This window comes from Prionailurus bengalensis, chromosome E3, assembly GCF_016509475.1.
Source record: "Prionailurus bengalensis isolate Pbe53 chromosome E3, Fcat_Pben_1.1_paternal_pri, whole genome shotgun sequence".
NCBI classification, from domain to species: Eukaryota; Metazoa; Chordata; class Mammalia; order Carnivora; family Felidae; genus Prionailurus; species Prionailurus bengalensis.
Window position 1 is genome coordinate 7,027,194 of NC_057357.1, and position 52,644 is coordinate 7,079,837.

General features: G+C 48.2%; 2 protein-coding genes across 3 annotated transcripts; both read left to right on the forward strand.

The window, feature by feature from the left end:
* The first annotated feature begins 3,199 nt into the window (after nucleotides 1-3,199).
* On the forward strand, nucleotides 3,200-32,122 carry ARPC1A (actin related protein 2/3 complex subunit 1A). The gene is made up of 10 exons (XM_043559684.1): nucleotides 3,200-3,338; nucleotides 8,620-8,712; nucleotides 13,403-13,507; nucleotides 19,297-19,519; nucleotides 22,017-22,124; nucleotides 24,521-24,733; nucleotides 26,989-27,064; nucleotides 27,301-27,494; nucleotides 29,769-29,859; nucleotides 31,721-32,122. The coding sequence occupies exons 2-10, from the start codon at nucleotides 8,649-8,651 to the stop codon at nucleotides 31,757-31,759; spliced, it is 1,113 nt and encodes a 370-aa protein (XP_043415619.1). The 5' UTR covers nucleotides 3,200-3,338; nucleotides 8,620-8,648; the 3' UTR covers nucleotides 31,760-32,122.
* A 5,835-nt stretch (nucleotides 32,123-37,957) lies between these two features.
* Nucleotides 37,958-52,244, forward strand: ARPC1B (actin related protein 2/3 complex subunit 1B). 2 transcript variants are annotated; one of them, XM_043561207.1, is made up of 10 exons: nucleotides 37,958-38,072; nucleotides 45,749-45,825; nucleotides 46,568-46,672; nucleotides 47,113-47,335; nucleotides 48,330-48,437; nucleotides 49,401-49,607; nucleotides 49,696-49,771; nucleotides 50,687-50,892; nucleotides 51,615-51,705; nucleotides 51,918-52,244. In XM_043561207.1, the coding sequence occupies exons 2-10, from the start codon at nucleotides 45,762-45,764 to the stop codon at nucleotides 51,954-51,956; spliced, it is 1,119 nt and encodes a 372-aa protein (XP_043417142.1). In that variant the 5' UTR covers nucleotides 37,958-38,072; nucleotides 45,749-45,761; the 3' UTR covers nucleotides 51,957-52,244. The 2 variants fall into 2 exon arrangements, with proteins under 2 accessions (XP_043417142.1, XP_043417140.1); XM_043561205.1 differs by having other exon boundaries at nucleotides 37,989-38,957.
* Nucleotides 52,245-52,644: the final 400 nt, after the last annotated feature.

The window sequence follows — 52,644 nt, forward strand, 5'->3', positions numbered from 1 at the left end:
GGAAGAAAACAATTGGGAAATAATACCTTGTGAGAATCAACTTGGTACAATATGTTCAAACAATAACTGCCACAATTTATTGAGTGCTTTTAATAAGCCAAGAACTGATAAGCATTTTTTAAATGTTTATTTATTTTTGAGAGAGAGTGTGAGCAGGGGAGGGGGGGGGGACAGAGGATCTGAAGCAGGCTCTACGCTGACAGCAGAGAGCTGTACGCAGGGCTCAAACTCACAAAACTGTGAAATCATGACCAGAACAGAAACCAAGCATCAGACGCTTAACCAACTGAGCCACTCAGGCACCCTGAACTGACAGGCATTTTGTATGCGTTCTTTATTTTAATCCTAAGGACAACCCTAAGTGGTGGAAACTACTATCCTCATTTGACAGATAAATTGGGAGAAGTTGACTTGCCCAAAGTCATATGGATGATAAGCTGCAGAGTTTGAACCCAGTCCTATTTATTTCCAAAGTCAATGAATTCTCTTAAGTACTCTATCATACTATCTTTCTATTAAAATAATCTAAGTTTGCATAACAACATGGGAAAAGCATTAGAAGCAAAATGCATTAAGAAGTGGCCTTGGCCTCCAGATTTACAGGCTAGTGAAATTAGGAAAACCATACCTGGTATTCATAAGTTTGCTTGTGTGTTTGTCTTATAAGTGTATTTGTTAAACTTTGGTATTTATATACCATCTGAGACTATTTTATGCTTCTAGACACCCCACAAACTAACTGGTCCCATCCCTGCACTATGGGAATGAACCGGGGAAGCAGCCTAGAGTGCCAAAACTTGCATGCATTTTTCAGTCCTCTGTACCGAATTGTACAAGATCCTTTCTATAGGAAACTTTCCCTCCTTGGAACCATTTAGGACATGTCTAAAGGAGCGGGGCAATTAGGGCAATATCTAAAGCATAAGCATTATTAAGCATTAACACAGTGCATGCATTTATGCCTTTGTCCTTTTGTTTACTTATAACTTTTACAGGCATTGATTCGATATATATTTCCAACAGCCTTTATGGTGAGTAGATGATAGGCATTAACCCATGTAAGATACAAAATGGAGGCAGAGGGGTGCCTGGCTGGCTCAGTTGGAAGAACATGACACTTGTGATCGTGGGGTGTGAGTTCGAGCTCCATGTTAAGAGATTACTTTAAAAAAATAAAAATTAAAACAACAACAAAATAGAGGTAGATTGGCGGTGTTCACTGTTGTTCAGCTGGAGTTAAAGCAAAAACCAATCTTCTTACCCTCCAAACCACATTCCAGATACTAAATTAAATCCCTCCTGAGCAGAAAGAAATCTTTAGACCTTTGCAAACAAGTAATCTTTTTGACCTACGATTGGGTACTTTCCTGATGTGTCTACACAAGCCTCTCCTCCCACTCACAACTGGTGGTAATATTGTGTTCTTTGAAGTCCCTCACTGTATATTTCATTCATTCATAGTTTCATTCAACAAGTATTAAGTACGACCTTACTGGTTTGAGGCACTGGGTAGTTCTGTGTATTTAAAATTATGTGTGAACTGGTCTTATCCTAGCTTCTTAGCTCCTTGAGGACGGAAAGATCTTACCCGACTCTTCTCTAATTTACTGAAATGCCTAACACAATACTTGGCACTTGGTGAGTACTCATTAACTTCTTGATGACTTGAAGTCTGACCAAATTCCAGTTCAATCCTGTTCTAATTTCAACTGAATCAATAACACAAACAAAATCATCCCGTGACAGTATCCAACCCTTCATTTCCTCCCATTCCCCATTTCTAAGTACCACCTTCTCTGGTGCTCATTTTTTAAGAGAGAATCCTCACTTGGAATACAAGATCAGTGTCCTTATGTAAGTAAAAAACAAAACACTGAAAATAACTCACCCTCCTTGGAACGCCAATTGCTCTTATAACCAGGGCATGACGGGATAACGGGAAATGCTCTGGACCTGGCATCAGGAGGCCATCCCTGGCATCGACTTGTATCAAAACCTTCATCAAGGTTTACTGATTTGCATTATTCTCATCTATCCAGATTATAAACTCCTCCGAAGAAGGAACGGTTCTTTGTAAAGATCTAAATAAAACAGTTAATATTTTGACTCCGGATACCAATTCTACATACTTCTGGATTGGCTCATGTCAACTTGCCGACGCACGAGGAACCCTTGCTTCTACGTATGCCTTCCTTCCTATGCCAAGATAGTGTCACTGAGAGGGAAGTAATTAATTTAAAATGATCCTTCTGTTCTCTCAATCTGTCCTTCATCTCCCCAGGACCAACTTTGTAGCCATGGGGCAAAATGAAACCAATTGCTCCCAATGCAATGCTCCTTGAACAACTGGAATAACTAATCCTAGAAAACAGAGTGTGGTTCTGACATCAGGAACGGGACGAGCTCACTTGTGTGAACATCACCTTCTAGGCAAACACTGGGGTCAAACTCGTAAACCACCAGAGGCACTCTGCTGGTGACTAGCAGTGGCTGCGAAGCCAGGAGGGCTGCTCCAGAATTTCTACTGGTTCAAGGGCGCCAAGTCTAGCTGGAAGCGGGGTTCAGGGCATTTTGTAGAAGCCAAATCTGTACAGCAAGCGCTGCCTCCACGTTTTAATTTGATAAGTCTGTAGTTCACTAGCCTGTAAATCTGGAGGCCAAGGCCACTTCTTACATATTTTGCTTTTAACACTTTTTCCACGTGTTGGGGGCTTGGAGTTGACGAATCCCAACTCCTCTGTGTCGTGGCGCCACTTTGGGAGCAGGGAATACGTGATTCCGACCGAGGAAAGGTCGAGAAGTTTCCTCGGGGAGGGCCTCAGAGGTTTCCACAGTAGGAAACTGGATCTGAAGAGGGAAACTTCCCTCTGAAGGGAAAAGACTAGTCGTTCGTCGGGTCCATGTGGCTCGAAAAGGCCTCAGTTCTCACTAATTCATCTCCTGACAAAACCACTTGTGAAAGCGCCAACGCTCCACGGTTCGGTCCGCGAGTCCGAGGAAACTTTCTGAAAAAAGAAATAAGACCTCCATGCTGCTTCGCCACCACCTTGGAGCCTCTGTGTGACGCCACTGGCAAAGGGCCGCAGGAGCCCCGCTCATACGCCAGACCCTCCCCCGTCTCACCCGCTCTGGACTCGGGCCGCGCGCGCCCAAGCTGCGCGCGTGCGCAGACTGCCTGGAGGACGCGCCGCGCAGGCGCCGTGGCCATTTCCGGGATCTGTCAGCCGCTCCCTCTGGGCCCCGGTCCTCCGCCCGCGCCCGCCGGAGCCTGTTCGCGTCGACTGACCAGAGTCCGCGAATTCTCCGCTCCGAGCCGGTCCGGACTGCCCCGATCCCAGGTAAGGGACAGCAGGGCGAGTTTCTGGCCCTGTTGGCCTCCAGTGGCCCGGCCTCTCCCCAGACGTTCTTGAACCCGCGGGGGCGGTGAGGCGGGGGCTTAGGCCGCGGGGCCCAGAGGCTGAGGGGCGGGCCGGGTCTCCTGGCCCGGCCTCCGGAGGGGGCGGGGGATCCCGGTTCTCGGTGAGGCCGGCCGAACCCGTGGGGTCTCCACCCTTGGCTTCTCTCTAGGTTCTCCAGCTCCAGACCTCTTCCAGGGCCAGAATTAGCGGCTCCTTCTCCTGTGCTTCCGTAACCCTATTTGCACCCCTATTATGGGCATTTATCACAATCTGTAAAATTGTAGTAAATGAAATCATCCTCCCCTAGTCGAACGTCACGACGGACCATTCCTTTCTTTAGCGTCTAGAATAGGTACTGCACCACGCGGTGAGCGATCCTGGAATGTTCGGCTCCGTTCTAGGGCCGCCGTCAATCTTTCAGTTCGGGGGGCCCTCCCGATCTCGAGAAAAAGACCTTCCCCCGAGTCTTTTAAGATTCCCCCGCCCGAGTGCCTCATCTTAAGTCAGTAGTGCAGACGCGCTCCTCCCGCTGGCTCCGTGGAACCTTTTATACCAAAATTCCGATCCCGGCACCACCCCTTTTCGTTGGGGGACCCTGGGAAGATTGCTTCTTTGAGTCCGCGTTTCCTCACCTACAGTAGGAAGGTTCTTAGAGTTTTCTTTGAGGATCAAGTAACTTTATTTGCATCAATTGCCTAGACTAGTTCCTGGCCCAGAGTGTAGGCGCTCAGTAAATATTAGCTATTGCGACTGTCCTGGGCATTCTGTGCATACCTATCTTCCCTTCCTTTGCTACCCTCCTCTCCCCTCAGACTTGAGGACCAGAAAAGTGTCAGATTTATTTATGTTTCTGGCCCTGTCCGTGTACTTACTACACTGCTGGGAACATGGTAGGCATGGTAATAAATTGTGGCTTAGAATCCTTGATTATAAAGCTGTCTGTTGTCATACTGCAGCTTTAGAACGTGAAGGAAATGCTAACCTACTTTCATCTGCTTCGATGCATTGTCTAAATTAACTACGTTATCCTAGTTCCACTCCCCCCCCTCCCCTTTTTCAATCAGTTTCATCTCACCTTTTGGTTTCTGGTGGGTCCTGGGTTTTCAGGTATCTAACAAAAAAGGAGAGGCTATCAGTCTGGAAGGTGTTTTTACCGTGCTAGGGGGTGGGTGTAACTGGCTGCTTCCTACTACAGAGTATTCAGAGAGCTTCCAAGGTTAATTCATCTACTTATTATAATGCAAGGAGGGGAGTATCTTGGAAAAATAAAACACTTGCTTGGAGGAAGAGTGGCAGTATTTGGATCTAGAATCCTGTGCTGAAACAAATTCTCCATGGGGAGGTTTAAGATGATCGGCTGGTGAGGCTGGTGCCTGGCATTGAAACCTCATCTCTGAACCTTGTGGAGGGTGTGGTGATCTTTGTGGAGTACCTGGTATCGCTGGGTTGGGTAATGAGAGCAATTAGAAACTGGATGAATCACAGTGTTAAAAACTTGACTCTAAACCGGCAACTGAAATTTTCACTGTATAAGTACTTTCAGGCTTCAGGGCCAAGAATTCAAAATGTATAGACATTTCCAAGTTCAGAGGATACTAACCAGTGTGTACTTCTCGAGGTGGAGAGAGCTAACTTAGTGAGCATCTATTTTGGGCTAGGCTTTTTACTACACGTTTTCATATGTTACCTCATTTAATCCTCATACCAACAGCCTTGGGATGTCAGTGATAACGTCAATTTTACATATGAAGAAAAATTTAGATTTAGGGATGTTAAAGTGACCTGCCCACGGTCTCATAGCTAGTATGTGCCCAAGCCCAGGTTCAAACCCGGGTCGCCTTGGACCTGGCAACCAAACATTAGGATGACTTTGTACTCAAAGCGATAGGTGAAGAAAGGAGGTGTGTTGTAGGGGAGTGCCTGGAATTATGCTATGAATTGTTATAAATCGTTGTTTCCCTCAGTGCTGTATAATAAAAGATTTTCAATAGAAGCATGTTAAATTTAACATCACCACCTTTTTTTGTTCTTAGGTTTTCAGATCTCACTTAAATATTAATAACAGTTTAGAATTAGAATCATCAGCCTATGACAGAAGGTATCTTTATCTTGGTACAAAATTCAAGCTATTGGGGCGCCTGCGTGGCTCAGTCGGTTGGGCGTCCGACTTCGGCTCAGGTCATGGTCTCGTGGTCCGTGAGTTCGAGCCCCGCATCGGGCTTTGGGCTGACAGCTCAGAGCCTGGAGCCTGTTTCGGATTCTGTGTCTCCCTCTTTCTCTGACCCTCCCCTGCTCATGCTCTGTCTCTCTCTGTCTCAAAAATAAATAAATGTTAAAAAAAAATTTTTTTTTTTAAAAAACAAAAAAACAAAATGTAAGCTGTTATTCTCCTGCATTCACTAATTTTGATGAATACAGACTGTTTACTGGGTGTCTTATAAATGTAACAAGAGTATTGTCTTACCCTACAGACTTAAATTACCCACATGATTATAACTGAAGTATGTCCAAATATGGAACTTGAATGATATGACAAATTTAGAAATGTGATTTTAGAAGTAATTATGTTGTTACGTAAATGTTTACCTCTTTTTGCTACTTTGCTTAAAAAACTGAGTTGAGGGACACCTGGCTGGCTCAGTCAGTGCAGCATGCAACGCTTGATCTCGGGGTTTTAATTTCGAGCCCCACGTTGGGTGAGTTGAAGAATGAGAAAGTCTTTGCAGCTGTTCTTTTTTTAACTATACATGAAATATGTGCTTTTAATGCATGTAGATATTCACATTGAATTATTATTTGTAGGCCAATTTTGTTTAACAAATAAGCCTATAAAATATGCCCTTTGAACTAAATTGTTTTTAATTAAGGAGATATTTGTGACATAATATGTTATTGTGAGTAACTATGAGTTAAACCTGTGGTGATGGGTAAGCATCTGATACCAGAATAGAGAGAGAATCATGCGGTGAGCATCTGGAAGTTTATGTTTTAAAAAACACATTAAGCAGCCTCATATGAATTCATCTAAAACATTTTTTTTTAATTTCCAGTTAAAGGCTTTTTCTTTATTTGTGATTTGCAGTTTGCTTTCTAGGACATGTAAGAGTAAAGTCAGTGACCTAAATATCTTCACTTTAGAATAGAATGTGAAACACTGACATTTCTCTGCCAGTTCAAGATATCAGATGTTTTATTTAAGGGTGTGTTTAATCTGTTTTTGACCTTTGGATTCCTTTACAACAATTAACAGACATTTTTTTCTGCTTTCCACTGAGATTGATTTTTGCTTTGTCTGCTGAACTTTCATTGTTCACTTCCTAACCTGCTTTCCTTTCCATTCATTTCCTATTTGCATCAGAATTCTTACATTTTAGCCTCCACCCTAGGTGATCAGACTTGTACAGAAGTGTATTGAAACTTGAGAGTGTTGTGTGAGTGCTTCTTAGAAGTGATAAAGGAGAGAAGGATCTGGCTGCTTTAAAAAAAAATTCTCCTCTTTCAGATAATGGTTGCCTCTTTGGTGGATCTAGATTTGGGTGTCTATGAAGTAGAGAATTTTATTTGATTTTTAACTTAATGATGTGTCACACAGATTCCTGCTTTTCATTTTCAGTAAAAAAGCAGTGTGACAAATACCTGTGTAATACACCCTTTGTGTAGATTCACCAGTTGTTAACATTTTGCCACGTTTGCTCTTTATATATCTACTTGTTGCCCTGAGCCATTGAAAGTAAATCACAGAAGACATTGTGACACTTCATCCCCAAATACTTCATTCTTTATCTCCTAAGAGTTGGGACATGCTCCTAATGGCAGTTATCATAGTTAAGAAATTGGAAATAACTGCATTTTGTTATGTAACATAGAATAATATTCATGTTTTCCTTATTGGACTAAATATGTCTTTTATGGCTGTTTTAAAAATATAGATTACAGTCGGGGCACCTGAGTGGCTCAGTCAGTTAAGTGACGACTCTTGATTTTGGCTCAGGTCATGATCTCATGGTTCGTGAGTTCTAGCACTGCGTGGAGCTCCTGCTGACAGTGCGGAGGGCTCCTGCTTGGGATTCACTGTCTCCCTCTCTCTCTGCGCCTTCCCCCCACGGTCTTTGTCTCTCTCAAAATAAATAAATAAACTTAAATATGTTTGTAGATTATAATCAAGTTTCATTTGTCGCGTTTGATTTTCATAGCTCTTTTAATCCAGAACAGCCTGCCTCACACCCATTGCCTTTTATGAATAGTCCAGGCCAGTTGTTTTCTAGGATGGCACATATTCTGGTTTGAACTGTTTATTCTCCCTTTGTGCTACTTAACTAATTCCACTCCCCTTTATTTCCTGTAAACTGGAAAGTAGGTCTGGATCTTGATTTGATTTAGAGTAAATATATTTGGCATAAATACTTGATAGGTAGGCTTGGCCATATTAGCAGGTTTCCCCAGGGTAGTCCTGTGACCTATTGTCACAGCACTAATAAATAATACCCCTTTTTACTTTTGCTTTCTTGAAAGTATTCTGATCTAGATGATAAATTAAATGGTCACTATTTGTAAGTGGTGATGTGCACTTCACGTCACCTCCCTTCAGGAAGCCCATCACGTGAGATTGTTCCACTCTTTATGATACTGCATTTGATCCCTTGGTTAAGATAGTGATTGGCAGATTTTTTAAAAATTTTTTTTCATGTTTTTATTTATTTTTGAAGGAGAGAGACACAGAGCATGAACGGGGGAAGAGCAGATTGAGAGGGAGACAAAATTTGAAGCAGGCTCCAGGCTCTAAGCTGTCAGCACAGAGCCTGATGTGGGGCTCAAACTCGGGAACTGTGAGATTGTGACCTGAGTGGAAGTCGGACGCTTAACCGACTGAGCCACCCAGGTGCCCCAATTACCAGATTTTTTTTATTGTTAAGGCATGTTTTTCTCTTAAAGATTAGTAAGTATTCTGTGGGATGATAATTTGAGACTGTGTGAATATCCTGTTCCCCAACAATTTTTAACTCGTGGTTTTAGGGTCCCTTGATGACCCTTGACAGAATAAAGTATACATTGGTGGTTACAGGATTTGTTGTATTTAAATGATTAAGTTTTGATATTGAGATTGCTTCTTTTCTAATGGGACAATAATGTTTTATTTATCCTCAAATATTTTGGGATCCCCCGACAACTGAAATATGTATTGCCTGCCATTTTAAATGCTTTTTTCTGTTGCTTATTACAGCTTCCTATCCTTTGAAAACACTAAGAATAATGTCCCTGCATCAGTTTTTGCTAGAGCCAATCACCTGCCATGCCTGGAATAGGGATCGTACCCGTAAGTATGCTATTAACTTTACTCCTTTATTTTGGTGCCTTTAATATTTTTATATGTAGGCACTTTTTTAGAGATCACATATTTCAGTGTCACATGTGAAAAGGGCATGGATTCAGAAGGAAACTAGATCAGTCATTTGGTTTATATGGAGAGAAACTGAGGTCCAGAGTGTTGGAAGGACTTTCCAGCGGTTAATGTCAGAGCCATTGCTAGCATCCAAGCCTTCTGGCTCCTTGTCCAGTACCAGCTGGAGGATGGTTTATATCTGAGGCCCTAAGAACCCAGTGTCTGGAATGGTTGTATAATATCACCACACTCATCCAATATTTAGTCCAAATACTAGGACCTAAATAAAAGCTATTACAGAAACATAGTTTACTCCTGATGTACTAAGAGTGGTATTAGCTAGTATTTACCGTATTATTTGTAATAAACTTGAGTTTCTAGTTTTCTAGGTGTAACCAACTAGAAAGGGATGGAGAACCGTCTTAGAAGTAGGGACACTACAGCAAGCGAAGTGACAGTATGAAAGAGGCAAAAAAAAAAAAAAAAAAAAAAAACCCTAAAAACAGAGACAGAAGTATAGTAGTGTGCCCAGGAAATTTTTTTAAATTTATTTATTTATTTTGAGAGAGAGAGAGCGTGCACACACACAAGCCAAGGAGGGGCAGAGAGAGAGAGAGACAAAATCCCAAGCAGGCCCTGCACCATCAGCACAGAGCCTGATGTGGGGCTTGAACCCACAAATTGTGAGATCATGACCTGAGTCGAGATCAAGAGTTGGGTGCTTAATCAACTGTGCCACCCAGGCACCTCTTCATGAGCTATTTTTAAATTAAGTTATATTCTGTAGCTACCCTTTTTTAAATAAAGCTTTATTGAAATATAATTCATATTCATAAAATTCACCCTTTTTAAGGGATCAGGTGAGTGGTTTTTAGTACTGTATTCATAGAGTTATGCAATAATACCACTATCTAGTTTCACAGTATTTTCTATCACTCCAAAGAGAAACTCTATACCCATTAACAGTTACTCCCAGTTCTCCTCAAAACTTACAGTCTTAACAACTACTGATCCACTCTGTCTCCATAGATTTTTGTATGGGTGGAATCCTATAATATGAGGCTTTTTGCATGTAGCTTCTTTCACTGACCATAATGTTTTCAAGGTTTATCCATGTTGTACCAAGTAGGAGTACTTCATTCCTTTTTATGGCTGAATAATATTGTATAGACCTATAGTTTATTCATCAGTTGGTGGACATTTTAGTTGTTTCCACTTTTTTGCTATTTGAATAATGCTGCTATGAACATTCACTTACCAGTTTTTATGTGGACATGTTTTCTTTAAAACTTTAATGTTTTCATTTTTGAGAGAAACAGTGAATGGGGGAGGGTCAGAGAGAGAGGGAGACACAGAATCTGAAGCAGGCTCCAGGCTCTGAGCTGACAGCACAGAGCCTGATGTAGGCCTCGACCCCACAAACTGCGAGATCATGACCTGAGCCAAAGTTGGACACTCAGCCAACCGAGCCACCCAGGTGCCCCTGTGGACCTATGTTTTCAATTCCCTTGAGGGTATACCTAGGAGCTGAATTTCTGGGTCGTATATGGTAACTGTGTTGAGCATTTTGGGAAGTTGCCAGACTATTTTCCAAAGTGGCCACACCATTTTACATTCTCACTAGTAGATGAAGGTTCCAGTTTCTCTGCATCCTTGTCAACACTTGTTATTGTCTTGTCTTTTTCATTATGGCCCTGTTCCCACTATATCCTAGTAGGTATAAAGTAGTATCTTACTGTAGTTTAGATTTGCATTTCCCTGGTGACCAATGATGTTGAGCATCTTTTCACATGCTATTGGCTATTTATGTATTTTCTTTGGAGAAATGTTCAGATCCTTTGACTGTTTTTCAAATTGGGTTATTGGCCTTTTTATTATTGAGTTGTAAGAGTTCTTTGTATACTCTTGATACAACTCCCATATGAGATACTTTACAAATATCTCCCATTCTGTGGGTTGTCTTTTCTCTTTCCTGATTCCTTTGAAGCACCAAAGTTTTTAATTCTGAAAAAGTCCAAATTATCTCATTTTTCTTTCGTTGCGTATGCATTTGCTGTTGTATTTAAGAAACCAGTTAATTCGAAGTCACAAAAATGTATGTTTCCTTTTTAGAGTCATAGCTTTAGTTCTTATATTTACATCTTGCATTCATTTCGAGCTAATTTTTGTATAAGGCATGAAATAGGGGCCCAACTTCATCTTTTGCCTGTGGATATCCAGTTGTCCCAACGCCATTTGTTGAAGACTGTTCTCTCCCTGCTGATTTGTCTTGGTACCTTTGTCGATAATCAGTTGACTGTAAATGTGAAGGTTTATTGGGCTCTCAGTTCTGTTTCATTGATCTTTATGTTTATCCTAATGTCAAGGACACTGTCTTGATTACTGTAGCTTTATAGTAAGTTTGGAAATTGGTAAGTGTGAGTTCCAACTTTGTACTTCTTTCTCAAGATTCTTTTCGCTCTTCTAGTCCCATGCATTTCTGTATGAATTTGAGGATCAGCTTATTAATTTCTGTAAAGAAGGCAGCTGAGATTTTGATAGGGACTACTTTCAATCACTCAAAATAAATAAACATTAAGAAAAAAATTAAAAAAAATTTTTTTTAATTCAGTCTGTAACATGATACGATGGTGAATCTAGAGCTTCTGGTTTGTGATCATCTCACAGATCTTTATAGCTGAGTTTCCTGTGTCTTTTGTCTCCCCTTTCCCATGTAAAAATGGGTTTTTGGAGTCTTTCCAGTTACTTTTATTTTTTTTTAAAGAGTTTTTTTTAAAGTTTATTTATTTTTGAGAGAGAGAAAGCACAAGTTGGGGAGGGGCAGAGACAGAGGAAGGAGTGAGAATCCCAGGCAGGCTCTGCACTGCCAGGGCAGAGCCCGATGCTGGGCTCGAACCCATGAACTGTGAGATCATGACCTGAGCTGAAGTCAAGACATTTAACCAACTGAGCCACCCAGGTGCCCCTCCAGTTATTTTTAATAGAAACTTATGATTGTCCTCAAGGCACCTGGGTGGCTCAGTCGGTTAAGCATCCAACTCTTGATTTTAGCTCAGGTCAAGTTCAAGCCCCACATTGGGCTCTGTGCTGACAATGCAGAGCCTGCTTGTAATTCTTTCTCCTCTGCCTCTGTCTCTGCCCCTACCCCACTCGTTCTCTCTCTCCCTCCCTCTCTCTCTCAAAATGAACATTTTAAAAAAAGAAAGTTATGATTGTCCTTATTTAAACTACTTGATAAACTTAAAGTCAAACTTTTCTTATTGTAGTTTTAAATTTGTAATGTTTTTCAGATTTAGATTTGACTTTTGAAATCCCTGTGAGCATCTTAGAAATTTAGAGAAATATGTATAATTGGTTTCTAGAAGTACTTGAAGTCTTAGGATTTTAGAGCTAGGTATTTATCTGGTTCCACAGTTTCATCTGTAAAACAGATACACCTTTCCTAAGGAGGGAAGGAAAGGTAATATAATAGAAGCGGGAACTAGTAAATAATTGATCTAAAGTTTGAGTTATAGATCCTAATTTTAATTTTGAGAAATTCGTGTTTTGGGTTTTTTTTTAATGAATGAACTAGAAAGGGGGAAAAATCAATATAAGTTCAAAAGTAATCTGTCATAAATATTACATTCTTTATATTTCAAATTGGTCCAAGAGATTTCTCTTGAAAATAGAATTTTATTTTGTGATTCATATTGGCTTTATTGTAAAGGAAAGCTTTGATGTATTTTATGAGCAGAGTCAAGTTTTTTTGATAAACTGATGTTTCCAACCTGGGTTCATGATAGCAGTAAGAACCTAGGAACCATTTTCAGTGTTTTGGAAATTCTAACAAAGTAAATATTTATTGCTAATAATGGTGGACAAGCGAACTAAAATGTCAAATATCTTTACTGTGGGCTAATATTATATCAGCCAAGTACGATAACATTGTTCTTACTGGTTAGAATCTTTACTTAACAGTTGTAGATATCTCTGATAAAATGAATTTTTAAATTTAGTTTTTCTACAAAACATTTTTTTTATTTTTGAGGGAGAGAACATTATTTATTTTTGAGGGAGAGAACATGAGTAGGGGAGGGGCAGAGAGAGAGGGAGACACAGAATCTGAAGCAGGCTCCAGGCTCCGAGCTGTCAGCACAGAGCCGGGGGGGGGGGGGGGGGGGCTCGAAGTCACCGTGAGATCATGACCTGAGCTGAAATCAGATGCTTAACTGACTGAGCCACCCAGGCATTCCTCTACAAAACATTTTAAAATGTGGGATCCAAGTAGAGGTAAAAGTAATAAAAGGAATTTTTCAGGGGTGAATATTAGGAAACTTTTTTTTTTTTTTTTTTAGAGAGGGCGCAAGTGAGTGAGGGGCCCGGGGGGGCAGGGTGGGGTGGGGGGTTCGGAAGCAAGGCTTACCCAAAGCGGGGCTTGAGCTTACCCAAAGCAGAGCTGGCTTAGTTGGTGGATCATGTGACTTTTGATCTTGCAGTTGGGAGTTCAAGCCCTATGTTGGGTGTAGAGATTACTTAAAAAAAATAAAAATCTTTAAAAAAAAAAAAAAGCCAAGTGTAACATACCTCTGTTTCGGTCACAATTTTTTTTTGGTCAAGTTAACTCTTGACTTTTTTCCTCCAGAGATTGCTCTTAGCCCCAACAATCACGAAGTCCACATCTATAAGAAGAACGGGAGCCAGTGGGTGAAGGCTCATGAACTCAAGGAGCACAATGGACACATCACAGGTAAGAGAGACATCTGTGAGCTTAGTGTGAGACTTGCAAATTGAGTGCTTTTCCATTTAAATTTTTTTTTAATGTTTATTTAATTTTTGAGAGAGAGCAAGAGACAGAGTGCAAGCTGGGGAGGGGCAGAGTGGGAGACACAGAATCTGAAGCAGGTGCCAGGCTCTAAGCTGTCAGCACAGAGCCCAACGTGGGGCTCGAACTGACAAACCCATGAGATCATGACCTGAGCCGAAGTCAGACGCTCAACCAACTGAGCCACCCAGGCATCTCTAGTGCTTTTCCATTTAAATGAAGAGCCTGATAAAGTAAGTCTACCATAGTATTTAAAGCTGTGCAACATTTATGGAATTTTCTTTAGAAAATTTGACAAAACATCATAATAATGGTATCCGTTTTTAAGTGCTTCTTTTAGCCCAGCTGGTTCACAGCACTCTACTAGTGTTAGGGAAAACACTGATCCTTCTCTGAGGACTGAAGAGCTTAGATTAGGTGATGAAATGTGAAAGGAAAACTAGATGGCCCGTCAGCAGAAAACATAAGCCACACTGTGTCCCCAAGTGCTGAGGGGCCACAGTGTCTTCCGGAAGCTTTCTGTATGTTGTTTGTGGCGGGGAGGAAGACCTTCCAAAATACTGAAAAGGACAAAGAGCAATATAACACCCACATTGCCACCACTTAGAATTAACAACTATGTCTCTTTTTTCCTGGGCCAGAAAACTGAGGAGACAAAGGTTTAATAATCAGGAGTGGCATTCAAGATAATGGTACAGTCCCCTTTCATCTGCCAGTCCTATCCTATTCCCATTCCCCAGAAGCAGTCCGTAATTCGGTATGACATTGTCCCAGTTCATTTTTAATACTTTTACATACATAGACACATATTTGTAAGCAATACAAATTTAGTACTATTGGCTAGTATTTTCAATGCTACACAAATGGCATCATGTTGCACATCTCCTGCAGCTTGCTTTTGCATCTCACGTCGTTCCTGATCTCTGTGTTCATCGAGTTTATTCCTTTTAACCTCTGTTTAACATTTCATACCTCATTTATTTACTCTTCTCTCCACTGAAGGACATTTAGGTTGTTTCCAGTTTTCCTTATATTAAAGTGCTAAATCGAGCAGCCCTGTGCAGATCTCTTTGTACACACGTGAATGTTTATTGAAGACTCGTACATCCTCACCTTTGCCAGGCTGGTCATAGTGCCTTCACCCCCACAGCCCTATAGGGGAGTGCTTACTCTCCTGCATCCCACACATACTGGATACGGTCAGGCTGTCTGATGAGTGAAAGGGTGGTGTCTCTAGAAGTTACATTTCCCTGACTGATGGAAAGGTTGAGCATATTTTCAGAAGTTTGTTAGCTATCTGGGTTTACTTCTCATAACTTTACCGTCCATTACTCCTGACCATTTTTCCATTGAGTTTTTACCTTTTTCTTGTGGGTTTGTAGAAGACTGAATCTTAAAGCATTGCCTCTGAGGCAGATTCCTGGATGTACGTTAGTTTTCATCTTTGACAAAAACTATTCATGAATAGATGGCTAATGGTGGCAAGCAGGGCAGTGCAGAGTTTCATTAAGGAACTGTCAAATAAGGAAGGAAAAAGAGTAAGAGAGAAAAATGGAGAATTTCTATAATGGTTTTCAGAATTCAGTGACCCAAAACTTGATATCATATTTCAAGAGCATGAATTGCTTTGTTATGAAGTGATACCTGGCCATTTTTATTTATTTATTTTTTAAATACTTTTAATGTTTTATTATTTTTTTTATTTAAAAAAAATTTTTTTTAATGTTTATTTATTTTTGAGACAGAGAGAGACACAGCATGAGCAGGGAAGGGGAAGAGAGAGAGGGAGACACAGAATGTGAAGCAGGCTCCAGGCTCTGAGCTGTCAGCACAGAGCCCGACGCAGGGTTCGAACTCAAGAACTGTGAGATCATGACCTGAGCCGAAGTCGGACGCTTAACCAACTGAGCCACCCAGGCGCCCCAGTTTTGATTTCTTTTTGAGAGAGAGAGCATGAGTCAGGGAGGGGCAGAGTGAGAGGGAGACACAGAATCCGAAGCAGACTCCAGGCTCCGACTTGTCAGCACAGAGCCCGATGTGGGGCTCAAACCCACAAACTGTGAGATCATGACCTGGGCCGAAGTCAGGTGCTTAACCGACTGAGCCACCCAGGCACCCCGATATCTGGCTATTTTTAAAAGAACATACTCACTTACTGTTATGTTCAGAAACAACTCTTGTTCCTTGACCTTTACTCCTATAATTTTTTCTTTATCTATTTTCTGGCTGAGTTGATTCAACCTCTTGCTTTGAACACTTTGGTCAAGCACACCAAAACTTAATCTCCATAACCTTTCAATTACAAATTTCTCACTGAAGTCTTAGATTTTCCTTCTCCTCTCAATGACATTTACTTTTTAAGTGGGCAGCAAAGCGACTGATGGTGATTTTTTTTTTTTTTTTCTAATCATGACCCTGGAATTTTACCTCTAATCTTCCAACATGCTGACTGGCTTGAAGATACCCTCTCCCCAGAGAGAAACAGCGTGTTTTGACCTTCTGCACCCTTTATATTCGTTTCCCAGCAAAAACTCGTGACCTACCCTTCTTGCTTTTAAGTGATTTGTATATGGTGCTAGTGAGCAGCAGGGGCCAACAGACTGGACTACTGAACCAGCACAAAAGACATAATGTGTAATTTCTATTTTTGTTACTGTTGCTTTCCCATGACCTTATTTCTATTAGGTTTGGCCTATTTTTCTTTCTTTAAGTCCCTTTGCCAGTGGCATTATGGCCTAAAAATAAGAACATTCATAGTTTAAATTGGAATTTGATCATTGGGAAGTACATTTAAGTGAGAAAGGGCTAAGGTGAAAGGCCAAAGAAATAGCCAAAAAAGTGAAATATTTAGTTATTTTCTTTTTCTCCCCTGGTTCTTTTGGAATCCTTTGAACTTGGGCCTGTTTTCATCCAAATGCTCAGATGACCTCTTTTTTTAGATCTTAAAAAACTGTTGTTGGAAAAATCTAAGTATAACTCTGTGGCAAGAGACCAGGGATCAAACATAGTTTCTCAGAAAGATAGTAACTACAGGAAAAAAAAAAAAATCTCCTAAAGGTTTCTAGAAGGAAAAAGACCAGTCAGTACTACAGAGAAAAAGAATATGGTTAACATCAAAGCAATACCAGAGTAGTAGAATTTGTTTCTTTGAGTTTTTTCTTTTTTAATGTTTATTTTTGAGAGTGCGTGCATGCGTTCTTGGGAGCAAGAGAGGGGCAGAGAAAAAGAGGGAGAGAGAGAATCCCAAGCAGATTTTGCCCTGTCAATGCAGAGCCCAACTTGGGGCTCCAACTCACAAAATGTGAGATCATGACCTGAGCTGAAATCAAGAGTCAGATGCTTAACTGACTGAGCCACCCAGGTGCCCCTGTTGATTCTTTTTTTTTTTTTTTTCTTAGAGTACCTCATGCTTAAGCACCTCAAGAGTTCTTATAAAACATGAATGTGTTTAATTAGAGTGGTGATCACATGGAATAAGGAGTGAAATTTTAGATTGTCAAATCATCACAAAATCCCTGAGTTTTCTCACTATAAGGCAGTATTATGGATGTTAGAGGACGTATTTATTTTCTGTTGCTGTGTAACAAATACTACAAACGTAGCAGCTTAACCAAAACACATATATTATCTAATAGTTTTCGTGGGTCAAGAGTCTAGGCATGGTTTATCTGGGACCCCTGCTTAGGGTCTCACAGGTTGTAATCAAGGTGTCAGCCAAGGATGAGTTCTCATCAGAGCCTCGACCAGGGAAGGATCCACTTCCAAGCTCCTTTAGATTGTTGGTGGTAGAATTCATGTCCTTGCAGCTGTAAGATTCATGAGGGCTGCCACACCCTTATGTAATCTTGTCCACAAATGTACATCGTATCACCTTTGTGGCATTCCATTGATTAGAAGCAAGTCACAGGTCCTGCGCACACCTCGAGGGAGGGGACTTCCATAGGTCTGTGGTCTGCCCACCACAGTAGTTTCAGAGATTTGCTTCCTGTTGTCAGGAAGCTTATAATCAAGTTTAGAAAAGACATTCGGGGCGCCTGGGTGGCTCAGTCAGTGAAGTGTTACACTTCAGCTCAAGTCATGATCTTGCTGTTCATGAGTTCGAGCCCCATATCGGGCTTTGTGCTGTCAGCTCAGAGCCTGGAGCCTGCTTTGGATTCTGTCTCCCTATCTCTCTGCCCCTCCCCCACTCATGCTCTGTCCCTCTCTCTCAAAAATAAATAAATAAGGTTTAAAAAAAAAAAGGTAAGCAAGACATTCATAAAAATAACTATTTTGCATCACACTTTGAGGAGTTTATCATAGATCATTTTAACCAGAACAAAAAGGTATGTTCCTGAATGTTTAGTCCAGTGTTATCTGTTAATAAATGGTTGGAAACTAACAAAACATTCAACATTGGGATGTTTGGGAAATTATTATGATAAGAGCAATGTTCTGAAATAATGTGTAAACCAGTACTAATTTATAAAAAGCAGAAAAAATGTTTGCCATAATATTAATACCATTTTGGAGGAGAAATGTATATAGACATAAGAATGGGCTTTATTGACTTCCTGCATGTCTCTTTGTGGTGTTTGTTTTATAGTAATGTGAGTATTACCTTTGTAATTAAAAATGAAATTTTAACTCTAATAAGGTTGCAAGACGATCCTATAATAAATAGATTTATAGTCAAAATACACATCACTTAGAATACACTCCCCCACATCTTTTTCCCCTCAGTGGTGCAAATAATTGAGCAGACTATTCCTATAGGTGAATGAATGAATGAACTCTTTCTTCATACAACTGAAATCACTGTGAGTTATGACCAATGGACACTTTGATTTGTAGTCATCTTACTTTTTTCCATATACCTGTTAAGAATGTTAATGATTAATTTTTAGAGAGATACCTATAATAATTAGTTAGTAATATTTCCTTCATTTCCAATAATACCTTCAATGTGGAATGATATTTATAGGAAATAACCTCATCAAGTAACTATAAAATGATTGAGTCATAGCAGATTTTACTCTTGGTATATAACAAACTGATCTTGACTTTGGGATCCTTCACAGACCCACCAATTAAGTAAAGGTTTGGTCAGATATGAAAAATAAACCTTATGTTCAGATACATATGTAGACCTCTTTCTAATTTAGATGCAGAGATACTCAAGGACTCTCTCCAGAACTTGTATCAATTAGGTTAGTTTAAATGACAGTGACCCTCAGAAGAATGTATAATGAATCACAATTTATATTTTCCCTCTACTGAAGATTATTTTAATTTGCTCTGATGTTGTTTTATTTAGATGTGGCAGACTTTCAGTTAATGTCATGGAGTGAGGTCTGTTAATGAATGAATAATGGTACTTTAAACACCCCTCCCCCCCCCCCAAATATCTAATAACGAGGTAAGAAAAAGATCTTCAGGTCTTCCACCTGTGAACAGGTGGAAAAATGCTGCTGCTTAGTTTTTTACCCCCCACAGTTCTGAAACAGCTGTGTTCTCCCTGGCCTTGTAGAGGATCCTGAGTTGCAGAACTTTGCAGAGAAACCTTGCCTTTGAGTGTGAGGTGACAATCAGGACCATAGATGGGGGAAGGACGGGGCTGGGGAGGAAGATACCAGGCCCCCGTGTAGCCCTGCTGTGGCAGTGCCCCCCCCTGGCTGTCTCATGGCTTTTATCATGGGCCAGACAAAGCAGATGACACCACGCCTCACTTGCAGGTATCGACTGGGCTCCCAAGAGCGACCGCATCGTCACTTGCGGGGCAGACCGCAATGCCTATGTCTGGAGTCAGAAAGATGGTGTCTGGAAGCCAACCCTGGTGATCCTGAGAATTAATCGTGCAGCAACTTTTGTCAAGTGGTCCCCGCTAGAGAACAAATTTGCTGTGGGAAGTGGAGCACGACTCATTTCTGTTTGTTACTTTGAGTCTGAAAATGACTGGTGAGCAACAGCTGAGTATTTTTTATTTCTGTCTGTGGAATTACACCTTTGGACCACCTGTGTTCTTGGTGACTTCGTGAGTCCCTGGGTGAAGGCTTACCTATAACTTCAGTGTTTCCTCATCTGGAGATTTTTTTTTTTCCTCTGAAAATCTCCATTTCCTCTGAAGATTTTTCCTTCTTGTGTGCACATTGGGTCAAATCTCACATCTTTCTCATATTGATAGAGACCTGTGGCCCTATGTTCTGAAATCATAACTAGTATGTACTGTAAGATGCTGCTCTCCTCATTCTGTGCTGTCCAAACTGTTTTCTTACTCTAACAGGGAAATCATAAACTTGAGAGATTCCCATGACCTGAGGAATGATTTTTTTAGATACGAAATATCTATGATTCCTACAGATGACAGTGCTCTCCTTTTTTTTTTTTTTTTTTTTTAATTTATTTGCTAACCGGAGTGCCTGGGTGGCTCAGTCGGTTAAGCATCCAACTTCAGCTCACGTCATGATCTCATAGTTCCTGGGTTCAAGCCCTGCGTTGGGCTCTGTGCTGACAGCTCGGAGCCTGGAGCCTGCTTCTGATTCTGTGTGTGTCTCTCTCTCTGCCCCTTCCCCACTTGTGCTCTGTCTCTCAAAAATAAATGCTAAGAATTTTTTTTTTAATTTATTTGCTAACCAAATCTCTGTCTTCGTATAATATTTTACTCATTTGAGCTGTTGAAGTAAAAATTGACCAGAATCTTGGAACTGTGATCAGCTTGTTAAACTTTTTGTGTAAATTACTTATAGCTGAGCCACTCAAAATACAGAGATTGATTTTATGGCTAAGTAACTTATTTTACCTATTCCTTCCCACTTACTTTAATAAGAAAACAACTCTGCTCCATCTGGCATGCACTCAGAAAGGGTGGTAAGTAGCCTTCAACATGGAATTGTCATTTAGTACGAATCTGGCAGTGTTTGTATTTGCACTAAAAATAGCAGAGTATACATTACTCTTTGTGTTAGCGTTACTGTTTGCTTTCTACTGAAACAGTGAAAGGAATGGATTATATTAATGTTTTGTAATTGAGTGAAATCTCAGAAATTTTGATTCTTTGAAAAGAAAGTCTGTAAATTTGCAATGATTTAGTTAGGAATTGAAGACTTGCATTTTTCTTTCAAGCACATGTAAAAATAAGTCTAACAAAACGTTGCCTGGCAAAAATCACTTAGAAGACTCACTGTAATGAATAGATAAGAAAAATTTTCCTTCCTAGGTAACCTTCAGTCTCAGAGATTGCTCACATTTTTATTCATTGAAAAATAGTTTCGAATATAGGTAAATTGAGCTGTACTGTAGTGCAAGGTATTGTCATTTGAACAAGCTATATGTTCAGAGGCGTTTCTTGGCTATAGAACAACATTTTATTGGAATGATGTGAATATTTTAAAATAATCTCTAAAAGCCTTTAAAATAACTTCATTATAAGCAAGTCAAAATGTCTGTTTTTCAGAATGAAATTTTTTATATAAGTTCCTAAGACAGATTCTATGGAAACGTAAAATTTGGCATTCAAAGATGGGCGTTTGGCTTGATATTCAGTCTCTTAACTCTTACCTTTTTTTTTTAAGTTTATTTACTTTGAGAGAAAGAGAACACGAGAGCAAGAGGCAGAAAGAGGAGAGAGAGAGCAGCTCAAGCAGGCTCTGCTCTGAAAGCACGGAGCCCAACATAGGGCTGGATCTTACAAACCGTGAGATCATGACCTGAAGCGAAATCAAGAGTCAGATGCTTTTAATTTTTTTTTTCATGTTTATTTTTAAAGAGTTGGATGCTTAACCAACTGAACCACACAGGCATCCCCAGTCTTTGAGCTCTTGAACAGCAGAACATGATTGGTTTTTAAGCAGCAGTTCAGGGGGAGAAGTTGAATTAGCTAAGCCGGAATAATAACTGATCTCAGTTATAAATATATCTCAGACATAAATCTCAGACATAAATATCTCTGGAGTGGAGCTAGAGAATTAGAACTTCTGAGAGGTTGTGATTTTCTTGGTTGTGATTCCTCTGTGAAAAAAAAGAATTTGCAGCTTCACAGAGGCTTAGAAAAGAAATGAAGTTATTTTACAACTCAGACTTAACCCGAAATGAAATAACAAGTCACTAAATGTTTATCATAAAAATGTAAGTAATTCAAACTGCAATTTTTATCTGAAAGGTTAAGGTCACATGTAATCTGAAATTCCACGGAGCCGTATCCAGAGTTAATCCATAAATATAATTACTAACGGGGATCCCATGATAGCCAGGAAGGCTCAGAAGGGGCTACTGTGATGAGAATGTTGTAAAAGACAGAATCGAAAGGACCATTTATGGCTCTTCTCCCTCTCTCCTTTCCGGTCTCTGGCGGAAGGCCTGGTAGCCACCTGTGTTTCACCTGACACGCACTTGTAGGTCCTTTGGGAGCTGTTGCTTGATGTGTGGATAAACTGAAATGGATTTTCTCCTTTTGTAGGTGGGTCAGCAAGCACATTAAAAAGCCGATTCGCTCCACAGTCCTCAGCTTGGATTGGCATCCTAACAATGTTTTGCTGGCAGCAGGATCGTGTGATTTCAAATGCAGGTGGGAACAAATGAGAATTGGTAGGAAGAATTGATCTGTTCATTGTTCATCTTTCACATATTTTTTTTAAGTTTGTTTATTTTTGAGAGAGAGAGAGCAAGCCCAAGTGGGGTAGGAGCAGAGAGAGAGAGAGAATCCCAAGCAGGTTTTGCCCTGTCATTGCAGAGCCCGATGCAGGGCTTGAACTTACGAGCCATGAGATCATGACCTGAGCTGAAGTCAGAAACTTAACCAACTGAGCCATCCAGGCGTCCCCATCTTTCACATATTCTTAAGGTTTCTTTGCTTTGCAAAGTACTGTGCTAGGCACTGCAAGGGATTCGAAGATGAGTGGAGCTTGTGATCTAGGAAAGCAAGCACCAGAGATGGCCGAGGTAGAGGGAAGTGGACTTGGAGGCGCGGGAGTGGGGAGATGTAAGAGTGGGGCCCGGAAGTTCACCTTAGGCAGAGCATCCGTGTTTGGAGCAGTGATCTAGTGGCCCTCGGACCACAGTATTGTTTCTTGTTTGATAACCCAGGCAGGGACTTGGCAGATTCCAGAGTGAGGCTAAAACGACAAAACATAGCTGAACAGTGCACTGCTGAGCTATTACTGCACTGTTCCTTTTCAGTTAAAGCTTTTTTATTTGTTGTTCGTGGGAGGCTAGAAGAAACAGCCACTTTGCTGAGAACTTTAAGGTCAAACGGTGTAATTTCTTTTTAAAGTTATTCTTTATCAAGAAGGCTTTCTTCCCTTAGAAGAAAAGCAAATAAATGTTACTTCATGTTGACTGGTTGGTTGGTTGGTTGGTTTTTAAAGATACGTGTGGGAATTTGGCTGTGGAATGGGGGGTACAGGGGTGTCAAGGCACTCTCTGGAAAAAGATTGGTTCTTAAAAAAAAAAAAATTTGTTTCTACTTAAGAATCAGTGTAACAGCAAAGATGCATAGACATTTTTAAGGAGAATTCAGAAGTTTTGTTGTCTGTGACATGTTATCCAGAGTCATTCTAGCTCCCGTAGAAGATGAAGCTGAATTATCCATACCACCTGGGTTATCAAGCTGTGTCTAAAAAATCTGACTGTGAAAATAGGTTACCAATTCTTTTGTTAATATTACTTTCCAGAAATAAACTTTGCTTTGACTTGTAGTCCTGTGGGTAAGAGTCTGTTCAGGTCGCACTCTCGAGTTGGCGTCTGAGAACCACCAGCTATGTCTTGGTCTCCGGTGGCTAAAGCAGTGGCCGTTGCAATGCTAACTTACAGCCCAGTGATTCTCATGATTCTCATTCTCAGTCCCATAAAAATGGAGAACGAACTGATGGCTGCCAGAGGGAAGGGGGGGTGGGGGGATGGGTACAATGGGTGACAGGGAGAGGGAGGTACAGGCTTCCAGTTACATAGTGAGTCACGGGAATGACCGGGAATATAGTCAGTGATGCCGCAAGAGCGGTGTATGGTGACAGATGCCAGCTGCACCAGCAGTGAACGGGGCATAAAGCATAGCGAAGCTGAATCACTGTGATGTACGCCTGAAACTAAAGTAAAATTGTGTGTCAGCTCTACTCAATAAAAAAAAAATAAAGCCCAGTGATTCTGAGGTCACGTCCTGTAATCTCACTGCGCCTTTTGCCTCCCTAGTGCTCTGCCTCTTCCAAAGCTGCTGCTGTCATTGTCATTTGGGAGGAAATATCCCAGATCATTTTAGGGAGTCTCTAGGTCCAGAAGTTCTTGAAGAGAGGCTCTATGAAGTAGAAGTAGCATCGGGAGCCGGGGGGGGTGGGGTTCCCAGCCTCTCTCTATCCCTCTTCACACACAACTTCATGGAATTCGAGAGAGAGGCTGCTGACAGCTGGCTGGAAAGCACCCTTCTTCAACCCAGACCATACCTGCCACAGAGACGCGACAGGGAGCCCAGGGCTGCGTGAAGCCCGCCCTCCTGATAGCACGAGGGGGAGCCTGTCCGCTCTCTCACTGGTCTCCCTTGGCTTCCTCCTTGGGTGTCCCTTTCTTTAAATGGGTTCATACCACTGCTTTATTGCAGCGTAGCAAATAGTTTCCTCTTCTGCCATTGGGCTTTGTGGGCTTCCTGGCCTACTGTGTTGAAACAGGAAGGAATGCTGTGCTCAGCGGGGTCTGCCATGTGCGAGGGGGCGGTGTGACAGCAGGACCCCCCCCCCAGAATTCCGCACTCCTGGGAGGGAACGGCCTTTGTGTTCATTACTTCTAGAACTGCACCCCTACGCCTGCGACCATTCTTGTCTTAAGAGATTTGTGTGTGTGACTTTGTCATGTTTTGCTCTTCAAGGATTAATCTCTTTGCATCCTAAGACCCCTTACGGCAGCTGCCTGTGGCCTGTTTCTTTATACACATATTTTCACCTGCTTTGTCCTTCTTTCCTGCCCCTTAAACTACAGAGTGTTTTCTGCCTACATTAAAGAAGTGGATGAAAAGCCGGCCAGTACGCCATGGGGCAGCAAGATGCCTTTTGGTCAGCTGATGTCAGAGTTTGGTGGCAGTGGCACTGGTGGCTGGGTGCATGGGGTCAGCTTCTCTGCCAGTGGGAGCCGCTTGGCCTGGGTCAGCCATGACAGCACCGTATCCGTTGCCGATGCCTCAAAAAGCGTACAGTGAGTATTTGCATTTTGTTTGGAGTTAGGGAGTGGGGTTGGGATCTCTCCGCAGCTTGGCCAAGGCTGTTCTTCCCTGGGTGCCGGTTCAGGATGTGAGCATAAAACTCTGACCCAGAACCGCAGGGCCGCCTTTGAAGTCCCAGACACACGTTTAGATTGTCCTTTTGGGGAAATTTGAAAGAGTTAGGTCTCACTTGCAGAAACACTTCTTAATGGAGGTAGTGATGGTGATTCTTCTGAAGGACCCTCCTGGCCTGCTGCTGCTGCTGCTGCTGCTGCTAAGAGTTCCTTCACGTGGTTAGTTTAGTCTGTTACTGTGGATTCCTTACAACAGGTAAATGTCATCCCCCAGCCTTAAGTAGGAGATAAGTTCTTACTCTGTAGTCAAGGAACAGTGACTCCATTCATTTGGGACTCCATCCAGTAATACTTAAAACCCGATGCCAATTCGTCTGGAGATGCTGGAAGAACTCGAATTACAGTGACTCATTTGTGAGTGAGACACCTGCCCAGCCTTGGGGAGGGCACCAGGCACCTTGTCAGACGTCGGAATTTTTATCTGCTCATCATGTTGGAGGGACAGAGATGATGATTGGAATTCCTTCCCCTTACGAATCTTTGTCTTTCCTGGTGAATCCTTTTTTATTGGCAGCTAAAGGTTACCCACCTTTAAAGATTTCCCAACTTGTTGCTGTGTGCTGAGAACTCACATCAGGTGACTCTGCCTCCCTCTGCTGCATGGTGACAACAAAGTGACATTTCAGAGAGAGTATTTTTTCCTAAGTGGATTGAATTGTGGGTTTTGGCAGAGGGGGGAGTTGTTTTATTTTAAGAGAGAGAGTGGGGGAGAGGCAGAGAGTGAGAGAGAGAAAGAATCCCAAGCAGGCACTGTGGTTGTCAATGCAGAGTCCAATTCAGGGCTTGAATTCACAAACGATGAAATCATGACCTGAGCCAAAATCAAAATTCGGATGCTTAACTGACTGAGCCACCCAAGCGCCCCTTACTTATTTTGAAAACACCACCTTAAATGTTGTGGTCTCCCAGGTTTCTATACACATTTAGGTACTTAATGTATCTTTTCATTTTTAACACAAATGAGGTTATGCTATACATTTTGTACAGTAATTTGCTTTTTATTCAGTAATGTTTTGATGTCATAGTTATTTGATTTGTGTACAGTTTGTTGTAATGTGTAATAAGCTTTTAGCACATGCTTATTACAAGCCCCTGTCTGCCCTCCTATTGATTTATGATTTGGCTTTTCCAGTCCTGCAAGTCAGATGACATTCTCCACCCTTCCCCTTCTCGAACATAAATGTTTTATGTAGTAACAGCCAGTATTTTATATAGTAAGGTGTCTCAGTAAGGCCGTAAGATGAGGTATTAGGACTTTAATCCGATGCCAGTGGTATTGGCAGGGGGGGGAGGGGGTCTCCTTAGACATAGTTTTCTAAATGCATCCTCTTTTACATGAAGCTCTGAGATCCTAATTCATCAACCAGCGTGTGTGCCTGCCATCTCTATGTGACCTGTTGGCCAGGTGCTGGAGCAGATAACTACTATCTGTACATGTACACACATGTGCCCCAGCCCAGTTGTGTGTGAGATCCTGGCTGGCTAAGGCAGTGTCATATTCATCAGTGGCTCCAGCTCCTCCCCCAGTGCCTGGCAGAAAAAAAGAGAATAGACTCTTCAGATGTTTGTGCCCATTCTCTGGGAGCCCAGGGTGAACACGGGCGAGGAGAGGATGGCAGCACAAGGCGTTCAGTCATGAGGGACAGTGACAGGAAGAGTGTTGGGTGGCCAGAAAGGAGAAGCCACTTTAGGGTGAAGAGGCCCAGGAAAGCTTCATGGAGGTGATCTAATTAGAGCTGAGCTTCAGAAACCATGTGGACTTTGGATAAGCATGTGTGTAAAGGGTGTGGGAGCAAAGGCAAAAGACGGGAAAGAATAAGGGTCACTGGGGACCGTGCCGTAGACCAGTCTGTCATGAGTGGGGAGGCCCCAGAAGCAGGTGGGGCCCAGGCCAGAGAGGCCAAAGACCTCTGTTTCTGCAGGTTACCCCAGGGCTCTGTCGGGCTTGAGATTCTTGATTCCTGAAAGTGTAGGTCATGGGGCTCCTTTTAAGCATAAGAGCTTGTTTATACTGTCCAGGCGCCTGTGAAAATGGGTCCTTAGTCATCTTCTGTGTCTATAAAGAAGCTGTGTGGTCTGTTCCATCTCAATTTAACAATTGTTCTTGTATTTAGGGTCTCAACTCTGAAAACGGAGTTCCTGCCCCTGCTGAGTGTGTCATTTGTCTCGGAGAACAGCGTTGTAGCTGCCGTGAGTATTTCTCTTTATTTCCCCTCGCAGTACACTGTATTTAATTCTCCAGGACGGGAACAGCGCATGCTCTGTGACTTGCTGTGCTCTCACAGGCCAGCACAGCCTTTTAGGACAGCTGGCCTGTGAGACTGGGTGGTGTGGTGTGTGGTGTGTGTGTCTGTGTGTGTTTAAGTGCGGTGGTGACTGTTCTGCTGAGGGGCTGGTAGGTAGGCCTCACCGATGTCTTCTTTCAGGGCCATGACTGCTGCCCGATGCTCTTTAACTACGATGACCGTGGCTGCTTGACCTTCGTCTCCAAACTAGACATTCCAAAACAGAGCATCCAGCGCAACATGTCCGCCATGGAACGCTTTCGCAACATGGACAAGAGGGCCACGACTGAGGACCGCAACACGGCCTTGGAGACGCTGCACCAGAATAGCATCACGTAGGTGCCACTCAGCCACCTGCAGCCAGGGCCCCGACCACATGTAGAGAAGCGCTTAGGTGACCAAGATGCCTTTCTGCCTCCTTGTTTCCTGGCTGGATCCCTGTGCCAGTCATGTGTGCTGTGTGCCCAGACATTCCTTTGGGAACAAGAGCAGGGACAAGTCTCTAGCCTCCCGACTGCAGACTCTTATTTTCAGCTTGTGACAGAGTCGTTCTGTCCTTTGAAGTGCAGATGGCACGAGACAGCCTCGCCCACCTCGAGCTGCACTGGTCCTGTTGCCGCCACCGCTGTGTGAGCCACCTCCTCCCAGGGCTGGCATTCTTAGACCGTGGCTGAGAACGAGAGGAGACCTTCCTGAACGTCCTGCTCCTCTCAGTGAGCACAGGACAGGAACACTGGTTATACCCGTCATTTCAGCCGTGGGTTTCTAGTCACACACACCAGTAAGAAGATGATTTAATGAAAGAAACAGAATTATTTGATACCATATGGTAAAACCAAGGAGTTTCTTGACTTAAGTGTTCATCAGGTGTATGTGAACTGTGTTTTATCCAAAAGGTTTGATTTTTTGTTTGTTTGTTTTAACTCTAGAGAAGTGTAGTTTGCTCTTGATATTTTAAATGACTGTGGTCAGAGTTAGGTACCACAGAACTCTCTCTTTTTGATTAGACCTTTTGTGTTGAGAGATTTTCATTGTGGTGATGATGGTGGGAAGAAGAACAGAAAGGTCTAGACTTTCTCTTTGAGAGAATTATTAAATGCACCTTGTGCTTGTGATCATGTTCAATGGAAAGGGCTGCTGGACTTAAAATAGGCTGAAAATATCTGCACTCTCTTGAAAAATAATAACTTGAGGGGCGCATGGGTGGCTCAGTTGGTTAAGTGTTCGACTGGCTCAGGTCATGATCTTACAGTTCGTGAGTCTGAGTCCCACATCAGGCTCTGTGCTGACAGCTCAGAGCCTGGAACCTGCTTCGGATTCTGTGTCTCCCTCTCTCTCTCTGCCCCAGCCCCACTTGCACTGTGTCTCTCAAAAATGAATAAATGTTAAGAAAAAAAAGTAAAAAAATTAATATCTTGGAGGCCTAACAGAACTTTTCTCCACACTTCAGGTTCTTTGTCTTGAATGAGTTTCAAAACTATTTCTTATGAATTTCTCTGAAGCTTCTCTGCAAACTATGTATCAGGAAGGAAACAACTCATTGCATCTTTTGAGACTTTCAAGTAAAAAGACCCTTGGAGATTGGCAAGGCTCCTTTTATTTGCAGATATTAAATCCTCTTTGCCCTTAAGCAAAAAGGATCGGCAGACTTTTTCTGTAAGGGACCAGAGGGTAGATATTTTAGGTCCTGAGAAGGTATAGAGGCTCTGTCAGCTATGCACATCTGTTGTGGCACACAGGCAGGCATTGGCAGTATGTATCTAAATGAGCGTGGATGTGTTTCAGTACAACTTTTATGGACACAGAAGTTTGAATTTCCGCATAATTTTCACATCGTGAAGTAATAGTCTTCATTTTTTTGTCACCATTTAAATCGTAAGCTATTCTTAGCTTACAGGCTGTACAGAAACTGGCCGTGTGCACCGTTTTGCCATCTCCTTCCCCAGACAGAATGTTCTAGACGTTTCAGAGGAAAAAGAAAAATATTGTCTGAGCTGTGGAATTGATTTTCTTGAAAGTTTTTCAGATAATTAGGCCAAGACAAGTTGCTGCATTAATCTCTTCCTCTACTTTGCTTGCTTGGAATCCTGCAGGGTGTCTGAGTGTTGCTCATGTTTGCAGTGATTAGTTTCAAATGCAGGGAGAGCAGGGAGAGCTCTTGGCTTACAGGCCCTGGTTGTCTTGGAGGGTGATTTGGGAGTTTCTGTTTGGAGCCAGTTGGATTTCAGTCATGCTTTATCCTGCCTCTAGTTTGTTTTTGTTTTGTTTTTAATTGTTTCCATCTCCGTCATTGCTGTGGTCCTGCCCACACTCTGCTCCCTGGCAGTTTGCATGCTGTGTGCCTGGCTCGTCCTGCTTCTCTGCGTCACTGTAATTAATACAGCTTCTTACCTTTTCTCTCTTTTCAGTCTTGACTTTTCTGGATGTCTGGTAACGAGGTGCACTTGAATGTTTTCTGAGGCAGATTGCCGCAGCCTAATCTTGATGGACAACTTAATATTTTGCGGTTGGGAATTCCATTTCCTTAAAATGCCCTTACACTGTTAGGAAGGTTGGGACTCACTCCCACCACATATCTTACAGTCTCTCTTGTTTTTCCTTCTTTTCAGTCAAGTGTCTATTTATGAAGTGGACAAACAAGATTGTCGCAAATTTTGCACTACTGGCATCGATGGAGCCATGACAATTTGGGATTTCAAGGTATTTTCTGCTTTTCAAAAGAAATCTTGTTTGTGTGAAATTCTTCCTGTGACCAGAATGTTTCTCATTTCTTGGAACAAAATGTCAAATCCAGTGCACATCAGAAATGTAGAACAGGAGACTGTAGTCGTCTTTAAAACCAAAGTCAGGGCACCTGGCTGGCCCAGTCAGTGGAGCGTGTGACTCTTGGTCTTGGGGTTGTGAGTTCGACCCCTACATCGGGTGTAGAGGTTACTTTAAAAAACAAAAAAACAAAAACAAAAAACCTTAAGACTTGAAAGCCATTGGAAGAAAACCAGACTTTCTCAGTGACTTTTGGGGTACATCCTTCTAGATGTCCATTTATCCGTGGAGGAAAAAATCCAGTGCTGTTTTTGTAGCTGGCCCTGTGTTGGGCACCAGTGTCTTTATAGATACATTTTTGTGGTTTACACCCATTAATCTAGTAAACGTTTGCTAAGTGTCTGCTGGGTGCCAGGCCTCGTACTAGGCACTGAGGACACCGAGGTGAGAGGGGTTCGTGTGGCAGAGGGGGTGGGGGTTAGGTGGATCCGCAGAAGAGCGGCCAGTGCCCGTGTTTCTACACCGAGGAATTCGGGGGGCACATAAACTGCCAGCGCTGCAGGGAAGGGATGGGCTGAGCTGTATCTCCAGGTGCGGTGGGATTTCAGGGCACGCGGGGGCGCGGGGCAAGTAGGAGCCGCAGGTGCAGACCAGCCGAGCTCAGAGCACGTTCTGGTTGGAGGCACCTCCGGTGGTTTGCACTGTGATGTGGGTCCTACAGAAGCACCAGAGGGAACTAGAAGGGCCTGTGGCGTGGTCAGAGAGAGGGAGCTGGGCTTTGTCTGCAGACACCCAGGAGCTGGTCCAGAGCCAGACAGCAAAGCACCAGAGAGTAAGGCGTGGGCGGCCTGGGCAGAGGCTGGGGAGTCCCGTGATCCAGTGAGGAGATGATCTCCAGCTGTGGCAGGGGCTGTGACCCAGAACTTCTGCATTGGAGGGAGATTTCAGAGGCCAAATGGAAGGGCATTGTGACACTGAGGAACAAGCAGGGGGACCCTCACACTCTGGCTTGGCGATTGGGCAGATGGTGGACAAGATGAGGAACCAGAGAGGAGGAGCAGGAGTAGGAGAGGCTGGCCCCTGTGTGCAGCCCTGTAAATTTAATCTCTCAGTGGTTAACCTCCAAAACAAGTTAACGTTCACAGAGTTTTGCTACTGCCTGTGCATTTCCACCGTGTTCGGTGTCCCCCCGCCCCCGCTCCTTGGGTGAAATACATAATATGGAATAGCCTCCAGAATATTTGGGAGAAACAAAGTGTCTTACTCAAAGTCTCTCCCCACCCTCCCACCTTTTTGTCTTCCTGCACTTTCCATCCTGGGCATCAGGGCTGTGAAATTAGCTCCCTGGGCAGTTACACTCTACACTTTATTCTTTGACCCCTCTAAGCTAGCAGGTCCCAGGGTAGTTTCCCCTTGGTCCGTCTGCCTTTGAGCACCTGCTGTGTGTTGTGCACCTGGCTGGCTGCTATGTGGCCTATGACGTAGGAGGAGGCAAAGAACATGCACATATTGGCCCTCATCACTATGGGCCAATGGCACAGGGAGGAAACATGCAGGTGGGAGCGCTTCCAGATCCTGCGGCTTGGAGCCATGGGGACAGGGGAGCACATGGCTGGAAAGGGCCGGTGGGGGGCCCAGTGCTGGGAGAGCATGTCTCACAGGTGGGCGGGGCCAGATTTGGGGGGCACAGGGCAGGAGGGTTGTTGGAGGTAGGTCAGGGAGGAGAGGGTGGTCAGGGGGAAGACTCCAGGACCCACAGTCCTCAGTAACCTTTGGTGTTCTTCCTGCCATTTTCAAGACCTTGGAGTCTTCTATCCAGGGTCTCCGGATAATGTGAAGCTGCGTGAGCCTCCCAGATCCAGCATGACAAACTGACAAAAGTGACAAAGTGTGCTGACACGGCCCGCCGTTTGCATGGTGGTGAGGAGAGCCAGCCGCAAGGAAACACTGAAGACACGTATCGCGCAAATATTGTTTGTGTGTTTTTGTTTGAATATAATTGGTGAAAGTGTTGGTTTTTTTTAAAAAAGCAGCAATGATTTGGGTTTTTTGTTTTTTGTTTTTTGCTATTTCATTCCATTCTTGACCAAAGCTTCTCTTGAAGTAGTTTATTATGGAAAATTGTCACACTAACTTAAAGGAAAGGGTGGGGAGATATGTAAATTGTCTGCTAAACAGTTAAATAAAAATACTGAATGTGTTTTTGGTTTTGTTTCGTTATAACTACTTTTAGTAGAAAACTATGGACAAATTCTTCATTAAACTATTTAATTTTTAGGGTAAAATCTTTATAACCAGGTGTTTTTTTTTTTTAATTTTTTTTTTAATGTTTATTTATTTTTGAGAGAGACAGAGATAGAATGTGAGTGGGTTGGGGCAGAGAGAGAGGGAGGCACAGAATCTGAAGCAGGCTCCAGGCTCCGAGCGGTCAGCACAGAGCCTGACGTGGGGCTTGAACTCACAAACCGTGAGATTATGACCTGAGCCAAAGTCGGATGCCCCTGAGCCACCCAGGCGCCCCTTAGGGTAAAATCTTAAATTCTAAGTTGCTTTATTTATTTTTTCTTTTTTTTTTTTTCAACGTTTATTTATTTTTGGGACAGAGAGAGACAGAGCATGAACGGGGGAGGGGCAGAGAGAGAGGGAGACACAGAATCGGAAACAGGCTCCAGGCTCTGAGCCATCAGCCCAGAGCCTGATGCGGGGCTCGAACTCACGGACCGCGAGATCGTGACCTGGCTGAAGTCGGACGCTTAACCGACTGCGCCATCCAGGTGCCCCTAAGTTGCTTTATTTTAATTGTATGAGAGCACAAGCCGGGCAGAGAGAGAGGGAGGAGGGAGGGAGGGAGGGAGGGAGGGAGAACCTTAAGCAGGCTCACACTGAGTGCAGAGCCCGACGCAGGGCTTGACCCAATGACACTAGGGAATCATGACCCAAGTGGAAGTCAAGAGTCAGATGCTCAACCGACTGAGTCACCCAGGTGCCCCTAACAAAAGGTTTTATAAGGTTTTAAAAATTAGCTAATTGTACAGAAAGGGTTTAACTTTGGGTTTATCCTTTACATTGGGTAGTTTTTCCATTGTCTTAGGGTTGCAGAATTACCCACAGGGAGCAATTTTTAGCAATGTCCAGGGAGGCCCAATCAGTTAAGCATCCAACACCTGATTTCGGCTCAGGTCATGATCTCACAGTTTGTGAGATCGAGCCCCATGTCAGGCTCTGCGCTGACAGCATGGAGCCTACTTGGGATTCTCTCTCCCTCTCTCTGCCATGCATGCGTGTGCACACGCAAGCTCCCTCTCTCTCAAAAAGGGCTCCTGGGTGGTTCAGTCAGTTAAGTGTCCAGCTCCAGTCATGATCTCATGGCTTGTGAGATCGATCCCCACATTGAACTGTGCACGGACAGCCAGGAGCCTGCTTGGAATTCTTTTTCCTCTTCCCCGCACATGCACATACTCTCTCTCAAATAAGTAAACTTAAAAAAAAAAATGTTTAGCTTTGTGGCTTTTACTGCCAGAAGGAGTGGAGTCTTGCAGTCTTCCATGAGTCAGATATTTTGACTATGATCTGCTGACTTTTAGGTTAAGGGTCAACCTAAAACCAAAATGGCGTTACTTTGGTCACCTTGCTTCCCAGTGATTTGAAGACAGCTCTAGTTTTAGGACACTGGTAACCATGCTTCTCAGAGGACATCATGATACCCTCTTGAGTAATTTTGCCCTTCGGTGACTCCTGGGAACGATACTCCCCTCTAGGAGGGGATCTCTGCGGCGGAGGTATTTGCTGTGGCCTCCTCTCTGGACCGCTGGTGGCAGGGACCGCTTGTATAAATGTGTTTGCACCAGTGCACAGGCTGTTGTCCCAGAGGAGAGACAGAAGTAGCCCCTAAACAGGAATTAGCTAAAAGTCTTTTAGTTTAATTAAATCACATGGTTTGGCCAACAGGCCCAGAGGTTTTTAGAGAAATGTATTCCACGAGAGAAACAACAGCAACGGAGAAACATTTCTAACTTTGCCTCCAGTAATTTAGCCAGAGTGGGTTTTTTGTTTGTTTGTTTGTTTGTTTGTTTGTTTGTTTTATAACTTGGGCCATGTCTTCCCCCAGGGAGGAAGGCCCATCCCAGTGAGGACAGCCAGAAACCCACAGCCCTGCAGTGCTGGGGGCTATATACTATGCACCCCTCTTCCTCTCACTAGCTCCGAGACTCAGGCCATGCCTGGGGCCACAATTATTACACATCTGGAGAGCCTCTGGGTGACTGCCAAAGCCCTTTGATTCAAGCCTTTGGGCTCTGATGGCAGGTTATAGTTCTGCCAGGTTGTGTGATCTTGAGCCATACAGTTAACCTCTCTGAGCCTCAGTCTCCTCACCTGTAAAATGGCAGTAAAAACAGGAATTGGTAATTCCTGTTAGTAAAGCTGAGGTTTGCTTTTAGGCTTTGCACTGACGCCATAATAGCCCCGCAGACCCTTATTAACAGTGGGGTAGAATGGGAACCACATATGAAGGCTCTTGCTACGTGAAGAAAAATTTAATAGTTATTTGCAGAGTATTCTGAGAAAATCCGAAGTCTGCCTCAGAACCCAGGTTAATTGCTTAGGCATGAGTCTTCAGTTTGGCCCCGAAGCCACGTGTGCCCCACTCTGGAGGCAATGGTGTGAAGGGCCAGGGTTTCCCAGGTGCCTGCAGTGTGGCTGAGGCACGAGCGACCCCACGTGGACTCAAGTCCCGTGTGGATCAGTATATCAATTATGAGGTTAGGTTGCTTGTTTATGCATGTATAATTAGAAACCGGGTGCAGTAGGTAGAATAATGCCCCCCCCCCCAAGATGTCCATGTCCTAATCCCTGGAACTTGTGAACTTTGCAGATATAATTAAGAGCTCAAGTCAGGAAGAGGATCCTGGATTATCCAGCTGGGCCCGGTATCCCAGGGATCCTTACGAGAGGGAGGCAGGCAGGTGAGTCAGAGATGTGGCCACAGGTTAGAGAGCCGCTGGGCCACGGAGCCAAGGAACGCCCGCAGCCTCTGGAAGCTGGCAAAGACCAGGAAACCAGGTCTCCCCTGGAGCCTCTGGAAGGAACGCCACGCTGCCTGCTGAGACAGGAGACTCTGACCTCCAGAAACGTAAGAGAACATGTTTGCGTTTTCAGCCACCCTATTTGTGGCAGGTTGCTCCTGCAGTGACAGGAAACTAATAGACGAGGTCCGTTCAGAAAAAGGAAGGAAGTATGGTCTAGAGCAGTGTTTCAAATTGAGGGTCAGAGCCCATCAATGGCTGTAAAAATCAATTTAGTAGGTCACAACTGGCATTTGAAAAATTGAACCCAGAGAAAATATTTTGCGTGTGTCACGATACCTAGGTTTCAGATATACGTGGGGGCGTGTACTAGGTCATAGTATATATCACTGTGGGTCGTGATCAGAAAAAACTCGAGGGGCACCTGGGTGGTTCAGTCGGTTAAGTTTCCGACTCTTGATTTCGGGTTCAGGTCATGATCTCACAGTTCGTGTGTTTGAGCCCCACGTCGGGCTCTGTGCTGACTGTGTGGAACCTGCTAGGGATTCTCTCTCTCCCCCTCTGTCTGTCCTTCCCCCACTTGCACATGTTCTCTCTCCCTCTCAAAAAATAAACTAAAAAAAAAGTTTGAAAGGCACCACTGTAATGTCAGTCCCCTCAGGGTCCCAGGAAGGGTGCTGTAGCCACACCTTTGCTGCACTACGGTGAGAATCCTGGACCAGGCACCAGCACAAGCAGTCAATAGGCATTAACTACTCATAGCAACCCTATAGGGTTGGAACTGGTATAGCCACATTGTATTTATTTATTTTTAATGTTTACTTGTTTATTTCGAGAGAGTGTGAGTGGGGGGAGGAGCAGAGAGAGCGAATCCCAAGAATCTCTGCTCAAAGCATGGAGTCCAACGTGGGGCTCAGTGTCACAGCCGTGGGATCGTGACCTGAGCCAAAATCGAGAGTTGGACGCTTAACCCACTGAGCCACCCAGGTGCCCCTATGGAACATTGAAAGGTGACAAATCCAGGCCAGAGAGGGTTGTGACGGCCCACATTGGAACACCGGCAAGCTGGCCAAAGCCCTGGTGGTAACCGCTAAGCACGCCCCCTGCTGGGCTTGGGCCGGGAGTTTAGATGCCTAGTGACCAAGCTCAGGGGCGGGGTCAGGTCACTGAAAGTGACGGGAGGGGACCTTTCCAACTTGTACCTTGTGGGGTTTTGTTGGAGTTTCCAGCTGAACTGATACAAAACCACGTGACTTGGCAGGGGGTGTTCAACAGGTGCTGCCCCCATCGGGGTCCTGGCACGTGGAATGCGAAGCGTGTTCTGGGCCTCTGCGTGGTGGACATCTGTCCTCCTAGGCTGAGAAAGAAGACACAAGGGTTTCTCCGGTTCCTCCTCATGGGGATCGGGTGGCAGTCCTTTGATCTCAGGGACAGAGACCCGTGGTCCCCAATTGGGGGTGGGCACATGCTAAGATTAGGAGCTCAGACTGGGTGCTTCTGGGACAGATCTTCCTCCCTGGTCTCCCCGCTGCCTGAGCCAGCCCACCACTTCCGGAGTCCAGACACCTGGAGCTTGGCTGCCCTCTTGTGACCAGGAGGCAGCAAAGAGGTGGAACAGAAAGCCGGAAAGAACCTCGATGACCTGGGGATGACTGCCTTCCTCCAAGCTGCATTTCTTGGAAACCTGAGAAGGGGGAGTGCAGCCCCGGGGGACGGGGCAAGCAGTTTCCAGCAAGAAACAAGCTCTGTGAGGTGTTCCTAGAACTCCGGGTGAAGCCTTCCGCCCCAGGTCCCCCTCGCTCAGGAGAACCTCACTTAAGGCTTGAAGAACTTTGATCCCAGAAGGGAGCGGTTTCACATAACCCCTCCCATGGCTTCCCAGTGTGTGATGTGGTCGGGTCTTCCCACAGTGGCTGCAGGCCTGTGAGGGGGTTGCAGCACTTATCATGAGTCAGCCTCTTCATAGATTCAGAGACTGAGGCACAGCAAGAAGCACCATTTACTGGAAACTCCATTTTCTAACGCCACTTGTTGGCGTTAACAACAAGTTAACTTGTTGCAATCATTAATTCCTGCAATTTTGAGACAGCCAACGCACGCGGGAGGGGCAGAGAGGGAGAGAATCCCAAGCAGGCTCCTCACTGTCAGCGCAGAGCCCGAACCCCTGAGCCGTGAGATCACACCCTGAACAAATCCCCGAGCTGGACATTTAAACGACTGTGCCACCCAGGCGCCCCGGTTTCTGCTCCCACTAAGTTGACAAGCTCAGTTTACACAGGAGGAGAGAGTCCTCAGGTGTTCACATTTGTCAGGATGCTTTTAGCAACCGGTAACAAAGTCTCGATGGAAACCAGCTTAAATAGTAAAATCGATTCCTTGGCTCACCTGTCCGAAACCTCTGGAAGCAGGTTGGGCTCAAGCTGACCAGTCAGAGGCTGACCATCTCTCTGGGATTTTCTCCACCTGAGCTCTACCTATGTCGTCATCTTTCCTTGCAGCTGCTCCACTTTCAGGTTCAGGTTCACGCGGCTCACCCCGAAGGGTCTTCCTTTCCCTCCTCCATACTCCAAAGCTGCGGGCCTTGCTTTGCCCCTGCCAGTCTTAGGTCATGAGCTCAGGACAGGGGACAGCCGGAGCCCGACCGGGTTAGAGCACTCAGGCGGGTGACGGAGATGGGGGTCAGCCCCACCTGGGGTCGTTCCCTGGGCATCTAGAAGCCAGGGATGGAACAGATGTTGCCTCGGTGCTCTTAAGCTGCTCTTGTCCCCACAAGAAGGGGGTGCCGCTACAGACCATCTGAAACTTTTTATCTGTGCAGACAGAAGCCATCTCTGGGATTGGCCACAGCCAGACGGGAGGGCTGGTAACAGCCCCTCAGTGTCTCCTCAGAGCCGGGGCTGCGGGTCCTACAAACCTCTGGAGTTAAGTTTGCTCAGCTCCAGGCGCTCACGGCAGGAAGTGCTCCGTGTTTGGATCCATGGAGTCCTCCCAACGGCCCGGCAGAGGGCAGAGTTCGGTGTACAGGAGCTGGGAGTCCAGTAGAGAGCGGACACCCCTGATGGGGAGCGGGCTGTGGACACAGTGGCCTAAGAGACACGTCCTGCAGGACAAACCGGAGTTGGCCAGGTGGGGACAGGGCGGGAAAAACGTTCTAGGCGGAAAGAACGGCAGGCGTTAAAGCCCCCAGACCTCCGGGAGCCCGGAAGACCCCGCACCCCATCTGCCGCCCGCCGCCTGCCTGGCACTGGGAGAGAGGGCCCCGAGGGAGGGGCCTGACCGACTGCGAGGGCGCAACAAGGTTTTCACCGGGGTCTCCCGCATCTGCGCAGCCACCGGGCCACATCTGCACCGATGAGGCAGAGGCTGGGGATGGAAAAACCCCTGGGGACCCCTTGGCCCCAAACCCAAATTCAGGTGGCTGCGAGGCCACCAGGTAACTTAGGGGCGAGAGGAGGGCTGCAGCGGACTCAAGGGCAAGAACTCCGCTGAGGGACCCAGCTGGGCCAGCCACGGTCGCTGCGAGAGGCCGACCCGCACCCCCGCCCGGGGGCGCATTTTGCCGAGAGCGCCGGGAGGGCCTCGCTTCCGACTACACCCGCTTCCGGGCTTGCACTTTTTGCGCCCTGTGGGCATCGGCTCACAGAGGAAGGATGGAGAGGACGCTCTCGCGGCGGTGGGGACGTGCGCTCCCCGCCCAGCTCCCGGCTTCCCGCCCAGCTGCCGCTCGGGCTGTGCGCCTCTCTCCGAGCCTCAGTTTCCCCACGCATAAAGTAGTGAGGGGCGGTCGCGGACGATTTCAGGGCGCCCTGGCTCGGTGCGGCCCCCACCCCGGATGGGTGGGCGGGGCCTGGGATCTCTCGGCCGCCACCCTGGTCGCCGCCCCCGTCCCCGCGGGGCTGAGGCCGGGAGGCCCCGCCCCCCGCCCACGAGGAAGTGGCTGCGGCGCGGCGCGGGGCCCAGAGCCGGTTCGGCGCGTCGACTGCCCAGAGTCCGCGGCCGGGGCGCCCCGAGGTGAGCGGGCTGGGGGCCGTCGGGAGGGGAGAGGGCGCTCGGAGGAGAGGGGACGGGGAGTTGCACGCGGGTGGGGAGGGTTACGGGGCGACCGCAGGTGTGGGGGCGCGGGGAGGGGGCCTCTCCAGGTGTGTGGGGTCGCCTGGAGGTGAGGGGACCAGCGGATGGTGTTCTCCTCCGGGTGAGGGAAATGCAGGGCTCCCTGCCCCTGGCGCCCTCGGGGCGGCCCTGGCCCCCCGTTCCCCCTGCCCCCCGTTCCCCCTGCCCCGGCCGCCCCTCCCTGACTCTGCCCCGAGGTGTCCCCCGTTATTTCGGGCCGCGAGGGCCCCACGCCCAGTCACTTCCCCTCCATTCTCCAGCCTTCCGGGTTGCTCCGGCCGGGAAATGAGCTGGCGCCCCCGCCCACCTTGTCCCTCCCTCCCTCCCCGCCCTACTCCCCCGGGCCACCTCCCCGGCCCCCAGCCCGCCCCCGGCCCCTGGGGCCGGGTCCGCGATCCGTACCGGGAGGGGGTCCCGAATGCGGGATCGAGCGGCCCCTCCTTCGCCGGCGGCGGGGAGGGCAGACAGGCCGTCCAGGGCGGTGACTGTAACACTGTGAAGACTGGCAGGAAGCCCCGGAGCCCGCCGAGCACGGGACGGAGCCGGAGGCGCTCCCCGGGTTCTTCCAGGCTGGCCCCAGACTCTCCGCGCGGGGCAGGCAATGCCGCCCAGTGGTTACGCGCGCGCGCATTCCCCGTGAGGCCACAGGGACCCGGGTGAGGGTGCCAGATTCCTTCCCTGGCCCATGATCTCAGCAAGCCGCCTAACTTCTCTGGGCCGCAACCTTCCCCATCTGTAAAATGGGGGCCTTTCAAGTTGTGAGGCTTGCATGGGATAACGTGTGGAAGGCACTTGGCAACGTGCCAGGCACACGCAGGGTGAGGATTCTCTTATTTATTGTTGCCACTGCCAGGATAAGGCCTGCCCACACTTATCAGTGTCCAGATGATGCCAACCTCCTAGATTTGGGGTCAGAATCCCAAACTGACGCTGAGGAGCTGTGTGGCTTCGAGCAAATCGTGGCTTTTGTCTGAGTCTGTTTCCTCCTGTACAAAATGAAGGTTTAAAAAAACAAACATCAAAATAACTTCTCAGGCTTGTTTTAGGAAGTAAAAGAGAATGTACGTCAAAGTCTTGGGTAAATACTGGGCACTTAAAGATGCCAGGAAAGTTAGTTTACGTGTGTCTTTGTGCGTAATCCACATAGGTCTTTTCAAATAGTTAAATGGTATCCTAACATGTTAGTGTCACAAGTCGTTACATATTTGTAGTCTTTGGGTTTTTCCACCCCTTCCACCATTCTAAAGGGGGTTATTATGGGCGTGTTTGCTTTAAAAAAAAAAAAACCAGTGGCTATTTGCTTAGCACCAAAATGAATTTATGCCAGCGAAGTGTGTTATTTTTCAGTTCCTGTTCCTGTTCTTTGTTCCTACAGTTGCTGCCCCTCAGAAAGGTTGAACAACTTAGCAACAAATGAGCATTTCTCCACAACCCTGCCCACATTGAGTTTTATGTGTTTTTGGATTTTGTTTCTGTTTGGGTTGTTTCATCAAGATTTATGGTGCCTTTCTATGATTGTTTTCATTTATGCTTCTTGATTTTTGCCTGGTTTGTAAGACTTCAGGAGCAGAGTTGGGGAGGAGAGACAGGCTGGTCTGTTTGGGGTGGCAAGGGCTGTTCCATACACAACAGGAAGCTGAGTAACTGCTTAGCACGTGTGCAAAATGGCTTGCTCGCGGCTCCCTGGAGCGTCTGAGCTGGGTGGGGACTTCCCTGAGTGCCCGTAGGGCCAAGATCCTGCTCCAGACAGCTCCTGCCTGGTTTAGCCTCGAATGCGGCCGAACCATTCTCTGGATTCAGAGAAGCTGAAGCAATAAGAAACCTACTGCCAACGCCTTGTTCAGCCCCAGGCTTTTCTGATACAGAGGTGAAGGAAGTATAAACTGAGGGTATCCATGGAGAGAGTAAGGAAGGCAGCCCGGCCCAAGGCTTTACCTGCCTTGCTTTGCTTTGGGGAGGAGCTGAGTTCTTCCCACATCCTCAGAGAGGACCTTCTTGATTTCAGGTTTCCAGGCTTTCTTGATTGTCGGCCCTAATCAGGAAAAAAAAAAAAACCTGAGCACGTACTCCCCGGTAAATACTTATAAATTGCATACACATGCCACTGAAATAATGAAGCATATTCATTCCTTATAACCTATCTCCTGAAGAAAAGGATGGGATTCATTCAGTCACATTCAAGAGATATTTATTGAGCACCTACTATGTGCCAGGCACTCTAACTGATGCTGGATACATCGGTGAACAAACACATACCCCGCCCCTATGGAGCTTACGTCCCTACCCCAGTGCGTCTCTGGAACCCCGTGCAGGGGGACCCATACCCTACTTTGGAGACCCAACTCCCCGCTCCCAGTCCTCACCCCTCTTCCCTGTGCTCTCCCACCCCTAGCCCTGGGGGATCTCCAGTCCATTCATACTGCGCATTCACGGTGTGCTGGAAGGACGCAGGGGAAGTGCTTTTGGGAACACTGAGACCCTGGTTTCAGGCTGGCAGAGGGGAGCCAGCCGGGGGAGACTCAGGGTCTGGCCCACACTCCCCCAGCCTCTGTTTCTGGGTTAATCAGAGCCAGAGTCCTGCACACGGACCTCTGGGCTCCTTCCTCTCTCTGTCCCCAACAGTTAAATGGGCCCATGGTGCTGGCTCGCAGGGCTGCAGTGACAAGTGGGTGGGTGTTCCGGAGACCACGGCCCCAGCCTGCCTTGGTCTCTACCAGGAGCCACTGCTGAAGCACCACCTTGTCCGCCCACTTGGGCCAAGTAGCCCTAGTTGCATTTTCCTCAGGGTGGCTGGCTGGGAGTGGGTGCCCCCCTCCCCCAACCCCTGTGGAGGTTTTCCTGGGAGTAATGCAGCCCAAGCTCCCCGCGGCAGGGTGGCCTGGTGTGAAGGCTGCTTCACTGCTTCTGACCACAGGGAACAATCCAGTGATTCTCCTCTAGGAGGATACAGCCCCCAAGGCCACAGTGGCCAGATACCTACTCCCCCCTCTGGATGACCACTTCCTCATTTGAAACGTGGGGGTTGGGAGTCATTGCTGAGGCCCTGCTGGCTTTAGTTGCTTTGCAGAAGTTATGAAAAAGTGATGAAAAGAAGAAAATGCACCTTCTCTCCCATCCCCTTCCCTACCCTCTACCCCCTTTAAGGTGTTGATTCAGTGTACTATGAGTATTTCTGAATGAATTCATGCTAAAGTGTGATTGGCTGATAGATGTGGTCTGAACCTCCCGCCCCTGCCTGTCCCACTGTGCCTGTAGCCATCTTTATCAGCCCCTTCCTCTCCCACTTGAGAACCTTTGGGTCTCAGGAAACAACGGTCAGGGCTCCCCAGGTCCTCTTGGCTGCGTTATTCACTAGTTATGGAAGCTGCTGTCTCAGCACACCCAGCCTCTCCATCTTCACAGCCTGGGACTCTGGAGCACCTCGCTAGGATGGGCTTTCTACAGCCTGACCCATGTGTCTAGCCACTCTTAGCAAGACCCTGCAAGGAGCGGAGACCCCCGGCCACACAGTCGGGGACAGCTGGAGCTGGGAAGTTGTGTTCTGCTAATGAGGTCCAGGCTCAAGTCTAGGACCCAGAGACCACCCCCACCCCCCCAGGGCTGTAGCCACAGGGCTTCCTCCTGGGCCACCGGGGGCTGAAGGGGTAGGGGTGGTTGGCCTCAGCTGGAGTTCTGAGGCCACGAGAGCCCAGCTGGGGTGTGAAAGTGGGCCTCTGCCTGATCTCGGCCCCACTGGTGACCGTGGGAAATGGGGGTGGGCAGATGAGCACAGTATAATGTTCCAGTAGGCCTGGAGCTCCCACTTCTTAGTCTTGTCATCTGTGGTGTGGACAGCGATGAAGTGCCCCAGCCAAGCTGGATGCCAGAGCTGACCCAGCCCCGAGGCTCCGGAAGTGCCAGGGGAAATCCCCATCAGGCCTGCTGACCCGAGCTGGGGGCCCCCCCAAAGAGCCATTTCCGGGGCCTTTGCCTTCCACAAAGAGGCTTTATAAGGAGAGGCTGGGGAAGTAGCCATGGTGGGAGCAGTGTGCTTGTGTGCGTGTGTATGTCTGGACACGTGTGAGCACAGTGTGCTTGTGTGTGTGTGTGTGTGTGTGTGCGCGCGCGCGCGCGCGCTCAGGGCTGAGCACGCATGAGTGTGTGTGACTGGAGTGGCTGCAGGTGTGTCCGCTCTCTCCGCAGTGCTGAGGACCAGCCTGGTGCCCCGCTCCAGGCATGTCCCTGTCCTGTACATGCCTGTGTCTGTCTGTGTGATCTGGGCTGCCCCAGAACCTTCCAGAGCTTCCTGCAATAAATGAAAACAGGTGTTGCATCTGGGCTGGGCAAGAGTTGCTGGGGGGTCAGGAAGCCGGGCCTGGCAGGATGCGTGGGGCCACCTCGGGCCAGCTGGTCACTGAGCCCCAGATTTCTCAGCTGGACGGTGGGCTACATGCAGCTCGTCCTTCTCCTGTGCCTGAGCCCGAGCTCAGTGCTGTGCCTTCCAGCAGGGCCTCCTGGCCTGCCACCTGGGTAAGCTCCGCCCGAACAGGTGGCCCATCTTGTGAGGGGCCGGCTAGGCGCCCGCTAGTTTCCTGGGTTTTCAGGGCTCAGGCCCAGAGCTGGGGAGAAGCCTTTCTTCAGCCCAGTCCCTGGGACACAAGAGCTGCCGGTCTGGTGGGGGAGGTAGCCAAGTTCCTGGTGACACCAGACACCTGTGTGACTGGGCAGGTAGCTTCCGGTTGTTGGACCTCGGCCTCTACATCTGTCATCTGGGGCTGTGGCATCTAAGCACAAAAGTCGAGAGCGCCTGGGGTCCGGGAGGGGTATGAAATAGGTGAAGGGGACCAACCGTAAAACTCACCTTGCTGAGTGCCGAGTGATACACAGAATGGTTGAGTCACTATATTATACGCCTGAAACTAACATTGTGTGTTAATTATACTGGTATTAAAAAAAAAAAATACCTGGACTGTTTAGAGCTGGCAAGTAAGGAGCATTCAGGAAATGTTGGGTGGTAGTGTTTAAAAAAAATTTTTTTTACTGTTTATTTATTTTGAGAGAGAGCACGTGCAAGCAGGGGAGGGGCAGAGAGAGAATCCCAAGCAGGCTCCATGCTGTCAGTGCAGAGCCTGATGTGGGGCTTGAACCCACGAGCCATGAGGTCGTGACCTGAGCTGAAATCCAAGAGCTGGACGCTTAATCAATTGAGCCGGCCAGGCACCCATTTTTTAATTTAAAAAATTTTTTTAATGTTTATTTATTTTTGAGAGACGGACTCAGAGCACGAGTAGGTGAGGGGCAGAGAGAGAGGGAGACACGGAATCTGAAGCAGGCTCCAGGCTCCAAACTGCCAGCACAGAGCCCAACACAGGGCTCGAACTCATAAACCGTGAGATCATGACCTGAGCCGAAGTCAGATGCTTAACTGACTGAGGCATCCAGGTGCCCCTTTTTAATTTTTTAAATAAAGAACTTACTCTTCTGGACACTAGTGAGACTAAACAATCATGTTCCTCACATACTTACCGAGCACTATTACGTGCCAAGCAAAACAAGGAAAGAATTGTGAACAAGACAAGTGGAAAATGTCTGTCCCCATCAAGCTCGTTCCGTCCCAGCTGGGACAGAGAACGGGTGAAGGGAGTGAGTCCAGTGTAACGAATGTTCCACGAGGATTCTTTGTGGAGAAAGTTCAGTCTGGAAGAGGGAGTGCTGAGGTAGGGGAAGGTGGTCACGGTTTCAAATCAGCAGTCAGAGAGGGCCTCGCCAGAAGGTGGTGTTGGGATGCAGACTTAAACAGGGCAGCGATGAGGGCTCCCCACGCAGGCCCCCAGGGATGGAGCTTAGGAGGCGGAGGGAACTGCCAGTGCAAAGGCCTGAGGCCCCGTGTGCCCCAGGATCAGCCGCGGGTCTAGCAGGGGAGACAGACCCCTAGTGGGTGGACCATGGCTGGGTGTTACCACGCGGGAGCTGCCATTTCATGAACACCTGCTATGGCATATCATCTTATTTTACCCTCTTAACACCTCCGGGGGCAGGATTCCTGTTCCCATTTTGCAGATGTGGACATTGAGGTTCAGAGAGGGTGAGCAGGGCTTTGCCAAATGGAACAGGGGTGGGCAGAGCTCTGCGGGAAGGGGTGGGGGCGAAAGGACTGCCTGTGTGTAACCCCACCCGGCCGCAGGCTCAGCGGGCTCCTCTGAAGCTCAGCGGCAGGGCCTGAGCCGGGGGGGGGGCTATCAAGGTGGGACGTGCCGTCAGTGCTGGGCCCAGTTCTGGGGGTGTACCCAGCTGCCCTCTGTACCTGCCTTCATCCCCACAGCCCAGCCACCCACTCCGGGCCGTCCCGCCCCACCCCTCCTCCCCTTGAAAGGATTTCTGGGTGAGAAAGGGCAGACCTGCCTCCACCTCCCCGCCCCCCCCCCCCCATCTCCTGAAAGCCAAGCTCTAGGTGTGGAAGGCCTGCTGTGTGCTGGGCACCACCTGCCTTGCGTCCCCACCCCATCCTTCCGGGGGGGGGGGGGGCGCTCTACCTGTGAGGAAACCCAGGTGCAGGTGGTGAGCACCGACAAGGCACAGGTCAACACACCCCACCCACGGGAAGGAAGTGGCATTGGAAGGCCAGCCCCTGCTGCCTGCCCACGGGGTCGGCTGGGAGCCCGGTCTGGGATCAGACGCAGGGCTGACTTGGGGTCCCTTCCTCTCGGGCACAGGAGCTGAGCGGTCATGGCTTACCACAGCTTCCTCGTGGAGCCCATCAGCTGTCACGCCTGGAACAAGGACCGCACCCGTGAGTACCCGCTGCCTGTGGGCTGGCAGAGGAGGGGCGGAGCCCCCTAGCCTGTGGGCTCTGGGGGCTGGCTGTTCCCCTCCTCATCTCTGGTCCTGAGTGTGTAAGAGGGGATGAATGAGCTCGGGGAGGGGGGGGGGGCAGCAGGCGAGTGGGCACCGCGGGGTGGAGGTGACAGCACAGCCCCGCACCTGCTGCAGGTGCCGCTCAGGCTCCCAGGCTGGGGGTGAGAGGTGAAGACAGCCCGCAGTGGCAGGTAGTGACATGAGCAGTGAAGAAAAACATGCAGGAGGGGAAAGCATGGGAGGCAGAGGCGCTGGTTTAGAAAAGGTGGCCGGGAGGAAGGGACATGTGCACAGAGACACAGAGGAGGCGGGGGAGCCAGCCATGCCGAGGCCCTGAGGCAGGAGAGCCTGGCATCGTCAGGAGCAGCAAGGAGCCCAGGGCTGGAGCTGGGGAGCAGAGGGCAGTAGCAGGGGGAAGGGAGAACTCCCAGAGGTCATGAGACCGCTGTGGGGGTGCCTGGGGGTAGCGGGTACAGGTGAAGGATGGCTAGTCCCCAGGGAGGGGTCACAAGGTGTTTCAGGGAACCCCCTGCCAAGGCAGTGAAGAGCGAGGTGTTGCCCAGATGGCCTGCGAAGGGTGTTCCTGGTAGAAGGGAGTCATGAGGGAATGGGTGGGGGGGACTTGGGCACGCATGCCTCCTCACTCCCCTCCCCTCCCCTCCCCTCCCCTCCCGCAGAGATTGCCATCTGCCCCAACAACCACGAGGTACACATCTATGAGAAGAGCGGGGCCAAGTGGGTCAAGGTGCACGAGCTCAAGGAGCACAATGGACAGGTGACAGGTGCGTCAGACCGACTGGGATCACTCTCCTGGAAGGAAGCAGGGGGATGGGGCAGGGCCAGCCAGGGCCATCCTCCCAATCAGTGTGTTAGGTAGGCTAGTTTGGGTTGCAAGCAACACAACTCTGATTCAAACTGGCTTAAGTTAAAAGGGATCATGTTGCCCCTTATTACTGAAAAACTCAGAGAGGTTTCTGGGCTTCAGGAAAGGTTTGATCCAGCAGCTCAGCTCAGAGTCACCAAGGACCCGTTTCTCTTCTGTCTCTTGGCTTTCCGGCATGTTTGGAGATATTTTGGAGAGCTGTAACACTCTCAAGAAGTTCTAGTAGTATCCCTTGGAGCAGCTTTCCTCCAGATTGTGTCCCTTAATCCCCTCCTCCACCAGCGCTGTAGAGCCACCTCTGCTGGATGACTTCAGCCGCGTTTCCTCCCCGCCCCACAGGCATCGACTGGGCCCCCGAAAGTAACCGGATTGTGACCTGCGGCACAGACCGCAACGCCTACGTGTGGACGCTGAAGGGCCGCACGTGGAAGCCCACGCTGGTCATCCTGCGGATCAACCGGGCTGCTCGCTGTGTGCGCTGGGCCCCCAATGAGAACAAGTTCGCTGTGGGGAGTGGTTCCCGTGTCATCTCCATCTGTTATTTTGAGCAGGAAAATGACTGGTGGGTGCCTGGGAGGGTTGGGAGTGGGTTGGGAGGAACCCTGGGGGCTGCAGACTAAAAGGCGGTAGGGCTGGTGTCCCAGGAAGCACTGGATGGCATGCCAGGTCACTGTTCATGTGACCCTGGCAAAGTAGAGCCTCGTAGGCGAGGGGCACTTCCACAGCCGTCCCGTTGATGAGGGCACAGACCACACCACGACTGCTCGGTGGGCCTTGCGGAAAGCCCTGCATGCATGCTGGCACGGACTCCCCGACAGCCCCCGGGACTGGACATCTGTTGTCCCCACTTTACAGATGAGCAAAGGAAGGCCCTGAGGCGGTCACTCGCCCAGGATGTCCAGCCTGTCATGTTCCAGGGCCACGTTGTAGTATCTTCCCCTAGGTCCCTGAGGGCAGAGGAGAAGCTGGAGTCTGGGACACCTGAGATCACATTGCACCCTGGCCAGCTGGCTGCTGTGACTCCTCACTGAGCCTGCCCCCCGGGTTGTCATGCAGTTTATTATTATTTTTAACGTTTATTTTTGAGAGAGAGAGGGGCACAGCACAAGTCGGGGAGGGGCAGAGAGAAGGAGACACAGAATCCGAAGCGGGCTTCAGGCTCTGAGCTGTTAGCGTGCAGCCCGTTGTAGAGCTCGAACCCATGGGCCTTGAGATCGTGACCTGAGCTGAAGTTGGACGCTTAAGCGACTGAGCCATGCAGGTCCCCTGAGTTGTCATGGGGTTTAAACCCGGGATAGAGGAAACCCGGGATAGAGGAAACCCGGGATAGAGGGCCCACCCTGGAGTCCACTTGGCACATCACTGGCCTGATCTGGGCCCTGGCAGGCTGGTGGGCTGGCAGCACCGAGGCCCCTCCCTCCTGGGACCTTGTCAGGGGTTGGGGGGGTTGGGGGTAGAGGGTCTGTGGAGCCCCATGGGAACGTGGAGTCCCTGGGGCACAGAAGCCATGCGTGCTGAGCTCGCCTGTCCCGACCCCCTTCCATCCATCTGTCCAGGTGGGTGTGCAAGCACATCAAGAAGCCCATCCGCTCCACGGTCCTCAGCCTGGACTGGCACCCCAACAACGTGCTCCTGGCCGCAGGCTCCTGTGACTTCAAGTGCCGGTGAGTGGGCAGGGTCTGGATGTCAGCACGGGAACTAGGAGTGGAGGGTGGAGGGAGCCCTGCACCCCGTGACCCAGACCAGCTCTGCTGGCAGGCCGGCTCACCCGGGGCCTCAGCCCTGCATCTGAGAGGTTTTGCTTTTCGAGAAGGGTCGTTGATGGGCCCCATCTCCAGCCCTTGTAGAGTCTTGGCAGGATGCGTCCCTTGCTGCCTCTCTGTGTCAGCAAGGAGTCTTTCCTGGGCCCTCCTCTTCTGCTTCGTTAGAGTCCCCCTCCCTCGGTTTCCTTGTCTTCCATCTGGAGGACAACGAGCAGCTTAGACAAACCCGTGCCCCGTTATCTCGGGCCTGGAATGGAGCCTCTGGTTGCTCCTGGCGGTTTTTCACTTCTGGGCCCAGCGCCCCCAAGTCTCCCGAGGCCCCTGGCTCCCAGCTTCAGGCAGATGGCCTGGCGCCTGGGAAACAAGGCTGCAGCAGGCACCGGAGGCCCTTTTGGAGGCCCCCGACACACACAGAACGTCCTGATGAGGCTCCGTTGGTGGGTGGGGAGCTGGTTTGCTGGCACCTTGACCTGTCGGGCGGACCCCTGTGTTGGCCCTGGGAAAGCAGGGCAGGGAGGAGGGGCATCCACGAGGCTGGCTGTGAAGTGTAGGGGCCAGCGTGATGGGGACCAGGACACCCCCTGGGGACCGTGTCAGCCGTGCGTGGTCAGTCCTTAGATGAGGGCCCGAGGGCCCTGGGAGTTACAGGATGCAAAGCCGGGATTCACTCCCTTGCACAGGAGGGCACTGAGGCCAGACTCATCCAAGCGTGAAGATGCGGGGCGTGAAAAGCTGGCTGTGGTATCCACCAGCCTCTAGCTGGGCACTGACCTCAGCAGGCCACTTTGGGACAGGGAGTCCCTGGTCAGTCCCTCCCGGACCCCCGGTCTCCTGAGTTTTTTTTCTTTTGGTCTCTCCTGGCAGGATCTTCTCAGCCTACATCAAGGAGGTAGAAGAGCGTCCAGCACCCACCCCGTGGGGCTCCAAGATGCCATTTGGGGAGCTCATGTTTGAGTCCAGCAGTAGCTGTGGCTGGGTGCATGGCGTCTGCTTTTCAGCCAGTGGCAGCCGCGTGGCCTGGGTCAGCCACGACAGCACTGTGTGCCTGGCCGATGCCGACAAGAAAATGGCGTGAGTACAGGCCAGGGGAGTGGGGGCAATGGAGGCACAGAGCAGGCGGGGACGGAGTGGCTGACCTCTCTCTCTCTCTCTCTCTCAGCGTGGCAACTCTGGCCTCTGAAACACTGCCGCTGCTGGCCCTGACCTTCATCACCGAGAACAGTCTGGTGGCAGCGGTGAGGCAGGGAGGGGAGCGGTGCTACTTAGAAAAGGTCTCCCAGAGATGGCCAGGCAGCCCTCCACTGCCCACCCCCCACCCCCCACCCCCAACCTTCTTTCCCTCCTTCCTCACTCCCACCCAGCTCCAGCCAGCCGTCAATCTGTGGTCAGAATGGGTCGGTTACACCGCAGTAACAGCACCCCAGTTGCTATGACGTAACACAGTGTGGGCGTTGTGAGGGGCCCTGCTCTGTGCAGGTGGACGCTTTGTCTCCAAAACACTCCCCCCCCCCCCCCCCCCACCTTGGAGGAAGAATAAGGAAGTGGAGAATCACGCCCTGGACCCTGAGGTTTCAGCTTACATCTCACGGGCCAGTGGAAATTACAGGGTCACACCTAACTCAGTGGCGGCCACATGGTCCAGCCACACATCCAGAAGCGCACTGCCCTCCCTCCTTCCTTCTGTCCACCTATCCGTCAAGTCCCCTTTCAGCCCTCAGCAAATATACTCTGGTCCCGGGGCGGGGGGGGGGGGGGGGGGGGGGGGGAAGGGGGATTGGGCCTGCTTTGCCTAACAGAAGCGCCCAGCTGTGGGGTGTCTCCCAGAGTGGGTGTGACTGCTCGGGCAGAAAGTCCCTAGGTTTCCAGGGGCGTCCCAGACAAGCTTTCTCAACTGTCCACTGGCCTTGTTGGGGGAGGGGCCACCCCTAGATGCTTGCCCCCACCGTCCGTCCCTGTTCTATACCTGGGGTCCGTCCAGCCGGCTGTGTGTCTGAGCTGGCACTGGCTTCCCGCTGGCTCCACCAGAGGCCCCCGCTGCCCAGCCCGTCGGTGTCGTGTCTTGCCTCCGGCCTTGGATCCCCGTGCTCAGATTGGGGGTGCCGTGCCAGCCCTCAGCCAGCGCTCCAATGGCACCCTCACGACTGTTGCAGGGCCACGACTGTTTCCCGGTGCTGTTTACCTACGACAGCGCCACGGGGACGCTAAGCTTCGGTGGGCGGCTGGATGTGCCCAAGCAAAGCTCGCAGCGTGGCTTGACGGCCCGGGAGCGCTTCCAGAACCTGGACAAGAAGGCGAGCTCAGAGGGCGGTGCGGCCGCAGGCTCGGGTCTGGACTCGCTGCACAAGAACAGTGTGAGGTGAGGGTGGGGCCGACCTGGACTCTCCTCCCAGCAGGGTCAAGGTGAGGGCCCTGATTTAGGGAGCAGGGCGACCTGTCGGTTGCACAAAACTAGCATCAGGTGGGGACACAGCAGTCAGCGTGCCCCTCGCTTTTAGAACGTGGCTGTGTGGGGACCGTTGTAGAAGCTCTGGGATGGCCAGAGTGTGACCAGCCCCGAGGCTGTGCCTCCTTGAGGAATGAGGGGAGCGAGAGACGGTCCGCGGCTCCCAAATCCTGCCAGCCACAGGTGTCCACTCCACAGCAAACCAGAGAGAAGTGTGGCCGCTTAAACCCTCCAGTAGCCACTGGGTCCGGTGTCCTTTTCAGACTAAACTCATGTCCCCTTTCAGGGCTTGTCAGAACTAGCCCTGCATATCTTCCCAGCCCTGCGTTTTGGTTTCTCCCCGTCCAGTTACAGTCCTGCCACGCTGCACACTCCCCACACACGTGTGACGCAGGCCCTGCCCAGGCCTTTGCATGTCCCGTTCCGCTCGCCTAGGCTTCCCTCGGCTCTATGAACACGCCTGCTCCTCCTCAAAGCAGACTCACGAACCCCGTTCTCTGTGACCCCTCACAGCCCACCCCCGGGGCTCTCTGCAAGCCGCTGCCCCAGAAGGGTGGGAGCTCCTGGAGGGCAGGCAGGCTGGAGTCCAGTGTGGCCACAGGCTGGGACCCATCAAGCCCTCGTCTTCTTTACAGCCAGATCTCGGTGCTCACCGGAGGAAAGGCCAAGTGCTCCCAGTTCTGCACCACGGGCATGGATGGCGGCATGAGCATCTGGGACGTGAAGGTGAGGCCTGTCCCACCGTGCCCCTTCCTCCCCCTCCCCACTGGAGAGCCCCCTTCATTCTTACAGAAGGGCACTCCTTTGGGACGAAGGGTGATGAGGGACACCCTCTCCGGCACCTCCCTTTAGGGCTGGGACAGGGGAGGGTAAGGTCCCTGCGGGTGGCGTGTGGCAGGACCACTGAGAACTAGCCTGTCCTGCTTGTCTCCTTCCAGAGTTTGGAATCAGCCTTAAAGGACCTCAAGATCAAATGACCTGTGAGAAATATGTTGCCCTCATCTCAACTGCTGGGGGGAGGGGGTCAGGGAGGCTAAGGGTTGCTTTGCTGAACGTTTCTAGGGTACCAGTTTGGGTCCCCATGGGGACTGCTCCATCCAGAGGGGAGGGGCGGGGCGGGAAGCTTTTCTTACCTATTGAAGGAACATGTGCCTTTTTCTTAAAGAAATGCTTTCATTTATTGTGAAAAACAAATGTTCCCAAAGCACGGTGCTGGTCATGAACTGCTTCAAAAACATGGAATAAAAAAGCAATCACAGACCTGGTCTCTGTGTCTGGGAGAAGTTCATTTTCACAAGGGCTCAGGTAGCTTATTTTTCCTTGTCAGCAAAATTGATCTTTAAACCCAAGGGCCTTCCCCTAAATGGTTCCTTTCCCTGCAGTCCAGCCAGGGGGCTGCCAGAAGCAGGTGTCCATCCCGTCATTCAGTAGCCTGATTCCCAGACCAGCGGTTGCACATTTTAGCTGGTTCTGGGCTTTAATGGGAAAGTATTTCTCTACTCGATGCTGGCAGTTGATTTTTGATATATGCACATCATTTCCTGAGACAGTTTTTCCCCCATTCCTGTTTCACTCAGAGCGCCTATTTAACGTGTGCTTCTTAGTGTCCTATTCACGTTTTTTTCTTAGTCTAGTTGGGTAACATGATTTACATCAACAGATCAG

What these genes read in the sequence shown, in the direction of transcription:
- ARPC1A (XM_043559684.1), top strand. Translation starts at nt 8,649, where the DNA reads ATGTCCCTGCATCAGTTTTTGCTAGAGCCAATCACCTGCCATGCCTGG. An exon ending in GCACAATGGACACATCACAG is followed by an intron (nt 13,508 to 19,296) that starts GTAAGAGAGACA and finishes CCTCACTTGCAG; the next exon opens with GTATCGACTGGGCTCCCAAG. An exon ending in TGACAATTTGGGATTTCAAG is followed by an intron (nt 29,860 to 31,720) that starts GTATTTTCTGCT and finishes GCCATTTTCAAG; the next exon opens with ACCTTGGAGTCTTCTATCCA.
- ARPC1B (XM_043561207.1), top strand. Translation starts at nt 45,762, where the DNA reads ATGGCTTACCACAGCTTCCTCGTGGAGCCCATCAGCTGTCACGCCTGG. An exon ending in TCCTGTGACTTCAAGTGCCG is followed by an intron (nt 48,438 to 49,400) that starts GTGAGTGGGCAG and finishes CTCTCCTGGCAG; the next exon opens with GATCTTCTCAGCCTACATCA. An exon ending in CTGCACAAGAACAGTGTGAG is followed by an intron (nt 50,893 to 51,614) that starts GTGAGGGTGGGG and finishes TCTTCTTTACAG; the next exon opens with CCAGATCTCGGTGCTCACCG.